Below are 61,263 nucleotides of genomic sequence, written 5' to 3' on the forward strand. Positions count from 1 at the left end.
CCCCCCCCCCCCCCCCCGCCCCGGGCCCAGAGTGCTTGGTCCCGGGAGGTGCAGCACCAATCGAGATTCAAGAGATTGAGCATTCAAGATTTGCGCATTCAACATTGAAGATTCGAGCATTCAGCATTCAGCATTGAGGATTCGAGATTCAAGCCTCTACCCTCCTGGCTGGAGCAGCCCCAACCTCCCCCCCCCACACTCTGGCCCTGCCCATGCGGCCCGAACATTTTCGGAGCCCTGGGGTGCTGCACCAGTCCAGAGGAGATGGCTGATGTTTTTAGATCCAGTGTGTTTTAGATGGCCTCAGATGTACCTCGACTACTGAGTTGCCAGATTTTTCATCTCTCTTTTGCAATGATTGTAAAAGCCTCATGACATTTTTGAGAAATACACTCAGACCTTCCACCACTCGTGTCGAGTCTGTTTGTCAAAACCGAATCCTGTGCACACCTGGCCAGAACCCATCGTCCCGCAGAACAAGGGACCCTGTAAGAAACCCCAGTCCGTGGCAATGGGGACTCTTTGCTTGGCCAGTTGGCTTTATAATTTGTAGCACTCACAGAGGGATAAGACTACTGATACCATTTCCCTCCCTGCTGTCTGCTCGGCAGCTTCCAGCACTTTGAAAGCTAACCACCAGGGAAGAGTGGTGAGCTCCGTTCCAGCTTGCCTTCCATCTAGCAACCAAGGTGTGGGTATCTTCAGCAATGGGGTCTAATCCTTCAGAACTGACAGACTCTGGGTTGATTTTTAACTTGATTTTTCTAGAACTGTAAAAGTCTGAGTTTATGATTCCTCATAACATCACATTCCCAAACCTCCTCCATAGTAATCATTTTGGACAGTTTGAGAATGCATAGGTCTCTAAGCTCTGTTATAACTCTATAGTCACTGAGACTTCTCAGAAGCGCTCATCTGTCACTGGTCATTTGGAAACATCCCTCATTCAGATCACTAAGCCACTGGTTTGATGTTTGGAGATCATCCTTTAGGATGTCCTCTTGGGGGATCAACCTCTACTTCCCGGTGAGCCTCCTTCAACAACCCTTTGTGAGGAAACCAAAGTAAGCCCGAAGTCGCCTGCTGCGGAGAGGAGAGCCAGCCAGGTGGAGAGAATCCTTTTGGAGTTTTTTCTGTGTGGAATCTCATGAATTCATTGTGTTGGTCCTATGAAGTAAGGAAAGAAAGCTCCAGGAGATGATCACAGTGCTGATTTATATTCCCTAACAAATCCATAAAATTGTATCTTGCTTCACACTGAAAAGAGTCAGTGCAATGCTTTGAACGCATGCTCCAGAATCTATAAGTGGGAAAGGCCCAGGGGTGAAATCTAAAAGGAGATAGTTAACATTCATTGTCAACTTGGCTGCACTTAGAGTCGTTGGGAGATGCAACTCTTGGTTTATGTTTGAGGGCATCTCCAAAGAGATTTAAGTGAGGAAAAAAGAAAAAAAAAAAAAAAACTACCCTGAAAGTGGGTGGAGCCATCTCATGGACTGGGACTTTCAAAGGTGAAAGGTAAAAAGAAGTCAGCGGAGCAGCTCTCATCACTGTGCTTGCTGACTATGGATGCGATGCAATCAGCTGTCTGGGGCTCCTGTTAGCATGCCTTCCTGCCACGATAGGCTGTTTTCCAAACCACAAACCCAAACAATCCGTCCCTTCCCTTAGTGGCATTTTCCCACAACAAGGGGAAAGGTAGCCAGTGCAGGAGGTATTGTAGTAATGAGAAATGCACCCATGGATGGATCTGTCTGCTCTGAAAGAGCTTACATTTCTGAGTTTGCCCCTTGTGTCTTCACCATGTAAGGACACAGACTTCTTCTCATCTAGGGGACACAGCAACAAGATGCCATCTTGGAATCAGAGGTGGAACTTGACATTGTCTTGGATTTCTCAGCAACCAGAAATATGGGAAATAAAAATCAGGCCTTTGTAAATTACCCAGCTTCTGGTATTCTGTTACAGCTGGCCAACGTGGAAGATGCCAGGGACCTGGCAATCATTACATGCTTTGCCTCGAGTTTCTCCACCTGAAAAAAAGGTGCAGGGAGAGATGGATGGCGAATGTCAGGGCCTGAAAGACGCTTATGACATCTAAGATTTTGTTTTCCCAATTCAGACTTAATTTCAGAGAACCTTCTCTTTTCTTCTGAAAACTGCATTTTCAAAAACAAGCACCCGAGGACCAGATCCCCGTCTTACAACATCAGATTTTATTTCTTGAAGATGGGTTAGGCAGGGTGATTGTGCCATGAGTTGAGTGGACCACAGACAAGAAATATTTCTGCATACCACAGAGACATGCTCGGCCAAGTGGACAAGGAAAGAGGCAAGAGCAACCTATAGGCAATATCATTTCATTTTTTGAGCATTTATCTTCGTGTGTATATTTTTGTGTGTGTAAGGTACCTGTCAGGGGATGACTTATAGAAGTTGATTCTCTCCTTCCTTCATGCAGGTTCTAGGGGAAGAACTCAGGTTCGTGTCCTTTACCCACTGAACTATCTCACCAGCCCCAAGTTATTACTCAATACAAGATCTTGCTGTATATCCTCGATTGACTTCAACTTTCAGTCCTCCTGCTTTAGTCTCCCAAGTTCTGGGTCTACAGAGCTGTACCAACACAGTTACTCTGGAGTTACTTTTCAAAGAATTTTCACATGCATCAAGGGTTATAGGTGAAATACATATTGTCTGAATGTTGGCTCAAAGAGGTCCAGAAGCATGACCAAAGTGTCTCAGCTCATATCTGCTCAGGGATTGTTGTCAACCAGAAAAATCGTGCTTGCCCAAGATCCCTTCATGTCTCAAGTGTAAGCCACAGGGACGCCAGTGAAGTTCCAGAAAACAGCCAAGAGGAGTGCTTTCAGCACTTAAGATGGTTTCAGGTAGGAAGAAAAGTGCTGTGTTTGTTTGAAAACAAAAACCTGGGTGGTCCTAGCTAGTGAATAAAGGTCAGCTGACTGAGATACTGGGGGACATTTACAATTTTTTTTTTTTTAACTATTGCAGAGAAAAACATTGCTTGAAGGTGATGTTAGAACACAAGACAGGAAGCTAAGAAGGAATTCAGTCGACAAGACACAGGGGCCAGAATGCAGAAGTATAATTATTCTAGATTTTATTTTAGAAGATGATACTTGGAGCAAACTTCATACAAGACAGCTTGGATGTGTGAGGGTAAGCCTGTATTATCTTAATGGATTTTTGATGGAATACCAAAATTTGGGAGCAACTGGGCTATGCTTTAATCAAGAAGTAATTCTCTCTACAACCCATTTTTCATTTTAATGTGCAGTGCGGTAGCTTGCTCATCATACTCTTCTTTCTTTTTTCTTCTTCATGATCATCTTGAGTGTATTTTTTTTTTTACAAAGAGCATCTGCTGACAGCCCCTGGAGGCCTGGTGCTGAGCTCTTATTCCTGTGAGTGAATGGTTCAGGTGATACTGTTCTCAGAGTTCTGCCATCTTTCTCAAGGTTTCATTTACTTTCTCAGCTGCCAACAGCCCCCATTTATCTGTCTGTTTCCTCTCATGCCAGGCCATTTTGAGAGGCCATTTGTCATCTTGTCAGCTTCCTTATCCCAATGGCCCATTCATTTTCCTCAGTCTTATTCCCTTCTCCCTTGCTCTCCCCTCATGACAGCCTGGGTTGAGGGAAGTTTTAAAGTGTTTGCAAGAGTTGACAGCAGATGATTGTGATTGGGCTAGAATGCAAAGATGAGTTGATTTAACAGTGATGACAGGCTTTCAAATCATTCACAGCTCTTGGCTGTGAATGGTAAAAACTCAAGTTACCTTAAGGAAAGGGGATATATTGAAAGACTTACTAGAAAATGATTGTAGGGTGTCTTAGAGTTTCTATGGCTGGACTGAAACAAGGTGACCACAAGCAGCTTGGAGAGGAAAGGGTTTATTTGACTTACACTTCCATATTACAGTTCATTACCAAAGAAAATCAGGGCAGGACCTTAAACTGGGCAGGAACATGGAGGCAGAAGCTGAAGCAGAAGCCATGGAGCAGGGTGCTGCTTACTGGCTTGCTGCTTGTAGCTTGCTTGGTTTGTTTTCTTACAAAACTCAAGGGATGGTAACACCCACCATGGGTTGGGTCCTCCCACATCAATCACTAATTAAGAAAATACCTTAATCCCACAGCCAGATCTTACAGGGGCATTTTCTCAATAGAGGTTCCCTCCTCTGAGATGAATCTAACTTGGATCAAGTTGACATGGAAACTAGCTAGCTCATGGGGTGAGCAGAATAGAAGAACCTAATGGTCATAAGTTAGCACCAGCACTCAGTGCTCCTAGGTCTTGGTGTATTACTTCTCTTGTTGCTGCAACAAAATAACCAATGAAAGCAGCTTAAGAGATAAAGAGTTTATTTTGGCTTACAGTTTGAAACTCTACAGCCCATCATAGTGGAGAAGTCATGGCAGCAGGAAAGGAAGGTGGGTGGTCACACTGCATCCCCAGTTAGAAAGCATAAAGTGGACTGGGCAGTGGTGGCACACGCCTTTGATCCCAGCACTTGGGAGGCAGAGGCAAGTAGATTTCTGAGTTCAAGGCCAGCCCGGTCTACAGAGTGAGTTCCAGGACAGCCAGGGCTACACAGAGACACCTTGTCTCGAAAAACAACAACAACAACAACAACAACAACAACAACAACAACAACAACAAAGAAAGAAATAAAAAAGCATAAAGTGATGCATGATGGTTGTTTCCTTCCTTCCTTCCTTCCTTCCTTCCTTCCTTCCTTCCTTCCTTCCTTCTTTCCTTCCTTCCTTCCTTCCTCCCTTCCCTCCCTTCCAGCCTTCCTTCTTCCTTTCTTCCTTTTATTCAGTTTAGGACATCAGCACATGGAATATTGCCTCTTGCATTTAGGATGGGACTTTCCACTTTAATCAACCTACTCTAGAAAATTTTCTCACATATCAGCCCCACAGGCTTTTCTTTTAGAGTATTTTGAATCTTGTTAAATTGACAATCATTAATTATACACAGTGAGATGACTAAGGCAATGCCATCCAGTTTTAACATTGTTTTGTGCTTGCCTGGTCACTTCTGTCTTCCATTCCACTCCCTCCTCTAACAGCTACATTCATTCGCCTTGGCTATGCTTCTGACCTTGACCGTAGTCCATACATATTATGTACTGTCTGGAGAATACCACAAAGTTTTACAAAGAAAGCAGATATCACTAGGCCACCCCAAATTCCTCACTAAGGTAGCTTCCCCAGCACTGATGTATTTATCTTTAAAAAATGTACCCAAGTGTGGGTACCAAGAGACTTTTCAGGGACATGAACCTGCTCTTAGTCTGTTCATTAATAAAAAGACTCAAAGCTTTAATTGGTTTAATCAACAAGGTTGTCAGTAACTCTAACCTGGATCATTTCAACATGCCTTCTGGTTTTTCCACCTACCCCATTTTATTCTGTAAGCAGGGTGTCCCTGTGTTCTAGCTTTTTTTGTTTTAGATTTATATCTTCTAGAAGACAACATCTCTCAACCTTGCTTATAAATTATTGCCAGGGAAGAAAGCTGATTGGTTTCACTGGTCATTTGCACCTGACTCTGACTTATCAACCAGCTCTGAGTCATATGGTGGAGTGAAAAGGGGAAAGATGTGGCGCCATGCCTCATACCACATTATATTGTAATCATGTCCTGGAGAATAGTAGACCCCCCAGGAAAGAATGATAGTGGGACAAAAATGACACATGGCTATCACAGAATGTAAACTCCCTTTTTAAAAAGTTTTCTGGGACTGAAGAGATGGCTCAGTAGTTAAGAGTGCTGGCTGCTTTCCCAGAGGTCCTGAGTTCAATGGCCAACAACCACATAATCATCTTTAATGATCTCTTATGGTGTTTCAGAAGACAGCTACAGTGTACTCACGTATATAAGATCTTTTAAAAAAAATCTTTAGAACAATTATTTTTCTTCTTTTTCTTTTTTGTTTTTTTTTCAAGACAGGTTTTTTGTTTGTTTTGTTGTTGTTGTTGTTTTTGGTCTTTTAGTCCTGGCTGTCCTGGATTCACTCTGTAGACCAGGCTGGCCTCAAACTCAGAAATCTGCCTGCCTCTGCCTTCCAAGTGCTGGGATTAAAGGCGTGCGCCACTACTGCCTGGCAACAATTATTTTCTTATAAAACCATGTAGGAAGCTGTCTCTTCTGGTGGTATCCTGAATTATGATGTAAAGACTACTTTGAGGAGAATTATAGTATAGAAATTTGCCAAACAGTTTTTGTTTAGAACTGCCAGGTTTTTCTTTTAAATGTCTACAGTAATCTCCTTCTATGAATCCTCACTATAAAAATGTTTTCCTGTCATATTGACTATGAACTTGGAGATTATATTCCCTTTGGTCATTGAAACAATAACAAACAAATGCTAGGCAGACTCTTCACAGTCCTTTCAAGCCTTGGTGAGATTGCTCAAATGTAAGGTACATGTGGTGGTAGCGTCTGTCATCATTGAAAACTACCATTTTTTTTTCTCCAGTAACCATAGATACGTGAATGACACCGACCACGGGCCAATACAACCATACAAGTGAGAGTTTAGCTGTCATCTCATAGATGTGTAGCAAACTGTTAAAATTCAGGGAGGCTGAATGGGTGTGAATGAAGGGTCTGGGGACTAATAACCCCAAGTAGTAGTCAAAGGAAGGACTGATTACACGGAGGCAAGAGAACGAAGCTACAGAGCGATCTTCACAGTGTTGTGTGGGTAACAGTCACTGGTCATGGGATTTGTATACTATTCCCAGAAACCATGGGAGAGGGGAGGAAAACCAAGTTATAGGATGCTCTACTAATTAAAAAAAAATTTGTACAAACATTTGAAGGAACTGGGAATGTAAGATAATGAAACGTATTTGCCTGTGTCTTGTAACTTGTTTTATTTTACAGAACACCCGTAAGGGCTATCCACGTTGTGACAGATGACAGCATGATACTTCATTGTGTTTATGAACTCCATTTTCTTCACTCATTCACTCAGTTACTTAGGCTGATTAAGAGAAAGGCCAATGACTACATATTCTGGAAAAACTGACTGTAGGGGCAGCTGCGCTCCACTCACCCTAGCCTGATCTGTTTGCTAGTACTTACCATGATGCCTGCCAGCAGTCCATCGAAGTGTTCTCTGATGCAGGTTGTCATTGTGAGACCCTACGGTAGCCACAGATGTTACCTACCGAGTGGCAGCTTGGCTTTCTGGCAGTAAGCTCACACCTAAGGAGAAACAGTACTTAACATGCGGCGCTACTCAAAAAGAAAACTCACCTCTGGGAATATTTTTCAGCCTTCTAGTCTGTGGTTTGCTAAGGTATATGACTCCATATAACCTGAACAAAAACTGATTGGGAAATGTTGTAGACACCATATTTGCTGGCATAACTTGTATTATAGGAAGGAGAAACAAAGAAAGGATCCTGTTGCCAATAGTCTCCTCCATCTTAGTCCATGATGGCTTTGGGTCCTTATACTTAGATGTGCACATCAACCCAGCTCCTCCTGATGTTCATGCCCTTCTTTGGAAGACCCTTCCCTCCCTCTTACGCTCTGTTCACAGCCTGTGAAAATGAAGCTATGCTTTTTCTTCAAGGTCCTGTTGAAATTCCACTCATATCCTCGAGTGATGGTGTGATCGTACACCCCCAGTACCTAGTCCAGCATCCTCTACTCAGCAAATGCCTAGTTGAAATATTCCTTTCTTCATGGATTTCATCCTTTAGGGAATGTTTTGGAGCACAACTGTGCCAGAATTTCAAGGTGTCTGTGGGAAGCTGCCTCTGCTGGAATCCCTTTAAGAAAACCTTTAAATAAACTGGGTGGTGGTGGTGTCTTCTTCCTCCACCTTCTCCTTCCCTCTCCTCGTGGTCCTCCTCAGACCCTGAGCACGGGAATGGAAACCCCACCTACCTTTCTTCTGCACAGCTGTAGGCTGTCCGCTTCTTTATTCAACCAATAGTTTGAAACTAAGGAGCAAGGTCACTTAATGTTACTGCCCTGAGGTCAACCAGAGCCAGTATTTAGCATTACAATATAGCAACAGACCAAATCTCAAGAAAAGGCTCATTTGTGCCTACCAAAATTGGAAAGTGGGGAGGGTCTGTTTTGTCCAGATTGGTACTCCTGGCACCAGTCATTCTTCATTCAAAGAGAAGTATTCAGTGTCTGTGGCCTGTGAAGCAGCTAATATGCTCTAGCTCCCATGGGTTACACACCTGTAGTAGGTTTCTCCTTGTGCTATGCTAATTCCTGAGAAATGTTAAGATTCCTAGGAGAGCAATATGAAAGAAGTTAAGTAAGGTGGTTTCTAGTTAGAGGGAGAGGTAACACCAAACACACTGGACTCTAGTCTCCCTTGAAGAGCTGAAATGTTCTACCGCTGTTACTATCCATTCATTGGCACCCTTACTCATGTTCAGAGCACTTAGGGCACCGTCAGCAGCTGGGACAATCAGAAAGGGGCATGAAAATCCCTTTGACCATATGTCTTCTGGAAATAACATGGTACCAGTTGTTCATCTTGGCAAGCCACATTACATCCTTAAATTGTAAGGAAATTCCCACGCAGCAGTTGTGCGCCAAATGAAATGCTTTAGCCCTTGAGCATCACTAAGAGTCAACCAAAGGTCATGCTCCCAGCTAGAGCTCCTGCCAGTTAGCTGGGCACTTGATGTGGCAATCTCACTTTAGGAATTGCCTGCCTCATTTTCACAGGAGTGCTTGCTACTGCTCTGGACCAACTCTTAGGACTATAAGACCCCACTACCTTCCACATGCTTACCAACACATGGAATCCCTGTGCTGTTTGGGTTTGGAGATTTGAGTAGCAATTTCCTCTCTAGGTTTAAAGTCTTGCTTTCTCCTAGGTTGGGAATATTTGTACAGTAGTTAAGTGGATCATGGTGCGTGTGTGTTTAATATGAAAGCAAATATGTGACAAGCTGAATCTGAGGGTGCCTCTGCATGAAACTCTAGGAGGGCCCAGAGTTTGAGGTCAGTCTGGGTTACATAGTTGAGACCCTGTCATAAAACAAAACACCACACAGACACACATCATGGGACCTACATTTTTAAGTCTGTCTGCAGTATGGCTTACATGGCACGGAAAACAACTGTGATCAAAATTCATGTTTAAGTGGGAATGTCCACTTTATTTGCCAAAAAATAAATGCTGATTATGGCATGATGTTTTAATACAGACATACAACACATAATGATCAGAATAACTGGCATGTCACCTCAGGTGTGCAGCATTTTAACCTACAATGTTCAAGATCCTGTTTTCTATTTCTTTCAAACACCCAACTAATTACTGTCAGCTATAGCTAGTACACTGCTACAGAATCTCGGACATTATTCCTCCTACCCATCTGCACTCCTGTACCAAGAAACCATTCTCGCTCTAATCCTCCCTCCATCTCAATGTCCCCAGACCAGACAATAATACCTGAGGTTCTCTACCTTGATATCAAGCTTATAGCTTCCTATATGTATGGAACATGTCTGACTTTAATTATATACTTCAATATATATATTTCATACAATGTATATTGACTATCTCCACACATTCCCCAACTCTGTCCAGACCCATCCCTACCTCACCCTACCCCAATTTCATACTTTTCATTCTTGATAGCCCAATTGACTCCCGATTTGTGCACATCCTGGATATGGAGCCACTCACTGGAGTATGGCCCACCTACCAGAAACCATACCCTCTAAAAAAACCTGACTCTCCTCCTAGAAGTCGCCAATTGGCCAGTTTTTCAGCTAAAGGTATGGGCTTATGAACCCCCTTCCCACTCCAAGCTTATATGCTGACTGGGTTGATCGTACTCAGGTCTAGTGCCATGTGCCAGACTTATATCACTTAGTTCTATCATCATTGCTTCACATGACAAGATTTCACCCCTTCTATGGCTCCATATTCTACCATGTACACATACATTTCACTTTTATGCAGTGATCTGTCAATGGACACTGATAGGTTGTTCCCATCTTTGGCTAGATAAGCTTTTGTAGGCATGTGCCTCTCTTATTTAACACACTGACTTCAGCCCCTTCAGTAATGGATCACACTGAAATTCCATTTTTAATTTTCTGAGGAACCCATACCAGTTGCATAGTGACTTGACTTAGACATTTCTACCACCTGTATGAAGAGGTGTTGTGTTTTGAAATATCCCCTGGGCTCCTGTATTTTAAACACTTATTTTCCCATTGCATGGTGAGGTTCTGGGTGGTTGTAGGACTGGCTGATAGAAGCTTACTCAACTTTTTATTCAGTCTTGTCTGTCCTGGAACTCACCCTGTAGACCAAGCTGGTCTTGAACTTGAAAAATCCACCTGCCTCTGCCTCCTCTTGAGATTAAAGGTGTGTGCCATATTTTGGGACGAGATATTACCATTTGATCCTTTCATGTGTTTCTAAAAGTGTGGTGGATGGCCAACCTGCCTTTGGGCTAAGATTTTATCACAGGTGACTACTGAGAGACCAACCTTGAGAATTCACATATATTTAGCATTACATAGTCAAACTAAGTAGAAGACTTTGAAAAAGACCTTAAAACTCCTTCAAGTATTGCCAATTATGTATGACACTTGTTATTCGTTTTCTGGGAGCTTAAAGAGCCCTCAACCAGAAAGCCTGACCTGTAGCACAGGGTGTGGGCCAGCACAATTTCCCTTGAGAAATTTACCCTCGGCTGAAATCTGAAAGGTTAAGTAGCATTTACTGCCTGCATAAGCAATTCACCCTGCAGACAGTGAAGGCAACATGCTCAAAGAGGATCTCCCGGTAGACAGATGCCTTTAGTCTTTGCACTGCTACCAGTCCTGAAAATGGCCTATTTCAGTTTCTTTTATAGACACTTGTCTATTCTTTATGTCAAGACTTCAAGACCAAATTGTATCATCTAGAAAACCAAGACCCAGGACCACACTAATGCTAAAAAAGCAGAGTGGAGTTTCAAATCCTAGTCCATTTTTAACTGCAAATATCAAGTCTCTTTCTAGCCGGTACTTCCTGAGATTCAGGTAAGGGTGGCATGGAATTTACTGCAAAAACACTTTCAGAAACATCAATATCACTGCAACCTTGTGGTAGCAGACTCACAAGCTTTAAAGCTCCACTCATCCATCCATTCAGCTATGACTGACTAGGAAGCAGTAAGTCAGAGAACACTTTGCAGGGAGTACGCCATCTATCTAGCCAGTCTGTCCTAAGGCTCATTGGATGTGTGACCGAAATGGTAGCAATGTGAAGTATAACCTCACAAAATCTGCATCGTGGCAGCTTTTGCTCCACCTCTTAATACTCCCTTTACACTTCCAGCTCTACTGGTCTTTACCCGTCCCCGAGTCCCCCTTCTGCAACACTTGACCATTTATTAATTACCCCCTTCCCTGGTCTAAATCTTCCCATCTTTTATCGCTCAGAAACTCATCTTCTCGAAGAGTTTTATTCTGACTACCCTACACTAATACTGCAGCCAACCTACTATCTGGACTATGACTTCAGCTTATAGTGACTTGTCTCTCCATCAGAACATAAGCTCTAAGAAAGCACAGAAATTTGTTTAATGTATGGACTCCAAGCACTCTGCCTAGGTTTAGAATTACCTTAAGACAAGTGCTGCCTTTCAACACAAGCTGTCAGACAATGGTCACTATTATTCATATAACTATTGAACTTTAAAAAAAAAAATCAATTAGCATGAAATATTCCTAGCTAAAAGCAAATGAAATATTTGGCCATGTTAAGTTTTTCAATCAACATTTCTCTTGTGACACATCACCAAACTGAGTATATTCTAAAATGTACAGCTTGAAACACAACTTTTATTAGAAAAGTTATACATAACATAGCATTGACTATTTTCAAGAACAATATTAAACCCAATAAGCGACAAAAACCGGACTAACAAAATGTGTAACAAGAAACTAATGACCTTTCTATAATCAAACATTCAATTATCTACAGTGTCTTTTTACAAAGGGGATATCCATGGTTTACAGGCACGTCGTATTGAAAAGAAAACTGCAAGAGCAATTTTATACAATTACCATTCTCGAGAAACTGATCATTAAAATAGTAATTACGAGTTCACAAATTTAAAATATTTCACATAATTTTAAATTACTGGGTATACATGGAAGTCTTAGTTTTAAAACTGATTTCCCCCCCATAAAAGTGCCAACACTTAAGCTAGAACTTTCAACATAATTTTGTCCTACAAAGTGAACACATGTTTTGATATTTATATAGTCACATAATTTCTGTGCTATCTGGTCTGTTAATAATAAAGCCTTTATTAGGATGTTTTTCTCCATTTAAATTATAGGAAACTGGTACAGGATTATAGTTGCAAGTTATTAAAAATAAGTTTCAAAATACAGGAGTGTGCAGCATTGGAAAAAGATGAGTACTAACATTTATAATAAATATCAGAGAAGCCATTAGTTTTTACAGCACTGTTGCTTAAAGGAAGTCAATCTGGTGTAGTTTCTCATTGGTTTGCCCTTCAGCAAGCAGGAGAATTTCTACTTTCATGATCTCATTACTCAAGCAAACATCCAAACACCTTTGAGAAAGTGATCTGCAGCCCCCGAGGAGTCATGCCACTGTAGGACTCTGATCATTCTGAGCGGCACTAGAATCAGAGTTCTAAGACTCATGGAATGATTTCAGGACACAACAGTCGAAGATCAGCACAAACTCACCAATTGTTGCTCATTATGGATTTACTTTAAAACATGATCAAGAAGACTAGCACAATGCTTCACACATTATCCCTAGGTACAGTGGTTAAGAGACTGCTGGGCTCACTGATCGGAGGACATTTTTCCTCTTCCTGTCAAGGGACTCAAACCTCAGTTCTTAAAGTGTCAGGCGTTTTTCTAGGCAGGTTTTCCTTTTCAACATAGTAATGGAAAACATAAAAATGGTGACTTGACTGTTACTCCATATTCTTACATGCACCAATATTGCACACATCTGTTATGAACTGTTAAAAAGTCTTCTGGGTTCTTGGGGTACTGTCTTCTCCAGGAATACAAACCCAACCCAAATAAGCAGTTTCCCTTAAAATATGGTTGACAAAATTAGAAACACTGGGGGAAAAAATGAAGAAAGAAAAGGCAAAGATTTTGTACAAACAAAAATCTAAAAACTTTCTTAAAGGGTTTTGGTGCCCTACACACGGGGGCAATTGTATGTACTAGTGAGTTAACACTAGCTCGGATGCGTCTAGCTCCTCAGATAATATGGAACCTTGGTCCAGGGGTTGCAATGATGTCACTGTAGGGCTCTTCCTGTGTGAGCTCGATGGCTTGCTGCTTTTTAAGAACCAAAAAGCTGTAGAACTTTGCTGCTGCCTGCTTTCGGTTTGTGTTTCGACATAGCTCAAGCAAACTGATAGACTCTGCTCCAGTTTTAGCAAGAGCTCGCTGAAATAAAACAAAACAGAGTAGATGAATTCAAGTAACTCACACAACATAGTAGTAACTATAGGATGCAATTTTGGCACTGGTAAAAGTAAGCTCCATTTGGCTGGAGCTGACATTTGTGTAGCTATGCAAGTGGTTTCCATGCTAGTCAAAAAGGTAAAGGGCCACAGCATATTATCTAAAGGCATAAAAAGTCCAAGAAGTAAGGAAGTTGCTACAGTATAGATTGAGATAGCAGAAACACACTCAGTGGATTTTAAAGTGAAAACAAAACCAAAATCAAACCAGCCCTGGTAAGAGCTCAAAGCCTAAGTATCATCCATTCCTTCATTTGAAGAAATGAAGGAAACAGCCAGAGATTTCATGGGTGCTCAAGCTTCACCTGTATCTGGAACCCTGAGCTGAGGGTGCTGACATCCGCCCACACTCTATGACCTAGTACATTACCACTGCTAATCAAACAAAAGGTAGAAATGTACACAGGTGCACTGTGAATCACGGCACCACTTTTTAGGACAATCATGGCTACATACACTAGATGATCTAGGTTTACCCCTGGATTAACACTTTAAAACAATGTAGCCCTGGAGAAATGTCCACAAAGGCATGCTTCAGGGCCCTACCAGGATTTGCTTTCTGGGAAAGGGCTCTTCAGACTATGCTGTCATACCTGGAGACCATGAAGCATCTGCTGAGTCCTTTTGTTCCACCTCCTTTCTTCTTGATCCTGATCACCCCCTGAAGCATCTTCATCCTGAATAAAAGGCCACCAGAATTTACAGCCCTTGTAAGCAAACACTTGTACATAATGTCTCTGCAATGGTCTACAAGTTATAGAACATGGGTTGTTATAGGTCAGCAAGTTAAGAACCTGGGCCAGGACTCAAACCACATTAAGTACAATGTTCCTTTCAATTACATATAGATGTAAATAAAACAGTAAAACACCATGACGGGCTACATTGGATGATGCCAATCTAGGTACCGGGAGAAGTTAACTCATCTTTGATGCTAACTTTGTAGTATGATACTCCATGTCATTCCTGATCAAAGAGCCTGCATTCTATCTGAGCAACTCAAGATTGTTTGTTAACTATTTCTTTTTTTTTTTTCGAGACAGGGTTTCTCTGTGTAACCGTGGCTGTCCTGGAACTCAGAAATTCGCCTGCCTCTGCCTCCCAAGTGCTGGGATTAAAGGCATGCGCCACCACCGCCCGGCCAGTTTGTTAACTATTAATACATACTTTTATTTTACCCTAACTGTACAAATAGTTTTTTGAACCCTAAGGTGGTATAGGCCAGAAGCTCCATGTTACATGCATGCTCTAAGGAAAGCTAGCCATCAGCAGCTTTTCCTAGAACAGCAATTGTGTTTTAATACTGATTCACAATAAAATCTGCGATAACAACATACTCTTAACAGTTGGGAAACTAAATTTTAGTTTAAAATAGTGTAACATTACAAAAAAGAAAGTATCTGTAAAAAATAAGTGCTCCAAGGTCCATGCACACAAGCCTGGTCTTACTCTGGATTAATTAGAACAAAACCAAATGGAGTATGTCTGGCTATTTGATTTCCAGGCCACAGGCAGGTTAGACCAGAGGCAGGCTTTAATAGCAGTAAGAATCGACTACTGACCACGAGATGATAAAATGAAGCCATAAGCAATTTAGAAGTCTAGCAACAATCTGTAAGGGCAGTCCCCTGCCTTTCCTCTTGAGGGAAAACTTGGAATTACAATAGCACAAAATCTGATGATTCACTACACTAAGAATTTAATTTTTATTATTTTAAATCTTTTATTTTTAATAATTTATTTTATTCATTTTATATCCTGGTCATAGCCTCCCTCTCCTCCCAACACCTCCCCCTCTCCGCCCCCAATTACCAACCCACTGTGGCACATCAAGTCACTGCAGGACCACTTTTCATTATCGGGATGCCCAACATTGGCTTAGCTCAAATAGGAAAAGTCAATAAGCTTTGCCAAATCAGGCATGGAAATTTTTACTCACTGGAGATCTTTACAGTTTTCTTACCTCCTCCTCTTCTTCCTCTTCCTTCTCCTTCTCTTTCTCCTTTTCCTTTTCCGGTAGGAGCTCTAACTCTGGGATCAGCTGACAGATATTTGGAGGCTCTTCTGGGGGAAGTTCTACTGGTGGTATTTCCATCTGCTCTACCTGCTGAGGCTTAAACAATAAAAAAACAAAGTTGAAGATGCAGGTTTGAATGGTAGCTTCTCTAAAATGCAGGATCAGACCCTTTAAAGCTCTCACAGTAACTTACTATCCATCCCACGCTCTTTCAGAAAGACCTTTGGTCTCAGCAGCAGGTAAAGGACACTGTTTCCCGAATCCCTATGTACTACTTCATTTTGAGTTTAAGGTACATATTCGAGAGCATTAAAACAGTCTTTAAGAGACTCCTAGGAGAGCAGTGATACAGTTACTGGTCTATGACCTGTCCAAGGAGAAAGAGCTCTTACTGACAAGTGTTTTCGCATAGGGCACAGAGAAACTTCTCCAGGCTGGCCATCAGCTGTCCTATCAGTAGTTTCTGATGGGGATTGAAACAGGAGCCTAGTGTTACCACAGGCCTGCTTTCCCTTCACATCATTTATCCCACAGACTTAAAACCAGAAGTCCTAACGTGACGGCTTCACTCTAAGCTAGTTTTTCTATTCTAGCAGGACTCGATGGTAGCCAAAGTCTGCAGGTGTCAGTTACTGCAGCATTGGTTTTCAGTTCTTTAAGTATATACCAATCATTTAATAACTTCCCTAGTACTTGAGGTGTTAAGACTTTTCATATAAACCAGTACAGCTCAGAACCACCGACCTCACAGATTAAGGTTACTCATTTTGGACCACTCTGAAGTAAGTCTATTCACAAAGAGCCAAGAAGTCTCTGCTGAGTGCAGTAACATCTTTTCCCACATATGACAAAAAGACTATACTCCTAAATTCTGCTGTCATTCTTCCAGATCTAAACCAAGAGACTCCTAAATCAGACGCCTTAAATGCCTCTTGTAACTAACTGCATGACCATCTCTCTTTCAATTGTTTTCTTTTTCCTTACAGGTATTGCAGGCTCTGGGTCTATTTGCCCGGCTTTCCGCTTAACTCCTTGAGGGGGTGGTGGGGGCATGGCTGACTCTTCTATGTTTGTTCTGCTGGCCTCCATCACTGAGTCCTGAAGACGGCTTGGCTCTTCTATAATGGGCTCATCTGCAATTTCCAAAAGAAAAGAGTTTAGTTTTCAAAAGAATTTTGGAACAATCTGCTTCTAACACTGGTATATTAAGACCCAGATAGAGTGACTTTCCCTAATGAAGAAAGCCAGTAAAGCTCACAGATGATTCAGTTTATAACACTGCACGTACAGAGGTTGGGGAGAAGTATTCAAAGTGGTTCCTTCACTCCCCAATCCTGTGCAGATACCCTTTTAATTATCAATTCAGTCGAGTCCTACAGCTTTCTGAAGACGAGTTTCCAATCCAGCAAGGCGAGGAGATTCATGCATCTCCATGCCTCCAAACCAAACCCGCCCCTTCACCCTAGAGCACTGCTGCCCTGCCAGCACAAAGGTGAGGTTTAAGACATTTCAACCCTCCCAGCAGAACTAACCAATGATATCTCGCTGTGGCTGCTGCTGCTGCTGTTGCAGCTGCTGCTCCTCTCTGGGCACCTCTGGATTCTCAAACTCTTTGAGGAACTCATCCAGATTATCTGCCTCTCCACCTTTCCTTCTTTTCCTAAGGTCTTCTGGTACAAGTGGAGTAAGGCAGCGCGTAAAGAGCTATCAAAACATAAGCACAGCATCAGCTATAAAGCCGTATAATGGAAGACTAGTTAACATCTGTACTCTGTTCTAAGGGATGCTTTAATACAGTTCATAATCAGTGTATGCACATTTTAGCAGTTTTACTTCACATTTATTTTGAAAAACAAGTGTTCAAATTATAATTGCAGCCATTTCAGAAAGTGGAAACGCTATCTATTAAACTTCAAGGTTTCTAATTTCTTTGCCTGCGTTATTATCATTGATAAATCGAACACTCAACCTGTCACAGTGTTCAATAGTTTACACCGTGCTTGTCTTCGAAAGGTTTAACTACTATGTGAAGTCTTATACAACACCACACAACATTCTTACTTATTAACAAAGTACGTAAAATACATGATTATTTCACAGATGAAGGAGCACCCCATATTTTAAATTATAAATAAACAGGTAGGTTTGCAGAAGTGTTTTCCTCAAATTTTAAATTTCTGCCTAGGAAAAAATAATGAATCTACTGAAAAAACTAATTTTAGATTTTTATTAGCCCACATTCATATAAATAAGGTTTATTATGACATTTTAATACAGGTACATGAGCTAGTCCTTCAACACTCAAGTCCCCCACCTTTTTTTTCCTTCTGTGAGCCAAGCAAGTTTAGGGATGCAAACAGGAGGGATAATTTATACAAACATAGGCATATGACCAGTGGTTGTACCACTCTTAAAATATATCCCTCCAAAGCATAAACATTTCTATGGGCATTCTTCATAACCGTTTGACAGTGTTTCCACTAAAGAACAGCCACCATAACCTTGCTGCTTTGGAGTATTGTAGAGAAAAAGCAGCTGTTTCTCTGCTGCACAGTTTAGCTTACAAATCTAACAGCATCATTTCCGACAGCAGGTGCCACGCAAAGTTATTTTACAGTAGTCTGGAACTCCGAGGAGCTGAACACTGCTGATTAGTATGTGTCTGTGGATGTGGAGGGGCATTCCTCTAGAGCCAGGACTCTAGTGCAGGAGCAGCAGAGCTCACTGCAGAGTGGAAGCCTGCTCTGAAGTCAGTGCACACTGAGACCGCAGAGCTGGGCACTGCTCCCCACAATGGCATTCTACACCTGTGAGCAAGGCTGCACTTAGCATGCTGTGATTTACAGTAGAAAAGAAGAACCATTCATCTTAAAATAAATAAATAAATAAATAAATAAACGGTCTAAGCAAAGGTTTTAGAAATCACTGCTTCTAGAAGACAAAATGCACACAAAAATAATTTTTGCCAAATGCACTACCTTCAGTAGTCGGTTATTCCACAGCGGCTGCGCCGGTAAGGAGAAAAGCTTCTCCACTCCTCCTGTCTCTTTCCACATCATTAGCTTCTTGGTAGGCGGGGCCAGGTCCAGAGTTGTAACAATATCCGAATAGTCACTAAGCTGGGCTCTAATTGTCTTACTATCCAATTCTTTGACACTGTCAACAATCAGCTTCCTCTTCCTTTTGGCTTTTGTCTCTTTGACTAGAATAAAGGAATATGAGGTCAGTTTCCCGAGAGGCCGGCTGGAACACCTTTCTCACCTCGGGCTGCTATAGTCTGCCTTTGTAGAAACAGAACCTAGGAGCAAGCCCTCATGAAGACACTATGTCTAATCTGATGTTTTTCAAGCATTATTTACAACAGAGATATTCAATAGAAATTTGCTGAACGCATTAAGTACACAGATTTTTACTATAAAATAGGCAAAATAACTCAAGGGTCAATACCTTGAAATCCACATAGCTTTATTCTATAAACGCTATATATAGCACACCTGATAGACTCAAGTTCTAACATTTTTTTAAAAAGCGTGCATATTTATCTTTTAGTTAAATCTTTGCTTTTTGAGGACATAATTATTCCATTTGGCCCCTCCCCCCATGTGCTTTCCTCTTCCTTTAAATTCATAGCTTCTTTTTGTTAGTGTGTGTGTGTGTGTATGAGTTAAGGCAGTTATAAATATAACCTGTCCAGTTTACATAATAGTACATATACACACACACACACACACACATATATATATATATATGCATGTTTTCAGGCCTGATCATCTGTTAGTGAGTGGCCAAGTTCTGACTTTTTTTTTTTTTGAGACAGGCAGGGTACTTGATATGTGGATCAGTCTAGCTACAAAGTCAGAGATCTACCTGCTTCTGACTCCCAGGTGCTAGAATTAAAGGCATGTGTCAGCATGCCTGGCTAGTTCTAACATTTTAAACTAGGATTACAAAAAAGAAACTTTTAAACTAACAAAATGAAAAAACATTTTGTTTGAAACAGATCAACTATTTCTAGGAGCTGTAAAATACAGTGTCTACTAAAGTAGACTAAGTTGCCTAGCAATGGCCCCAGTACTATGGTTTTTACTGCTCTAGTTATGATTCATAATTAACAGCTATACAGAGCTGCTTGATCAAGGGGAAACAGCTCAGGGTCAATCAGGGTCTGGAAACACATCCTGACATACCTCAGCTGTTTGCTTCTTGTTCATACCACTTTGGAAAGAAAATGCAGTACCTGCATCTGCAGAGACTTCTGGGGTTGACTCAATCTCACTCTGTCACACATTAGGCCAGGTTTCATCAAAAAGCATTCACAAGTTTAAAAGCATAAACAGATGGGTCTCTCTCCTTCCCTTCTCCCAAAGTGAGCTATCATTCTTACTGACTAGAATCCTCTGCACAGAAAACCCTGTCATCACACTCTTCCTAAAAACACATTAAAAAAAAGAGAAAAAAGGTAGTGTGCATGTGTGTAGGAGCACATGTGCAGGCAAGAGAACAACCTGGGGCTTTGCTTTTCCTTTTCCACCATGTGGGGCACTGAGATCGAAGGAATGTAGATCCTCAGGCCTGCTGAGAAACATCTTTATACACTGAGTCATCTCACTGACCCCAGATTACTGTTAGTATCTGAGGACTCCCAAAGACTAAAACACAGAGAAAACATGTCCTATAATTTTATACCTTGCAGCTCCCTGTATAACTCTTCCAGCAGACATCAAATTATGATGGACAGAGTGACGACTGTTATAAAGGTATGAGCAAGACGCTTATCTTCAACAGCAGAGAAAGCAAGCCCCTAGGACCTTCTGTTCTACGCACTGTGAACTCTATTTGCTCACCAGTTATATCAATGGGCTCCAATGCAAAAGCTTCTTCCTCATTTGGGACGAGAGTTGTCTGATCAGTCATGGTTGGCATCGGCTCAACAGGATCCACAGAGTCAGGGCTATCAGGCCCACCCACTGTAAAAGCAACATGGTTGTAAGAGGCTTAGCTAAAGCATGCAAACTCTACAAATGGAGAACGAAATCCCTCTCAGGAACTGAACAAACCAAGGGTTTGAAGAAAAGTACAGATGTATTTGCCAGGCAGCCCTTACAGAGTTCACCTCCAATGAACCAATGAGGGGAATAGCACAGAGTAGCCAACACCGGAAACACAAGAGCTGGCAGTCAATCCTCAGCAAGTGAGTTAAGGGTGTTTTAGTCACCAGGAGGTAGTTTTGTGTCACCATCTGCTTTGTGATTGCTATGCCACCAACCCCAAGAATCCCAAAACAAAATGCTCACGCGAGCCATTGTCATCTTCATCCATATCATCATGTGCAGGCTGCTCTGGCAACATGACCCCCGCCTCAGACAATGCAGGGGGATCGTCAAAGATGCCACCATCATTATTACTTATAAGTTTGTCATCTGAAATAGAAAACATAACAGTTAAAATCTGAAAAAAATTGCTACGATCACATTAACTAATTCATCCAGGGATAAACAAGTTTAAGGGGATTAAATTTAAATCTGTATTCAATTTGTTTATCTCAAGGTAGTTTATAAAAGCAAAAACACTTAGTATCTGAAAAAAATTCTGCCAATCACTTATGTAAGTTCATACTTCCAAAAATGTATCTACTTATAGTAGGGTGTGGTAACACATGCCTTTAATCCCAGCACTCAGAAAATAGAGGAAAGTGGACCTCTGTGAGGTTCAGGCCAGCTTTGTCTACAAAGCGAATCCCTGTTTTGATCTTCCACCCCAAAATCTACTTATTAGATACCAAACAAACACTGCAGCTTGAAGAACTAGTAAAATTCAGAACGCTGATAAAAGCCATGTACACAAAGCTAAATGTTTTTGGCTAGTTTTCTAGAAAGCTTTAGTGAGACAATGGATCCCCATTCATACACTGAGTTGGTGACTCCTCTGAAACAGAAGTTAAGAAACAAAGCACAACAACCCACCTAATATGCCGCCATCATTTCCTTCTCCAAAATTATCATCTTTATACTGGTCTTCGTACTCTAAATGATTGATCTTCTCATTCAGGTTGCTGGTGCTCTGCTCAGGCTCTAGGAGGAGGTTGGAAGCGCTGGTGCTCACTAACATGTCGTCATCCTCAAAAGCACTGCCTTCTCTCATTATTTCACGGTCGTCCATTCCGAAATCACCTAAATACATTAAGTATGTCATTAGCTGTGAAAAGTCAGAAATGCTACTGTTACAGTAGTTGATGTTTTACTACAATTATGATGCTCCATTGCTTCCTGAAACCTTATTTGGTGGCAAACACTTAAATATCTGATGTAAACTTTGTACCTCTGGGGAATGCCTAACAAAAATCAGACTGCACAAGGTAAACTAAGCATGCACAATTAACAATCAGACTTCCACTTTGAAAGAAAGTGCTGCTATGCATAAACGAATGTGACTTAGTGCCAATTTGCCCACTTAAGGTTTTCAATGTTTATAGTAATACAACCAACTGTTCCAAATGGCCAATACAAAAGCAAACAACTACAGTGCTTAACTTTCCATACAACTGTAAATAACAACTGCAGTGCTTAGACTTTCCATACAACTGTAAATAACAACTACAGTGCTTAGACTTTCCATACACCTGTAAATAACAGGTTCTCTCACTGCCTGGTGAGCAGGAGCGTGAGAATCCCAACTTTGGTACCGTAATAGAAAAGATGGCTAACATACAATAGCACAAATTAGACACATTAAGTTTTTCTGTCCACAAGGAAACAAATGTTAACCTATTCCTGGCAATGTAACAACATAACATAGCAATTTGCTTTTACCGAAATCATTTTCCTGTAGGATACTGATGTTTCCAACTTCTTCTCTCATGGTTATCTCTTCTACTCTGCTCTGGTTCAGGCTGAACTGCTGGGCGACGTCAATATCACTTTAAAAAAAATTGAAACACATGAAGTTTCACATGAAGTGCCCCAATCTCTTCTAGATATCCCTTTAATATTTTCTTAAATATTAATATTAAAAATTAATATAATCCAAATTTAATTTAGAAATTTAAAGCCATTAATGACAGAAAAGACCACTACCTAATTTGGTAAAGAATTAGAGATTATGAACTAGGTGAAACTTACAGGATCTGTATGAACTCTAACTTTCTTTAGTGTTTCTGAAACTTGTTCATCTACCAACCCTGACCTTTTCTCATATAATTTTAAAGTATATAATATTAACCACTGATGAGAAAACCACTGGCAAATGCAGAAACAATGATCAGCAGATGGAAAGAGATGCAGAGCTAGAGTTCTAAAGACTGATATTTATTGGATCAGCCAAATGCAGTCTGCAGACTTCATGTAGCCCTCAACCAAAAAGAAAAAAGCTAAAATGTAGACAAATCAACTGGGACATTTAAATGTTGATTGGATATATTATGAGGCCAGTCTGGTCTGCTAGGTGAATTCTAGGACAGCCTGAGCTAAACACCAAAACAAAAATACCAAACCAAACAAATCGTAGTATTATGGGTGTTTAAAAAATTCCTTGTCTCTAAAGACGCAAGCTTTACAGATAAAAACATAACCAACCAATTAGCATAAGCTGAGTTTGAAAAGCTGATTAGATAAGTAAAAAGGCTAAAGAGTCTGGGCAGTGGTGGTGCACGCTTTTAATCCCAGCACTTGGGAGGCAGAGGCAGGCTGATTTCTGAGTTCAAGGCCAGCCTGGTCTACAAAGTGAGTTCCAAGACAGCCAGGGCTAAACAGAGAAACCCGGTCTTGGAAAAACAAACAAACAAACAAACAAACAAACGCTAACGTAATAGATAATGCCATTTTTTGAGGAGTGGAGAAGCTGGCAGCGACCACCAAGCCACAATTAATACAATATAAAAATTGGGAAACAAACAAACAAACAAAAAACCTACTAGGAGTCACAGATCTTTTCAAAAGCAAGAAAATTTGTTATGAAATACATAGAGAATTCAGTGTGGAGGGCTGGTGCTAGAACACAGTCCAATGTCAGACTTCTTGTGAGAAAACTCCAAGTAAATAAGACAAGAGCCTTGTTTTGACCTAATTTCTTCAAAATACGGAATTATTCTTGGAATGTGTTTCTGTGCTCCTCTCAGGTGTAACAGATAGTTCATGTGCCTCTATGGAAAGTATGTTTTTGCCACATATAGCCTGTCCTTGTAACTGGACTTTTTTTGGAGACAAGAGTTTGTGTGTGTGTAACAACCCTAGCTGTCCCCAGACTTAGAGATCAGCCTGCCTCTGCAACCCCAGTGCTGGGATTAAAGGCTTACATTACTACACTCTGCCAGGTGACTCTTAACCCTCAGAGTATGAATTGTCGGATACTCTGAATAAAGTTGGCAATTTCATTAAACTTTAGTCTGCCTCACTTTTAGATGCAACTCTCCCAAGTTCACACTGACAACTAGAGTGGTAAATAGGCCGCCTGTCAACTGTGCTACTACCCAACGACTTGGTAATACTCACTTGGTGAATAGGCTGCCCGTCAACTGTGCTACTACCCAAAGACTTGGTAATACTCACACGTGCCATCACATAATAGCTAGATTTTAATGACTGGAGATGGAACAGACAATAGTTCTCTGCCAATACATCTCCATGTAACTTTTTTCTCTTAAATATGTGTTTTAAACAATGACACTTTTGTATTCTTTACAGGATGTTAGTCATCATATATATGTATTTTTAAAAATTGCAGCTTTCAGTAGTTTGCTAAGACAACAGTCCCAAACTTACTGACAGCACCATATAAAGACCGTACCTATACAAGTCTTCAGATACATGAGCCTTGCCTAAATCTATCAGTATTCTCAAACTGTAGCTCTGTTAGAAGTTGATACCCACATGATTTTCTCAGAGGAAAAAAAAAAACCCATTTCCTAAACTGTACACCTTATAATTAACATACTCCCAAATCAAAGTATATGCGTTTCAGGTGGTTGGTACCTTAGTATCAAACACTCTTAAGGAAACAGAACTGGAGGTCAGAGATACAATCTAAACAATCAAAAGATGAGGGACTAGAAAAGAGGAAGGAAGCGAGAGGGAGGGAGACACAAATGGACATACTCTAAGTCTGGCAGTGGCTGGTCAAAATCGTGAAATTCCTCAGGTAAAGTAATGGCATTATAAGCCGCTTCCCGATTTTCCTCAGGTAGATCGACAACACCTGGAACAGAAACAAAGCTTGAAGGCCTAGCTGAGGAGATTACTCGTGGGTCAGAGGCAAAAGCATCTCCAGCCGGAAGCACGTCTTTGTCTGCTGTCATGTTAGCATGAGCCACGGCCCTTGTTCTACATAAGTAGTCCAGGCACTGAATATGCTGTAAGCTAAGTTTCTAAAACAGCATGCCAACTGACACAAGTCTTCTACTTTTTACCATGAAATCCACCAGGGGTAGGACCAATGGTTACAAAGAAGTACAGTAAATATAAATTTTCTTATTCTGTGTTTTCCTTGTGAGCAGTGTGGAAACCAGAGGTCCAGGTCAGAGGACTTTGTCCAACTGCTCCATACCTTTCTCCACACAAGGTCTCAATGCATTTGAAACTCAACAATTAAGCAGGACAGGCTGTAAAAAAAAAAAAATCTAAGGGATTGTTTCTTCTTCCCCAGCGCTGGGAGTTCAGAAGCCACTGAACTGCTTTTTTTGATGTTGTTTTCTTATAATGTGAATGAAGGACTTATGCCCTTCATGTTTACAGAACCAAAGTAATAACTAAGTCATCTCTCTAGGATAGGAGTTGGCTATCTTAGGAAAAGTATCACAAAATCATAGCTATGTTCAAAATTTTCCACGATAAAAGTATTTTAAAAATAACATGACAACTACTAAGGACAAAAAATTACTGTCTATTTAGCATGCTATATGCAATAAATACTTTATTATACAAAAATAAAATAGTAAGTAGTTTACTGTCATGTATTAAAACAGAAGTATTAGAATATAGTATCAACACAAGCTGTTATATAAAAGCACCCCCGATACACCCAAAGTTGTTGTTGTTGTTGTTGTTGTTGTTATTATTATTATTATTATTATTATTATTATTATTATTATTATTATTATTATTATTATTATTATTACTGTTGTTGAGACAGGATCCTCTCCCTCAACATATATCTCACAGATTCTGCAAGGCTAGCTGGTCAGAGAGCCCCTGGGATGAGCCCATATCCTCCTCCTTACAATAAGTATTAGAGGCAGGGGCCACCATTTCCAACCTTTAACATGGACCCTGGAGACTGACCCAGGCCCTCCGTTTGCCTCCAAGCACCTTGCCAACTCGGATATCATATTCAGCTCATACTCTTAAACAGCAACATTTTATTGGTATTAAAACTGTAGAATGAGGGCAGATGACACTACAGATATTATTTACTTTGGTAGAATCCAATTCTAGAACCAATCTTACCTCAAGCAAAACAGTAAAAATGACATGACAAAGACCATTAAATGAAATGTCTCAGGATTAAAAGTACATGTGATTTTAAAAGTACATTAAGACTGTTCAGGAAAAAAAATAGCCAGCCACCCCCACACCCCACCCCAGTCACATTTTCTGAGCCACCTTTTATAATCCACCACAGTTCAACAGTTTTCAACAGTTCCACTCTGAGGACTCAGTTGCTGAGACTAGGTAAACTCCCATTCTAAGAATGAACAGAGTCCCTACGAAGGGTTCCTTATACTGCTATGAAAATAGAACACAACTATCTAGAACACACAATTAGCAGTTTCCAATGTGGTATGGGAAAACTCCCAGGTTAAAAAACAAAGAAAGGCACAATACCTGGCCGAAAAGCCATCTTTATTTTAATAAAGGCTTCATTACAGTCCGCGAGGAGGTATTTTGCTTTCCTGTGATAAATGCGGACCACTCCCAGGAGCAGGTGTCCTGATGTCCGCAGCGCCATCTTCACCTGAGTAAGATATGAGTATTAAATGCACTGTCTTTAAACATTAGAGGTAAGTGTACTTTAAAGCATATCGTGTGCTAGTATTTATAAGGACCTTTTGCTTTTTCTTCATTTTCTGGGTGATTTAAACTTGGTTAATAATTATTTGTACCTTACCATTTACTAACCGTCAGTTCTGTGAGGGACTCCCCTAACACAGGCTTAACAACAGTAATTAATAACTTCACTTAGACATAAAGGTAGCTATGAAGCAGGAAGCAAATCTCCCCATGGACTTTACTATTAGCACACTAAGGATTATGATTTTGTTTCAGAAGCAAAAACTCCTGGCCTTAAGAAAAAAAAAAAGATTATTTCAGACCTGTCTGTTAAAACTTGTTACTGACCAGGCATACACACATACTTCAGTCAACTGAGAAAGAAGGGTGGGGATTCCAGCAAACTTCCGAGAAAGACTTTCAAAATAACAGAATGCCTTTGTCCTTCTCCCTCCTGCTGTGTGGAGACAGGTGTGATGGTGTACTAAAGGGACAGGTGTCAATGAGCAGAGCTAAGGCTTTGGGTCATCTCTGAGCTACTGACCAATTACATCTGTGTTGGAATGTCCCTTTAATACTTTTCCTTTTGTTAAGCACTGTTCATTACTTTCTATTACTACATCAGAAGACACAATAATGACCAATAATGACCTAAACAGACATAGTATTAATGACTGAAACAGAAATATTCAAAACTTTCCTGGCTACAAGGAAAAAATAATCCAAAGAATAAAAAACATGAACTCAAGAGTTCTCCAGATAGTTCTTCAAATCATACCATAAACTCAAACATCCCACAATCTATGGTAAAAACATACTTTTTAAAAGATATGCTTAAAATTATGTTCATTGTATGTGCACGCTGCATTTGTCTAGAACCCCTCTGCACTCTTGCCTCTCTATTTATGGTCATCTTATGTGATTGAAAGCAAAACTAACAAATTTGCTACTGTAAATTTTTAGACATCTCAAATGATAACAAATCTCATCAAATCTAGGACACAGAAAGAATGACAGTATCCCTTCTGTGTCTCCAATGAACAATTTCCAAATGTGTCCTTGTCCTAGTTTGGTGTAGAGTGGGTAAAATGAGTTAAGACATGCTTTCAAGCAGAAGGATGTAAATATGTAAGTAGGCCACAGGCTTATGCTAAACAAAGGGGACCTGGTCTGGTTCTTCTGATGGGAGGAGTTGGGCAAGTTTCTAGCAGCTCCCAGGTAAGGTAGAGCAGCCCCAACCTCAATAAATAAACCATCTCCTCAGCATGAAACTGCTCGGCAGTTTCAGGTCAGCTCTCGGGCCAAATAACTTCACGCCATATTACAATGAAAGCTAATAAAGACCCATGCTGGTTTAAAAATGTCAACTGAGTAATGTGTGCAGTCTACCAGTTATCTTTAATGTCAAACTGTCTATATCTGTTACCACACTCTCACCTTTCAGACTTTCTGTAGTCTACAAAGTCTTCTATATACACTATAACAAGTATCCTTAAAGCCAAAGTAGTTTTGAAACTTATGGATATTAAAGAAAATCTCTCCAGTCTCTTCTTTAGTCAATATAAGCTCGTGCGTGACTGTACACACACACACACACACACACACACACACACACACACACACACACACACACTTCTGCTTTCCCATATAATAGGACCAACCAGCTGTGAAAACTAGTGCACAATAAGCATATTCCAGGCTTTGTGTGTGCCTGTTTTTAAGTGCAGAGACAGTAAGCCCTGCACATATACATATAGTTCCATAAGTGCATGTTTATTGCACACTGCATTTTATCTTTAGAGGACTGAATTTTAAAAAGCTCTGTTCAGAGCTCTAGTCCCAATGTCTGCTACAGCAAGCACACTTTCAGAGCACCTTTCGCTCACACATGAGTAAGTAAAGGTAGGTAGTTCCTGTACACTCCCCTGCTTCAGCAGGAGTGGCCCACTGTCAGTATCAGCTGGCATACTGGTACATTTATAATTGATAAATTACAGAGCAATATACAGTGACCCAAGGCCCACTTTTGGTTTAAGCCCTCTAAGCTTAGATGGATTTAATGGACATGCACTCACCATCACAGTTACATACGGCAGCCCAGCTCTACTGGCCTCAACCAAGCCTGTGGTCTGCCCAGTCATACTTCCTTCTCGCCCCAACCCCTCATTTTTTTCACCACATTTATAGTTGTGCCTTTCCAAGAGTGTCCTGCAGTCAGAACCTTTTCAGAGCAGTGCTATGCATAGGCCAGTTTTTATCAACACACCTACAGAGAATCTCTTAAATGCTTTGTATGTTGTGGCAAGCCTGAGTAAAGTTGCTATGAACATCTCTTTGTATTTAAAGAGACATTAAGTTTTCAACTACTTCTGGGTAAGTATCAAGCAAAGTCTTTGAGCTTACAATCAACATCTGATTAAAAGTTTTGGCATATTTTATAATAGGCTTTTTTTTTTTTTGAGTCTTAATAGGCTATTTTCTAGTTTTATACATCACATTTTAGGTCTTTGACCCTGAGTTAACAAGAAAAGTATCTAAGGTATGTCTCCTGATTTGTTCTCATAATGCTGATATAATTTGTTCTAGCACTATTTATTAAAAAAGAAATGACCACCCTTTAAGAAAAACATTTATTTTTCAACTGTTAGTCTAAATATGTATGTATGATGCTATGTGTGTACATGTCTATAGGATTACAGAACAACACCAGAGCTCAGAATTTGCCCACCAACTTTTTTTTCTTGCTTTGCTTTTGTTTTTCGAGCCAGGGTTTCTCTGTATAGCTCTGGCTGTCCTGGAACTCACTCTGTAGACCAGGCTGACCTCGAACTCAGAAATCTGCCTGCCTCTGCCTCCCAAGTGCTGGGATTAAAGGTGCATGCCACCACTGCCTGGCTTTTTTTTTTCCTTCTAATTACATTTATTTAGTGTACACTTGTGTGTTTGCCAAAGGACAAGTTGCTGGAATAGGTTATCTCCTTCCACCACGTGGTTAGGAGCACCTTAAGCACATACCTTAACCTACTGAACCACTGCTGGGGCTCTCTACGTTTGTCTGTTTGTCTTTTTTTAAAAAGGTAAACAAGGGCCCCCTTGCTCTCCTAGTTTACCACTGTGCTGTAAACTCCAGTATAGCTAGCCTATGAACCTTTGTTCAGCGGGGGTGGGGGAGGGTTGTGGCAAGCAGAAGGAGTCTCCTTTTTCCAACTCCCTCCTTGCCACAGGATTAGAGCCACCTCATTCTGCTTTTATGAGAGTTTTAGGGGCCTGAAATCAGGTCATTAGGCTTACACACCAAGCACTTTTACTCATTAAGTCATCTCCCTGGGCTGAAAAGACTACCTTTTCTCAATTGTATCATTTTGCTACCATCTATCTCTTTAATGGCTGTATTATACAGGAACAGAATTAAGAGTTCAAAAAGTCAGAAATAATGTAAACTATCTCAATAGAGAAGGCATAGGAAAGTCACACTCAACCCAAACAGTGACTTATAGGTTTATAATTCCAGACTTAAAGTCCTATACTGATCTTATGAATGACTTCACCTCAGCTGAGGTCTGCTCCAAATCCTATAAGTTCTGTAAGGGGCTCTGGTGCTATGCAACAATTAAATGAGCTAAACAGTTTCTGAATGTAGTCAATGACAAGGCAATGTAACTTAACTCTTATGTAGTCAATATCCCGGCAGAAAAGCAAATACTATGAAAGGACTCTCTAGGTGATATGGCTATTGATATTATTTGTCAAGTCTTCATGTTGCTAAAAACTTCAAATTGGAACTGTCTTAGGAAGGACATGAAGAATTATCTTCAATCCCAATAAGATCCACGAGCTACTTAAATCTTAAAACTAACCAAAATATCTACAGAACAAATGAAAACCTTAATCCACCCCTCACCTAAAAACAGACGTTTCCTCACAACTTTTAAGAACAAGCCTCTGCTCATATTCCTTACCCTTCAGATCCCTCACCCTTCCTACAGTAACCATCAACTCTATACATCAATACCAATGTGGGTCACCCTAGCAATTTTTCAGTCTATACTTTACTTTATTATCATTAATATCTTGAATGGTAAAAATTAAAATGATGAAAGAAAACTGGAGAATCTACATACAGGCTTCCCTTGCTTCTGATAGCTACAGTTGTTTTACAAGTTCCCCTTCACACGGTAGACAGAACCACCAGCACAGAGCCTACCTTTGGTGAGATGATGCTCTCCACACTGCTCTCTAGGTTACACTCAAACACATGGGCTTTGGTTAGCTTCTTGTCCCAATGGGCCGCCAGCCAAATTTTGGCCAGAGGCCCTCGTTTACTGAGGACAAAATGTGCGTAGAACATTTTTTCTTATTTGCTATGAAGTAAGAAGAAACCTAAGGAGAGAAAAATTTTTTTTATTAGTTTCATGTGAGGACTGAGATATTTATTAAGAGATGTAGAAAATGTGAAAACACTAGTTTCCTACATTGAGTATGAGAATATAAAGAACCTGAAAGTACAGCAAGCATTTTACAAAATAATCCTATTATTTTTTGTACGAGGGCAAGGCCCACCACCAAGTATTAAGACAGAGGGAAAAGAGACAGGTGTCAAACTGCTTTTATGAACTGTTATTGTAAAGACTGTCGTCAAAAATCCCTCATTCTAAATCCAACCAAGTATCAAATCCTATTTCTAATTTAATTACTGATGGCAGACATAGTTCTGCTCATTGACTAGAATCTACATGGAAAGAAAGCCTAGCACGTATGAGGCATTGGGCTTAATCCCTAGTATCAGAAAAGAAAAGCCGCCAAGTCTAAGAAAGGCACTCTGTACAGGAGGCAACACACCGCTGAGCTGAGCCGGACAGTCCAGCTGAGCAGGACTCAGTAGGTGGATGGTCCCACTGGACAGGGGGAGCCCATCAGACCTAACTTTTTATTGCCTTTCAAGACTAACACTTTTGCTTATGGTTATTTAATTCCCCCCTTCACAGAAGATGTTAAGCCTCACCTTTTTGTCAAATCTATTTGTGCCCTTTTCTGAAACACCAGAGGCCTTTCTTTACAAAATAAAAAGCATACCTTTAATAGAAAATGGATAGTTTTAGCCTTTGAACTGACTAAACATTGACATCCTGTAAGCTAAGACAGCAGGCTGACTTAGCGTACTTCCCTATGCCACCGTGCCCAATGTGCACAAGTGTACTCAACACTATAAATGAGACATCCAACAGTTTTCCCAGACAACTGACTCGCCTACCCCTGCCTGCTATGCCTAAACCTTGGCAAATAAAACTATACATTTCACTTTGATATTTTCATATAAATACATTGGCAATAAAGTCACACAGAATGGGCTCTCTTTCCATTTAGCACAATGTTGCTGAAACCCACTCCCCTTGCTATTTATTAATAGTGCACTCCCTTTATTGCTGAGGACCATTCTGAGAGAAAAGAAGCTACAGTCTACTTAGCCACTCACCCACTGAAGAACATTCAGTTACTTATTAAGTTTGGGCTACTGCTGATAAAGTACATACAGTGTGCACACTTACTGTGAGCCCGCTTTTCTCTATGGCCAAAGTTCTAAAGTGTGGTTGCTAGGCAGTACAGTAAGATTACATATGGTTTCAAGGATATTTTAACACAATGAGCAAAACAGCATGTTAAGAACCACAGGTAAGATTATTCTAAAATTAAGAGAGCAGCAAAGCAGACAGAAAAGTTAAGATGACTTCAAAAATAAAGAGTAAAACAGAAGAAACCAAGCCCATTCAGTTTTAAACCTTACAGAGCTGTAGTGTACCATGGTACCGGCAGAAAGAGACACGTAGGGATCATCGCAACCAAGAAACTCACAAACACTCAAGTGTCTTCAAACTGGCTTTTCACAGAGATGCAGAAACAAGTCAAAGACAGACTGATAAATCCTGCACCAAACTGGACTGGAGAGACTGAATGAGTCAACAGGCCCAAACAGAACAGAAACAAAATGTAGAACCAATAAAGCTAAGTTCGAACCTCACAAATTACACACAAATAATTATTAAAAGCAAAATCAAATTACATTTATCTGAACTCTGGGATGGTGCCACTGTGCAATCAGCATGCAACCTGCTTGGTCTCCAGATGAAAGGACACTGTTTTTGTTCCACATCCAACAAACCCTAAAGAGCAGACATCTGAAAGGTTGAGTTTTAAATCATTCCATCTGGCCATTTTACTTTAACCCCAATTAACTGCATAGGAAACAAATTAAATCTGAATACAAATCTCTCTAAAAAATTAGGCCACTGCCTTAAATGTAAACTAGATCACTTTTAGACAAAGGTACCAATATACGGGCTATGTATGCTTTCGTAGGAACAAAACCACACTGTCCATGATGCACTCTGTAACCTGCCTTTCAGTAAACTAAAATTGTTTGCTTTAGGGAAGACTGCTTGAGAACGCAAACTGAAAAGCTAAAAACCCCGTCATCTAGCTAGAACTTAATCTTGGCTATGTAAGGAACAGTGAAGACCAGTAAGAAAAAAAAAAAAAAAAAAAAAAAAAAAAAAAAAAGAGGACAATCCAGTAAGAAAATAAGCAAAAAAATTTCACTGCAAAGACATCCCCATGAGAAATAGTATCTAGTATTAGTAAGCCCCTAAGAGAATGTACCCTTATCACAATGGTTTAAGTTTAAAAAAAGAAAGCAACATTGAATGCTGGAGAATATGTAAATGTTTTATATTAGCTTTAAAAATAGAGTAACTATAATTTCCTATTTTCACATGAAAGGGAATAGTAAATTTCAAAATGAAAATTTGCTTATATTTTAACTAACGGCACGCCCATTCTTTCTACTGAGGAAAAGAAACTTTGTTTTAAATGTATCATAGCCAGGAAATTAAATATATGCCAAAAATGTTATTTGTGGTAAAAAAAAAAAAAAAAAAGAAATTTGCAGGCAAATGCACAGAACTAGCAAAGATCATATTGAGTGCTAACTCAGAAAGACACTGAATGTTTCCTAGATTTAAGTGTATTACCCAGAGGAACTGCTGAAATCAGTACAGTAACAAAGGAAGAGGAGGCAAGAGGGAAATAGCGGGGTGTCAGTGATCTGAAGGGGGAAATGGAAAACCTAGGGAGGAGGCAGGGACACAATACAGAAGGATGTCTGAAAGTCATAAGGAATCATTATCTACCTAAAATTACATACCTAAGTTGGTGTAAAAACATACATACATACATACATACCCCTTACATAAAAATTTCCCATCGGACTGACAATGCTTCTTCCAAGAGCCAAAGATTGCCTAACCAAAACTCAAACAGGCATGAAAGGCCCCTCTTTTGAATAGTTGTCAGGGTTGTCGAAGAGACTCTCTCAAACATTATGACTATTGCCACTGCCCTTGGCTGTCCTGGGTAAACATTAAGTTCTAAATGGTATTGCTAAAGACACCATCCACTTAGTAGGCCGGGCCAGAGGACCCAAAGGGAAGCAATCTAGCTATGATGCCTCTGAACTACAATAATGACCAGCATGGTGCACTAACTCTAAGGGTACAGGAGTGGCATACAAATCTTGATGGGAATCACAGCTCTCTAGTTGGGCTTAAGATGTGCTCTGAAAGAGGGAAATCAGGCCTGGTACTGGATACTTAGCCAGTCCCTGGGGCTAGTAAAGTCATGGATCTTGGAGGAGAACCTACCACTGTCATTTTACTAAACCAGCACAGTTCTTAACTGCAGTCTAAATGATTATCCTTAGACCCACCGATACAGTTCTCAACTCTTATTAAAGAAACCTCTTTGCAATAAACCATTTACAGAAAGCCACAGCTTTCAGAATCCAGAATAGTGGGATCCAGTCCTAAAGGACACAACTCCTATACCCAAGGCTCAGGGGTCATTGAGGAAAAATGGTGGGAAGATTAGACTGTGTCTACTAGAAATGTCAGAGAAGCCACCCCATGAAGTCTCATGCCAAAACATGATCCAAACAAGAACACCACCAATAGACACGTGGACATGGATGGGTGAAGCTCATGAGGCCTCAACCCTAGACAAAGAACTAGAGAGGCAACTAAGGAACACTGAGAGCAAGAGAAATCGTCTTCCCTAGTGAAAAGTACACCAAATGGTCAGCCCTGAAAACATACATACAAGTAACATACAGACTGAACAGGTTATATTTTTATATTTAGGAACACTCATTCATAAACAAAAGAAAGAAAAAGAGGTCATGAGTTTGAAGGAGAACAAATGGTACAAGGGAAGGTTTGGAAGGATGGAAAGAGAAAGGGAAAATGATATATTTTCTATGGGACAGGAGTGTGACACAGGACAGAAAGAGTCAGGTTTGTGTCAGCTCCCCCCTTTCCAATACTTAGTAACAAAAAAATGCTGAAATTCTTATCTTCTGAGCCTAATATTCCAAGTGCATCATTAATTTACAGTAGAACATTTTCTCAAAGGAAAACATGAAACCAAGCTTCATCAACTCTTTATTATACTGGTTTTCTATCAAATACCAGGTTGAGAACTAATGAATATTATAACAAAATAATAGGTTAAATGCTGTGTGGTATATGAAATAATACTTCATGAGTTTTGTTTGCCATTTAATATTTTATAGAACAATATGCTTACCATTATCATGGAGTCTTCCACTTGCAATTCAGAGATTTCAAGCATTAGAAAGTTTGCTACAGAAAAACTTCAACTAACCCTAGTGTTATAAACAAACAGAGAATTTATGGGAATTCAATATGGCAATATGTTCTTAGCAGTCACTGTCCTACATGAAAATTCCCCAAACACTCTGTTCCAAATAAGAGAAAAACTTGCTACAATAATGTTGGCCACATGACAATTATGGACTATATGCTTATTAGGAAAATAGGATATACTAACTGATCTCTTAATTAAAAAAATGTAAAAAATTCCAGAAAGTCCAGAACTGAAAACTACCAGTATGTTTCAACAGGTGTCAGTAGTTTATGGCAATACTTGAGTGGCTGGTCAGAGGGCTGTTCCTAGAGCATTCCAGCTATGCAGAGGCAGACTCCTAAATAGACTTTGGCATGGGGTGGGAGATGGTAAGTAAAGTGGAGGAGTTCTAAAGTTAATCTGGGAAACAATTAGTAACAGGAGAGCACTCTACCAAGAAGTCAGAGCAGCTACAATAAGTAGTCACTCAGCTACAGCCTGTATCTGAATAAGGAAAACCCACAAGCCTCGTTACCCCGACCCTCAGTAAGTCTAAACTTTAAATACAGCTGTTTCATCTGCAGAGACTTTGGAGATTCTAAATTCTGTTGACCCCTTGCAAAAGACCATTGCCTTTGACTCCAAAGCAGAGCTGGTCAGGATGTCAAGCCAACTTTTTCTATTTGGCTAATGCAGCACTGATGATGGTATTTAGAATTTCGTCACTAATGCAAAAGTAAAGCAGTTTCTATTGCAAAGAAAAAGTCGAAGGGAAGCTCATGTTTCTACTCCAATGTCCATCTTCACCAGCATTTCACTCACCTACTAGGAAAGAGACTGAATAAACTTGTCCACCCTCTTTCAAGAGCAATTTGGCAAGGTCTTAGGAAAATCTCACACATTCATGCTTTCTGGATAGAAACTACACTTTCAGTAATCAATATTAAAGATATACTGGAACGTATGGAAAGACAGAAAGAGAATCAACTAAGTATGTATCAAATGTTTTGCCTAATTTCCTAATGACTAAACACCAGCCCATTTTACATAAGAATAAAGAGTATACACATGATAACTGTATTTCCTAAGTGCTGGATGGATAGTATAGCTTTTGTTGATTTGACAGTAAAATTTAGAATAGTGGGGCAGGGGTGGAGTCTGTGACTTAATGGATGTGGTCTACGAATATACAGTTGCCCCTTCAAATGTAAAGGTGCCACATTGTGGGATTCAGCCAACTGAAATAAGAAATATTTTTTTAAGTGTGTCAATGGTGAATGTGTACACCTTTTATCATTTCACTATTCCCTAAACAATATGGTGTATTAGGAAATTTAAATATGTCCAGATTTTTTTTTCTTGGTATGGAGGGAGCTGTAATCCCAGGGGCACAGTGTGCCCTGGAGTCAATTTCTTACAGACACCAAAGCACAATGGCCCTCTCAAATTTTACATGAACACATGTGTATCTCAGAGCGACTGAAGGCTTGGTTCTAGACCATTCCTAGTGAGTCAAAAGGAGGTTTTCGCTTGTCAGTATATATAACGTTATTGTTTTAGGATATTAATTGTACAACAGCTTTGTGTCTATGAAAACTAGGTGCACACTGTAAGTAAGTACTATTATACTAACCAAATGACCTGGAATCATGATCTAAATGTTGGAAAAAAATGTCATCTATCTATAGCTTGGCTGGGTAAACCTCCCACTGTTTTAACAAACAAAAATTGCCATAGTAAATATGAAAGGCAACAAAAGCTGTTATGACAGCATTTGAAATCTGTGGTTGGTTAAGGTCCCACCCCCAGCTAAGGATAAGTAGGGTCATCTGTACATACTTAGAAGCATTTGCATAAGTTCAAAGTATCTGTGGAATGCTTAGGAATCTGGTGACAACAGTTCCCTCTGGAAAAGTGGCTCTTCACTTTTGTACTATTTTGCATGTAAGTGCATATATAAAAAACAAAACTTAGGCATACCAATCCAAAATTGAAGCTATCATACTTAGAAATCAAGACATAGTCCTAATCTGCATTAGCTATCAAGTTAGCAAAACACCCAACTGTGATCTGTGTTTTTATAACAGGAAAAGTACACTACCTAAAGGTTAGGTTGCTAACTATGGAGAACATCAATACCTAACTCAAACAAAAATAGAGCTGTTAGCGGCCTGGAAGGTTAAAGAAAAGAGAGAAAGGAAAAAAAAATGTTATGTTTAGCTTGCTTATCACTGCTCAACTCTCCTTTGGTTCTAATATCGACAGAGTGAATTTTATTCCAAATTTAACTCCTTCTTTACTTAATTATTTGTAATGGTTAAGAAGTCATTTCATGTCTGAAGTTCAGCCTGGGATTGGCGTCTGTCATCCCAGGAATCCTGATTCTGAGGCAGGAGGATCTTCAAGGGCAGCCTGGGGTACACAATCAGATTTCCCCACCTCTCCTAACAACAATAACAAAACACAACCCTGACTTTATATCAACTACAAAGTGAACATAATATTCATTAGAGATAATGACAATTAAATGGAACAGCACAGGTAGTCCCCAAAATAGAATCAAACAGAAGTCTCAAGAAACAACTTGCCCAGTTAGAATGATTACACCTTTAAGAAAGGATGAAAAACAAAATATACTTCTCAAGAATTAGTTTTCCCAACTACCCAAGTATAAAATAGTATTTCTCAGAATCGGCATGCTTTTGTTAAGTCTGAAAAGAAATTCCCAACTTACTTGTGCATAATATAAAAAGCACTGAGTCCACTCCTTGAACACTTCTGTAACTTTGGTTATACAAACTCTAAAATAATTCAAACACTGGACAAGACACACACCCTCACCAATACCTCCTCAAAGAAAGTTGCTTCCAACCTTAAAAGATATTTGCAACTTAAGAAATCGACTTCAATCTCTTCCAAAACTCTGCAGCCTTCCAGTTCACTGGCGTTTGATTTTTAATAGGATTCTGCACCCTTTGGGGGTTGGGAGGGAGAAACGACGACTACAACGCTTTTCCCATACAGTTTAAAACAGAGCAAATATTAACTTTTGTAATGAGAAGCCGAAATACAGAAGCCACTTCCATAAGCCATTCAATCACCAACGCGTTTTGGAACGCTGAAGACAGCTTAACAAATCAGAGAGCACGAAGAAATCGTCCACAGCGTTTCCCTCTTAAATTTGAAGAAGGCCGCTTAGTCTAGCTGAACACCTCGACAGTGTCACCTTACACTATTCCTGGCAGAGCATTCTCAAAGCCTTCCTCTGCCACGAAAAAGGCACCCCGCCTCGGAACGTCTCTATATCCCTCGTTCTTTAACCATAAAAAAAAAAAGTTTAGAAAAGTTAAGGGGAATACCAGTTACACTCATGTTCTTGGAAGCAATGTTACTCGGCCCTGTTTTAAAACAGCCTGTCCAATTTATGAGATGCCCAACATACAAAAATATACATTATAGAGAACTCGGGTTGAGGGAGGTAGCAGTACAGGCTGGCGAGTCCCCGATCCCTGCGTCCAGCACACGCCTGGCGCGCCCGGGACCCGTGTCCCCACACCCGGTGCACCGCGACCTCCCGCCCGCCCGCCTGCCAGCCCAGGAGCCTCCCTGACGGCCCCCGCCCTGAGTCCCGCGTCTTTGCAGACAGCCATTTTCCCCCGAGGGGGCGGCCAGGTCCGAGAGCGGGCTCGTTCAAACCTCCCTCCTCTCCCCGGAGCCCCGTGTCCCCGCTGTCCGATCTCCGCGCAGCGGAGGGGCTTTTGTGGGTCCTGGAATGCAGCGGAACCATTAGCAACGCAGCAGGCGCGGAGCACGGCCCGGGCAGCGAGGACCCCAGGCGAGGGCGGACCAGAGGAGCGGGGGTCCGGGCGCGCGGAGGAGCTGCGTGCGGCTCGGGAGCTGGCAGCACGCGGGGGGCGCGGCGCCGGCCGCCTCTCACCGCACCTCCGGGCCGCGGAGCCCGCGCCCCTAGAGCAGTACGGCGGGGAAGAGCACGGGGGAGGGAGCCGGAGCCCGAGAAGGGGTCGGCCGGGTCGCTTACCTGTATCTCGGCAGGGAGCTGGGAGGGCTGGGTGACCCGGGGAGGGGGAAAAGGGTCGGGGGAGGGGGCGGGGAAAGGGGGAGCCCTTGTGCGGTGTAGCCTCGGAGTTGCTCCCGCCACCGCCACGGCCGCCGCCTCCTTTCCGATTCACTCAAACAAACAAGATGGCTGCCGTTACGGCGCGGCTCTTCCGGCCGCCCAAATCCTTGGTTCAAATCGGCAGGATGTTTACGGTCAAAAAGGTACTCGTGCGCCTGCGCAACCCGCCGGAGTCCCAGAAGGGGCGGCGCAGGCGCGCTGACCACTTCCTTGTGTTTGGACCATCCGCCTATCGTAAATGGAGCAGGCGCAAAGGTTCCTCGAAGAGGTTTTTCGGAGCGTCAGAGTTGGCAAATACGGCGCATGCGCAACACATCGTAACTACTTGGGTTTTAACTTGAACTTGAGTTAAAGTAGATCTTTGCTGTTGGCCAGTTTTCTCTGTGTCCGGCAAAAAAAAAAAAAAAAAAAACTTAAGCTAGCTGCTGGAAAAGTAAGGACTAACTGACTCGACCAACCTGTGTTTATAGATAGCCTTAGGTTTGCAGCAAAACATGCTAGCGAGGGCTCTGGAAGAAAGTTTTTGAGGGTAGATTCCATTTACACGCAGTTCCTAAACTAACCCTGGTTTCCCATTCATGGACTCTCATATATGTTCTTGGAAGTCCCCTTTAACAATATTTGATTTTCTGGCAGTGGTGGCACTTGGAAGGCAGAGTCAGGAGCATCTCCTGAGTTCAAGGCCAGCCTGGTCACAGAGCGAGTTCCAGGACAGCTAAGGCTACACAGAGAAACCCTGTCTCAAACCAAAACAAGAAACAAAAACAAGAAAATCCCCAATAAAACATTTGATTCTTTTGAATAGATGCTTGCTTGTGGCTCATGTCATCTCATCAGCACACTCGTTTCCTTGTACTGAAGTGTCAAGTAAATTTACTGCGGGAGTTAGCTACTGATAGTGTCATCTCTATTTCGTAACATCCGCTGAAGGTACGGATGTCAACTTTAGGCAGTTAGTTTAACAAACCATCGACAGGACAGATACAACTGACAGATTTCACCTTTTTTTTTTCATTGGAAAATAATCTATTTTTCTTTTCTGGCTACTCAGTAATTACCTGTATGAGTTGACAAGTATCTGTCGGAGAAACTGGATGCTACCATTTTCTTAAGCCTTTTTCTAAAGCAGCTCCGCTCTGCTTGTCTGTCTTATAACACACGACACATCGGTGAGAGGAAAATGATAGGGGGATGATAAAACATACACTAGCAGATTTTTGTTTAGAATTGGACACAATTTTGCAGAGTTGTTCCTCTGAATTCATCAACTTTTGAAAAAGGATTATATATATCAAAAACACTATAGTAAGTAGGAAGCTTAGAGTAAGAGGATTGACAAAAAGATTTTTGGGAATATCACAATGTGTTTTATAATAACTTTAAAGTTTTTAGATTAAATGAAAAAAGATTAGGTATGAAGCATTTGTTTAATAAAACTCCCCCACATGAAATGCCCTTAAGATTTTGGTCTAAGCAGAAGGAAATGGACTTAAAGTGACTGATGAAACACTGATAATGATTATGCTGTCTATCTGGATTTTGATGAGAAAAGAAATGTTGTTTAAGGATAAAATATGTAGTAAAATGTCATAATCAGGCATAGATGCAAAGAAGCTAGGGGCAACAATATTTGAAATACCAACATATAGGAATTAAATGAATGGTAATATCCCCATGTGTGTGTTTTACATTTAAGTTTAATTCATAGTTGCACCTACCTCATAGGAAAGGAAAGATTCGAGTCCACTTCAAGAACAGGCTTGAGAGACCATGTCAAGGCTGGATATAGGATCTGCCCAGGCAGATGGGTGAGTCACCAAATCAAAATCATCAGGGTTCAGGAGTGGGCCTAGAAAGGATGTACATGTGTTAATCTGAGATTACAAAGGACTGAAGAGACCTTCCAGGGGGAAGCCCAGAGGCAGAATCTGGATTAGAACCTATGTAGATCACTAAGACTTTTGTTCAAAAATTTCATCATACTAACATTTCAATACCAAGAACATTTCAGTTACTTCCCTGGGGATATTTGACAGTGACCATTTTGATAACAGACATTTAATAAAATAAGATTGACAGTATTTTTCCTGGTTGTTTAAGTTTGGTATGCATTGTTTCTTTCATCCAGCAAAATTGCTTAGAAAAATTATTGACAAATGGGCAAATGGAGCTGAGGTGGAGCTCTTAAAATAATGTAGCAAACAAAGACCTTATGATGCTAAAATTTTGCAAATTAAAAAATGTATTAAATTACTACCAGTTGAGGAAAGGATACACCAATATAGTACTTTGGTAAAGAACGTGTGTGATGAGGGGCATAAGGAAAACTGCTAAGATTGATAAAGGAGAAAAATGGGGTATCAGACAAACTCCTAAAGACACTTCTAAGGCTGCATGGGGGGTCAAGAACAACAACTGATTCTTGTGCCTTGATAGGAATAAAATTAATTATTGCAACTTCTGTGTTATTTGTAAGCCATTATGTTCCAAAAAATGTATTAAACAGTTGGTATAAAGATTTGTCCTGTATTATAACACTTAACTTTTTTTCCTGAAGAAAAAGCCTGCTTATTATCTTTGTCTCTGGTATACTTGTGCAGGGTACCTAACAATCATAGGTTTCTAATTTTATTTGGTTTACTACTTGTTATATTATTTCAACTGCATTTGAATTAGAGAGTTTAAGAAGGCCCGAGGATATGCTTTATAAACAGTTTTCAGGTAATTACAAGTCTTCTGCTATCTAGATCCTATTTTTTGAAGAGTTTGGAATTATGTAGACCTGAGATTTGATTACAATATTCCATTAGAAGCTGCTGGTTTTCAAGTTGCTCAACCTCTCTGGGGTTAAGTTTTATTTATAAATTCAAGCATTTTATCCATCCAGTTGGTGCTTATTACATGTGATAATGTATATTAAGTATTTAGCAGAGCATTTGGCACATTGAAGTCAATAAATTATAATTAGTATTGTCATGATTGCTCATACTAGATGTGGGTATCTGTTCACATACTTATTCTCAACATTTACTGATTCTTCTTCTCTATCGATATTTAATCCATATTGAACTATTTAGTAAATCTGAGAATTGATTCCCAACCTCTTTGACTTTAGTTTGGCACAAGGCAGTTACCTAATAGATTATATTCCATAATCAATTTTCCATGCAAGTATAAATGAGTCCACATTTTTGGAGTTGAGCTAGGTGCATTCCTTTAATTCTGGCACTCAGGAGGCCGGGGCAGGCAGATCTTTGAGTTGGAGAGCAGCCTGGTTTACAGAGCAAGTCCAAGGAGAGCCAGGACTATATATAGAAACCCTGTTTTGGAAAAACAAAAAAATAAAGAAACAAACAGAATCTATGGTGTTGATGTTGAGGACAGAATCAGAGGTCTTGTACATGCTATGCAGTTGTAACACTGAAACAAAACCCAGCTTGAATATGTTTTAGTCAAGGTTGTGTATAGAAAATCTAAGTTTTTTTGTTCTTGATTTTTAGAAGGGAGCAGGCTGCTCTTCTCTTTCTTCTTTCTTGCTTCTTGGAACACAGGTTCAAAGGTTAACACTCAGGCAATTGATTTGGACGAGGAAGGTAAACGTAGAAGAATAGAGAAGCTTAGAGATGGAAAACAGGATGTCTGCATGTAAAAGAGTGTAAATAGATCCATACGTATCACCCTACACAAAACTCAAGTCCAAGTGGATCAAAGACAATGTAAAACTGGATACACTAAATCTAATAGAACAAAAAGTGAGGCATATTCTTGAACCCATTGGTACAGTAGACAACTTTGTGAACAGAATACCAATGGCTCAGGCTCTAAGATCAACAATTGATAAATGGGACCTCATGAAACTAAAAAGCTTCTGTAAGGCAAAGGACAACATCAATAAGACAAAGTGGCAGCCTACAGATTGAGAAAGGATCCTCACCAAACCTACAGCCAACAAAGGGCTAATAATATTCAAAATTTATAAAGAACTCAAGAAATAGATACCAACAATCCAAATAACCCAATTTTAAAAATGGAATACAGAACTAAACAGAATTCTCAGCAGAGGAATCTTGAATGGCTGTGAACAATTAAAGAAAATTTCAATGTCCTTAATCATCAGGGAATTGCAAAATGACCTGAGATTCTATCAGAATGGCTAAAATAAAATACTCAAGTGATAGCACATGCTGGCGCGGGTGTGGAGAGAGGAAGACTCCTCCACTGCTGGTGGGAGTGCAAACTTGTGCAAACCACTTTGGAAATCAACTTGTTGGTTTCTGAGAAAACTGGGAATAGTTCTACTTCAAGACCCAGCTATACCATTCCTGGGTATATACCCAAAAGATGCCCCATTATATCACAGGGACACTTGCTCAACTATGTTCATAGCAGCTTTATTTGTAATACCTAGAAAATGGAAACAACCTAAATGTCCTTTAACTGAAGACTATTCAGCTACAAAGACATGAATTTTTCAGGCAAGTGAATGGAACTTGAAAATATCATCCTGAGTGCGGTGGTAACCCAGAGCCAGAAAGACATGTATGGTATGTACTCATAAGTGGACATTAGGCATAAAATGCAGGACAACCATGTTACAATCCACAGATCCAAAGAAACTGGTAATAAGGAGGTCCCAGAGGAAGGAGGACATTTGGATGAATCTCATTCAGAAAGGCAAACTAAATGGTCACTAGAGGTGGATGGAGAGAGGGATCTAGGTAGGAGAGGTGGTGATGAGGGGAATGGGTATGGCAATCAGGTGTGGGGAAAGCAGGGTGAGAGAGGGCTGGGAGTGAGAATTAAAAAGGGGGCATATCTGGTGACTAGCTGGAGGCATGGGATGAGAGAGGATATGGGGGTAACCTAGCTAAGATTCCTACTAGAGGGGGGCTATATAGAGACTGAAGTGGCCACCTACAAATGTGCAGGGATAAAGATGGAGCAGAGACTGAGGGAACAGCCAACCAATGACGACCCCAAGCTGAGACACATTCCATATGAGAGCCACCTCCTGACACTATTAATGATACTCTGGTATGCTTGCAGACAGGAACCTAACATAACTGTCTCCTGAGAAGTTTCATCCTGAAGCAAACAGAGGAAGATGCAGAGACCCACAGGCAAACAGGCTGAGCTGAGCCTAAGATGTCTTGTGATAGAGTAGGGGATAGAAGTGAACAAGTCAGAGGGGTCAAGGACAGCTCAAGAAGACCTACAGTGTCAACTAACCTAGGACAATGGAGGCTCACAGAGCCTTGGGCACCAACCAAGGAGCATGCAGGAACTGAGCCTACACCCCCTACACATTTATAGCAAATGTCCAGGTTGGTCTTCATGTGGGTGTCCTAACAAGAGGATGGGGCCTGTCTGTGACTTTGTTCCCTGCCATTGGATTCCCTTTCCCCTGCTTGGACTACCTGGTTGGGCCTCAGAGGGAGAGGATGTGCCTAGTCCTGCTGGAAGTGGATGCCCAGGGTGGGGTGGTACTTAAAGGGAGTGGTAGGTTTTGTTAGGATGGGACTGGGAAGAGAGGAGGGTGGGGCCTGTGATCAGTTGTAAAGTGAATAAAACAGAAAAAGAAAAAAAATGTATTCATTTTCTGTCAACTGGTTGCTTGCTCCTCCTCTTGAGCTATGGTTGACTTTATTTATCCTCTTTATAATATTCAAGCAGAAAGTCTGTACTAAGGCCGAGCCACATCACAACTAAAACCGGGTTTGTTTGTTTTTCCAGTAAATAATACAATCTTAGGATTCACAGTGTAATCAAATATCCTGCAACAGTGAGGAGGTGAAGGAAGGACAGACACACAGACACAGGAATGATGTGATTAGATTGTGTTCTCAGCTGGAGAAACTTCAGCATCTTGAAGCTCAGCCTGTTTATTAAATACAGTTAAACAGGGGGTGGGTATCATTGCACACAGCTGAACAGGAGGCAGAGTGGTTACATGCGGTGAACAAAGAGGCACCTTTTGTCAATCTTGAGGAACAGTCTCTGTAGGAGAACAATCTTCAGGCTGAAAACATCTAGGGCAGTGGTTCTGAACCTTCCCAATGCTGTGGTCCTTTATAGTTCTTCATGTTGTGGTGACCCTCGACTATAAAAATATTTTGGTTGCTACTTCATTACTGTAATTTTGCACCTGTTAGGAATTGTGATGTAGATATTTTTGAAGATAGACATTTGCCAAAGAGATGGTGACTCATGAGTTGAGAATCACTGATCTATGGAGAGACAGTTACAATGGACATTTTTTAATGCATACTGTCAACTTTCAAACTCAGACCCAGGGAAGGCTTTGTCTCCCTCTGAGCTTCATTTGAGTAAGACTTTGCCACTCCTATGGGGCTGAAGCCTTGGGGTCCTTGCTCACGTCAGCAACACCCATGGATTTAGGACTTCATTGACTTACATATACATTATGCACTTCTCATTTGAAATTAACTAAATTCATTTATGTTAAGATGCTAGATCAACCAATGATAGAATTTTAAGTAGTAGAACAAAAGAATTCACTCTAAATCCTTTGGAACCATCTAATTCCATGAGATGCTTAGCTCTTATATGTGCCAACAATTCACAATAGGATTTATCATTTACACATCTTTTTTTTTTTTAAAGATTTATTTATTTTATGTATATTGAGTACATACTGTAGTTGTACAGATAGTTGTGATCCTTCATCTAGTTGTTGGGAATTGACTTTTTTTCTTAGGACCTCTGCTTGCTCTGGTCAACCCCGCTAGCTCTGGTAGACCTCTCTTGCTCAGTCCCTGCTTGCTCTGGCCCAAAGATTTATTATTATAAATAAGTACACTGTAGCTGCTGTCTTCAGATGCACCAGAAGAGGGCGTCAGATCTCATTACAAGTGGTTGTGAGCCATCATGTGGTTGCTGGGATTTGAACTAAGGACCTTCAGAAGAGCAGTCGGTGCTCTTACCTGCTGAGACGTCTCACCAACCCCATATTTTTCTATTTGCATATATTAAGGATTTGTGTTCATTGTTTCAATACAGGAAGACAATGTGGTTTAATGTAATTGATGGTTGAAAAAATATGTCAGTTAAGACATGTTCTCCTGTGGTTTATAATGTTGTCTGAGTGCCATTGTTCATTCATTTATTGGCAAATTAGTGTTAGTGGACAATGTTGCACAGGTTCTTAGGAACTAAAACATTCAATGGCAGTCTTCATTTGTTCATGCTGAGGTGAACTTAGACACCTTCTATACTTTGGTAGTTATATTTATTCATGAAGCACCTTTTAATAATTACATAAAATGGCACCATATTTGATGTTTTAATCGAAGTGATAAATTACTTGTATTACTCAATTCATCATTTTGGTTATATAAAATTGGATAATCTAATGCCACTTAGTACACTTACAAAGTTGGATAACAGTCACCACTGCCTAGTTTCAGGTTAGTTTTATTATTTCCAAAGAGAGCCCTTAACCCTGCTTAGCAAATCTGTCTTCATACCCCATTTCTGTAACCTCTAGAAATTAAGTAGCGGAGGATTTGCCTCTTCTGTGTATTCAGGTGGTGGTGTTTAGATTAAAAACTTATTAATGACCTTTTTGCTTGTAGGTGTGAAAAATACAGGACAGAAAACAACTTAAAAGAGAAAAAGACTTACTTTTGTCATAGTTTCAGAGATTTAAACCCACAGTTGCTGGGTCCCAGCCTCAAGGGTAAGACATCATAATAGAGGGAGTGTCTGCCCTAGGGCAGCTGTTTACAAAAAAAAAAAAACCGAGGGAAAGAATCATAGAATGCTGAAATAGCCAGAGGCCAAGTGTTATTTTCAAAGCCCCTCCATCAGTGACCTACTTCTACCAGCTAGGCTCTGCCACCTAAAGATTTCACGGGTTCTCAGCCTGGCACCAGCAGCTAGAGAGCAAGCATATAAAACGTGAGCTCTCGGGATCATTTCAGACTCTGACTGTAACAGCTTCTTAGAGGATTATGTGTTGAAGGTTTGGTTCCCAGAGCAGTGCTAGTCCTTGAGACCTTTGGAAGATGTTTGGGTCATGATCGTTGACCTTATTTATGAATTAGTGTATTAATGTATTCATAGCTTAAAAGACTTGGGAAGAGGGCCTTTGTAATAGAAGCAAGCCTCTCTCTTTCTCTTTCTCTCCTAGCCACTGTGAGGCAGCTTACTCAGATACATTTCTTCTATCATGCTACAGGCCTAAAACCAGCCAGCCTAGGTGATCATGGATTAAATTCTGAAAGAATGAGCCAAAATACAACCTCTGTCACCACACCACCACCTTTCCTTCTTTAACTTGGTTTCTCAGGTACTCTATCATAGAAACACATCGTATAAAAAAGGATCATACAGTTTGTGGCTTTTTGCACCCTGGTTCTTCCAATTAGCACTGCTTTCCAGTTTCATCCACATTAAAGCATGTGTCTGCATTTAATTTCTTTTCAAGGCCAAACAGTACTCCAGTGTATATACATCTAGCACATTTTATCTGTTTGTTGGCTGGCTATGGAGGTGTTTGCACTTTCTGGTGAATATTCAGTGTTGCTATGAACACTTGCATACAAGTTTTTGTTTGAATATTTGCTTTCAGTTTTGGGGAGATTATACATGCCTAGGAGTATAATGGTTGAGTCATTTGATAACTTCATGGCTAGCTTACTGTGAAATCGCCAAACTTTCTGCCATAGCAGCTGAACATTTGCACCCCACCAGCAGTGCATCGGGAGTCCAGTTTTTTACACCTCCATCAACACTTGTTATTTTTATTGTGTTCATGTGAGTAGATAGAAAATTATCTCGCTGTGGTTTAAATGTTTATTTCTGTAGTTACCAAATGACACTGGATTTTTTCCTGCTTATGTTCATTTGTGTACCTTCTAAAGAAACACTTTCTTCAGTTCTTTGTCTATTTTAAAGATATTATTTATTCTTATTTTATGTTTATGTCTCTGTGGGCATACCCCATATGGGTGCCTGAAGAGGTCGGAAGAGGGCATTGGATTTTCTGGAGCTCTGGGAATGGAATTCACATCCCCTGGGAAAGCAGCACGTACTTTTAACATTTTTCTAGCCTCTTTTGTTCATTTTAAATCAAGATTTAAAAAATTGGTGAGTTGTATTAGTTTTATATTCTGGAAGTGAATTCTCTGTCTCTCTTTCTCTCTGTCTCTCTCTGTTTTAGGTTTTTTGAGACAGGGTTTTTCTGTGTAGCCCTAGACCTGGCTGGCCTTGAACTCACATAGAGATTCACCTGCCTCTGCCTCTTGAGTGCTGGGATTAGAGGTATGAGCCACCACTAACCATCTTTGGAAACTAATCTCTTATCAGATTTATTTTTGGATATCTTTGAGAAACAATAATACAAAGCTTAATAATCCACAATTTTCTGATACTCATTTGTTTAAGTTGAAAATTGTATTAAAATGTAGTTTGTCTATGTGTTCACTGCTCATAAAACTAAAGAAAAGAAACCCTCAAACTTTTAAGTTATAGACAATCATCTACTACTCAAGCATTTTCCTAAGTATTAAATATTGAGTTTTAGTGTTTTTGTTTTTTGAGAAGTTTTACTATATAGCTAGACTGACCTTGATCCATAGCAAGGGGATTGAATGCTGGGATTACAGACATGTGCCACACTCCTGACTAAAGTGTTCTTTCTTTTATACTTTTACTATTGTTCATTTCCATAGTTCTGGAGTTTGAGTTTGAACAAGTGCTCTAACACTGAATTATAACCCCATCATACATTACAAACAAACATAGTTTTAGATGTTTAATTTAATCCTTGGGCTAACATTTGAAATTTTACCATGGAATTTCAGTTACAAAATGTTAATTGAGTTAAAAAGGGTCAACATAGTAGAAAGTCAGTGTTCTCAAGCCTCCTGATTCTTGGACCTTTTCAATACTATACTTTGGTTAAATTAAACGTTACTAGGTTACCAAGCTTAGCAGGTTGACCTTTCATGTCCACATTGCAATCAACATTACAAACAATTCATTTCAGAACTTAATCAGCTCCTGACATGTATACAAAATAATTTGTATACATAAATACCATTTGCAAAATTCCTATGAACTATCTAGAGATGTTGTGCCACTCTGGGTGGGGTTAGGAGGCAGAAATCTCCCACTATCAATCAGAATGGAAGATTGCTTTAGGCAAAGTCTTGCTGTGTAGGCTGGCTTGCCCTCTGGAGTGCTAGGATTTCAGGAATGCAGTAACTACCACACTGTGCTTAAATGAAAGCGCATATGAACTCTGAAGCAGCAACCACAGGGCGTGCACAAGTCTGCACAAGTACTCTGAATTTATCCCGTGACTTCCAGTTTAGCATTTTTTACAGGACACTTAAGTGTGTGCCTTTTTGTGGACTCTTTTCCTTATGTTAGTTTGCTTTGTCTGATTAGAGGGGAATCTTTAGTCAGGATACATTGCATGAGAAAAGAACATTTTCAATAAAAAGAATTATAATGAATGGATAATTAACTAAACAAAGATAACTATTTGTCTTAGTTAGAATTTCTATTGCTACAAAGAAACACCTTGGCCAAAAAGCGAGTTGGTGGGAAGGGTAGGTTTTATTTGGCTCACACTTCCACATTGCTGTTCATCATTGAAGGAAGTCAGGACAGGAACTCATAAAGAGCAGGAACCTGGGTAGTAGCTGATGCAAAGACCATGGAGGGGTTCTGATTATTGGGCTTGCTCCTCCAACCAAGGAACATCAGCCCAGGCATGGCACCACCCAAAGGCTAGGCCCTCCACCATCAATTACTAGTTAAGAAAATGCTGTACAGGCTGGCCTACAGGCCCAATCTTGAGGTATATGAGACACCTCAATTTTCTCAATTGAGGTTCCTTCCTCTCAGATGACTATGGTTTATGACATGTTGACATAAATCTAGTCAGCACACCACTGAACAATCAATAATGATTTGGTAATAAGAAGGAATTAATCATTAAGTAAAGACAATGCCTCAGAGTACAAGAATAGCAGATGTGGTGGACATGTTTACAATAGCTGAGCCTACATAGCCATAGTTGAAGGAAAACTCAATGGCAACCTTGAGGTTCACAGCCTGGCAACAGTGTAGAGTATGGTTTATGTAATAAACTATAGATAAAAGGTGCTATAGATAAAAGAAAGCAGAGATGGGTACAAGGGCCTGGGTACCAGTGAAGGAGCTGGGACTCTGCCCTCTGGGTTATGGGTTAGAACTCACAGGAACGTTTCCCTTTACGGTGTTCAGGAGCCTGTGTAGTGAAGCTAGCAAAACTAGCAAGAACATGAATACTCCTGGAAGTTCTGCTGTTTTTAAAAGAGAGTTGTCTCAGAAAAACCAAACAGAGAAGTCAGCCTCTTCCTCTTTGCCACATCTTTCCCTATACTCCCCTGAGAAGGGAAATGTGCTTTGACACCTGATGACAAAGAAAATGTGTATTGTTACATCAGACTCTTCCATCGCTAAGCAAGATCAAGGTAGATTAGGACCTTACCAATAAGCAGATAACTGGCAAAGATGGTCATAATATTTGAAGGACTGATAGCCATAATAAAAGACTCATCAGGAAACATTTCAGATGTGGTTAAGTGGTTATTTTTGTAACCCAGCATAGTAGGGTTATTTATGTCCCTGTGTACAAAAGTTTAACAATGTCTTACCCAGGTAGTCAGTACTAATTAAATACTAGGTGTGCTGAATTTATCTGAAGGTGTGTACCCAAATAGCCCCTCAAATAGGAAGCAGTCTTTTGGAGAACATCTTCAAACAATGCACATGGCAGGTATACAGGAAAGTATTGTAAGACTCTGTCAAGCCTTAGCTTACTGGGAACCCCTGAGTGAAACACATGGAGCTGGAAAAATTGATGCAAAAAGCAAGAGGAATTTATTGTTCCAGTGCACTGGGGTTGTCCCAGACCGGAAGGAGAGGTGGTGACTCTACACAGCTTATTCAGTGAGCTTTTATACAGTTTTCAGGGCAGCAGCCATTAAGCACAGTGTGATTGGCAGAACAATGTGACTTTTTAAACTGATTGGTCTTTAGGGAATGAGGTGGCAAGGACTTCCCTTGTCAGAAGGTGGGCAACGGCTGTCCTGCATAATGTGTCCCCACCCGAAAGTCGAAGGTTGGTTCCCACCCTGTGGTCTGAGGAATGTTGATTAGCCTCTCCCTTCCAGGGGGGCAAGTGTTCCATGACTTTTACCAAAGTTCCGAGCTGACCTTTTCAGTATGAGTTGATACTACATGTCTAAGATGAATGTTCTATTAAGTAAAAAATTGCAGTTGTCAGCAAGCCAGGTCTTCCTGCTCCCAATTGTCCCCTGGGGTTGGGGGCGATGCTGCAGGGAAAGAGCTTTCAAATCATATTTGGCTATTTCTAAGGGCCTTGAAAAAAATAGAAACTCTTCCCTTTAGGTATATCTGAGTTAAGATTTTTTTTTTTTGGTTGCAAGGAATACATGACAAATAACAGCAGTTTCAGAAATAAGGATCAAGATATTTAATAACCTCATGTAACAAGCTATCCGGAGGAGGCTCATTAATAACTTCAAAGTCTCATATGCCCTCACATCTTTCAGATCTGTCATCCTTACAGTATTAGATTTTTGCTTCATGGCTGGAAGATAGGACTCCTTATTTTAGGCACCATTTTACAATTTAGACAAGAAAAAGAAAGAACTGTGTTCCACATCTGCATTCAGTAGATATTAGATGTCAAACTATTTGATAATATTTTTGGAACCATTGAATGTACAGAATGTGTCAGGCTATATAATTTAATTATTAGTGTAGAAATATATAATTTTGGTTCTCTTGCAAGCTCTATGGATCTAAATATGAGGCTCTTGAGACTCCATTTCTACCTCATGGCATGCCTCACTCTGTGCATAAAGAGAAGGGTTCGTCTTCAAGCCCACATACCTGTCAAAATTCTTCTTCCCCAGCCTGCTTGTTATATACTCCGGGAATTATCCTATTTACTTGTAGTTACTATATGGTGTTTTTGTGGGTAACATTTTATGTAGCAGTGTTTTGTGCTGTGAAAATCCCTGTAAAATATAGTATCTATTGGTAGAGAGAAGATTTTATTTTTTTAGCTTGTTCATCCAGATGAATAAAACGTCAAATGATATGTAGCTGCCCTTTAAAGGGGCATTTTCTGCGCTGCTATTCTGTTTTCTGTTTGATGTGAGCAATTAAATGTTGGCTGAATGAAAAAGAATTTCTTAGTAATGACTAGATAGTTTCTTGTTGTCCAACTTGTATCTTTACCGGGCTATTCAAACCTTCTCTGCTGTTTTGGATCAATTTATTTTATTTACATGAGTACACTGGAGCTGTCTTCAGACACACCAGAAGAGGGCATTGGATCCCTTTATAGCCATGTGGTTGCTGGAAATTGAACACAGGACCTCTGGAAGAGCAATTAGTGCTCTTGACCGCTGAGCCATCTCTCCAGCCCGCTTAGATCATTTTTTGTTGTTGTTGTTTTTTTTTGAGACATGGTTTCTCTGTGTAGCCCCAGCTGTCCTGGAACTCACTCTGTAGACTAGATTAGCCTTGAACTCAGAAATCTACCGACTCAGCCTCCCAATGCTAGGATTAAAGGCATGTGCTGCCACTGCCCACCTAGATCAAATTTTTGAGAATGGAAAAATTATGTAAGTAGAAATTTTCAGTGTGGTTGCAAAAATTCAGTGAAAATGAACTAATCTAGTGTTATTTGATAATTTTATATTGCTAACTTTCCAATATTATTAGAAATATAGTTTCTCTGTTCATCTTCTATCTCCTTTGACTTTTTTTTTTTTTTTCGAGACAGGGTTTCTCTGTATAGCCCTGGCTGTCCTGGAACTCACTCTGTAGACCAGGCTGGCCTCGAACTCAGAAATCCGCCTGTCTCTGCCTCCCGAGTGCTGGGATTAAAGGCGTGCGCCACTACCGCCCGGCCTCCTTTGACTTTTTAAGGTTTATAAAATAGAATTTTCTTTAGCTTCTCTAGAGGGGAAAACTGCCTTTTGAGTTGTTTATGTATTAAGTTATTTAAATAATGGAGATGTTTTTCTGCCTATAATATTTTTTTGAGATGATGTTTTCTTTTTTTAATTTTTTAAATTTATTTTATTTTATTTATTTATTTATGTATGTGTATGAGTACACTGTAGCTGTACAGATGGCCGGGAGCCATCATGTGTGTAGCTGCTGGGAATTGAACTCAGGACCTCTGCCGGCCCCGCTCGCTCCGATGTAATTCACTGTAGTTGTCAAAAGACACACCAGAAGAGGGCGTCTGATCTCATTACTGGTGGTTGTGAGCCACCATGTGGTTGCTGGGATCTGAACTCAGGACCTTCGGAAGAGCAGTCAGTGCTCTTACCCGCTGAGCCATCTCGCCAGCCCCTGAGATGATGTTTTCTTGAAAAAAATATTTTCAGTTTCAAAGGCTGAAAACAAATCCACGAGAACTCACTAAACACAGGAAGAGTTTAGCTTCCTAAACAGATTGTGCAGTAGATAGGAAGTGGCAGCGGGATCCACAGCCTCTGATTGTCCCAAATCACAGGAGTCATCAACTAAGTACTCGGAAAAGGAAAACAATCCATTTTCAGCTAAAAGATATGAGTATAATGTGTACCATAAACTCACAGTGCCTGTTTTAGAACCAAGCGTGCTTGTGACTTAATTTAAATTTTTCAATGCAACATTTCTCAAATCCCTTAAATATCATAGATGATCTATTATGTACAAAACATGGCTGTTGAGAAACACCATTTCCTTGCCTTCTGGGAGGAACCTTTGGAAACATCAGCAGCAGGTGCAAAGTATTCCAGAGAGAGGGCTGGCTAGAAAGAACATATATATTCATCAGTTCCAAATTTCCCTGCTTCTGAGGGCTTAAGAAGAGGGATTTCTTGAGCTGAGGAAATTAAAAACAAAACAAACAGCTATTCTATGATGCTGGAAGAGGACTAGAAATGTTCTGGGATATTGTGAAATCTAGACTTGAAATTCATTCTCATTTTCTTATGCACAGCTTCTAACATCCTTGGATTCTTCAGAGTAAGGAGCATTTTGTTTCATGTTAATGAAGTGACTTGTAGCTGGAAGCCATTAGGTAGTGGTTTCAAAAGAGTAAAGAATGATCAGAGTTTTTAGTTCTACATCTTAATCCTTGGGAAGGAAAGAGAGACCACAGGTTAAATTGGACACTAGGACCAGTAATACAGTCAACTTGCCTTTGAGATGAAGACTTTATGAACACTCAAAATGTACAGAGATCAAAAGAAAGGCGGAACATGCGGAGGATGGCAGCCCAGAAACTGAGAGCCTACTCACTCTCCCTACCTTTGTAGATCTTTTTCTTATGGTCATTCACCCATCTCTTGGTAATATTTTAGAATTTGATTTTGGGGATTATAGAAAGTTGAGTTTGATATGCCATTATCATTGAACATTTTTGATGCTCAATGTTCTTGTAAATATACAGTGCTGTATTTGTCAAGGCTCAGTTATAGAGACAATTGGAAACATTTGGATGATATAAGAAGAAGCTAGTTGTTCTTGAAACTTACTGGAGCAGGTTATGTCTCCTGGATAAATTCTTAGTGTATCAGTTGTGAACCTGTCCATCAAAGTAAGGTCTGTGCTCCTTCTGCAACCTTCAGAAAGCTGGAGTCAGGAAGGCAATTGTTTTAGATTCTTGATTCCACAACCACACTGCTGTCATATGCATGCAATGGAGTATGAAGCCATTACCACTGGTGTAGACTCCTTCTAGGTCACACTCTACTTCCTGTATCCACTCCAGTGAAACAGATGTCACCAGCATCCCACTTTTTATATGTTATTTACTGAAGCACATTGTCTCAGTCAGGGTTTCTATTCCTGCACAACTATCATGACCAAGAAGCAAGTTGGGGAGGAAAGGGTTTATTCAGCTTACACTTCCACATTGCTGTTCAACACCAAAGGAAGTCAGGACTGGAACTCAAGCAGGTCAGGAAGCAGGAGCTGATGCAGAGGTCATGGAGGGATGTTCCTTACTGGCTTGCTTTCCCTGGCTTGCTCAGCCTGCTCTCTTATAGAACCCAAGACTTCCAGCTCAGAGATGGTACCACCCACAAGGGGCCCTCCCCACTTAATCACTAATTGAGAAAATGTCCCACGGCTGGATCTCATGGAGGCCCTTCCCCAACTGAAGCTCCTTTCTCTGTGATAACTCCATCTTGTGTCAAGTTGACACACAAAACCAGCCAGTACACACATACTCCCAAATACTCACTAAAACAAATAATAACAGAGTATCTTTGAAAGGGGTGAGAGCAATGCAGGAAAGTTATCTAAGTAGTGGGAGCAGAGACCGTAGAATGGGCCAAGATGACCTTCCTAAGCCAGTGATGTCTATGTGAAGACTTGTAAAAGCTAAGAAGGTAAGTCTGTGGGTATTTAGAGCAGGGTCCTGCAGCAAGAGCACAACATGCAAAGACTCTGAGACAGAACTTGTATGGAATGACCAAGTGATGGTACCTGAATGGCTAGCACTGATGAGCTCTCTGCTAGAGATTCATACTTATTCCAAAGAAGAAACTTTTTTTTGTTCCTTTTTTTAGAGACAGAGTTTCTCTGTATAGCTCTGCCAGTACTGAAACTCACTGTAAACCAGGCTGACCTCAAACTCAGAAATCCACCTGCCTCTGCCTCCCAAGTGCTGGGATTAAAGGCGTTCACCACCACTGCCTGGCAAGAAGAAAGTTTTTAAGTAATCCCTTGCTTGGTTTGCTATACATAATGTATTTTGAATTATGATAATCAACAGTTTTTAGAGCATTCAGACTAATATATGCTTCTTGAAAGACAAAGTGAAATCTAGTAGTGCCATATTTGGAGCTACTCTGCTATAAAATAATATTCTTGCTACTAAAAATGCTGTCATCCGGGTTAGTGTGCTTTTCTTTTTAAAAAGGTAGGCATAAAAATTAAAAATGCATATGTATGATTTCTGGATGGAGTGTCTTTTAAAAGTAATATTTTACAATTATTTTTTGAGAATTTCATAGAACACATTTTGAATATATTCACCCCAAATTCCTCTCATTACCACCTTCTCCACTTTCTCATTGCATTTCTTCCCTTACCCTCTGAATATAGTTTTGGCACTCCATCACCCAAACTTGGAATCTATTTCTCCCCTTGCCTTGTGTCTTAGGGTTTCATTACTCCAAAGAGACACCATGATCAAAGCAACTCTTATAAAGGCAAATATTTAATTGGGGCAGGCTTACAGTTGCAGAGGTTCAGTCCATTATCATCATGGTGGAAAGCATGGCAGTGCCCAGGCAGACATAGTGCTGGAGGAGCCAAGAGTTCTATATCTTGATCCAAAGGCAGCAGTAGGAGACTCTTTTCTTCAGGCAACTAGGAGGAGGGTCTCTTTCACACTGGGTGGAGCTTGAGCATAGGATCTCAAAGCCCATCCCTACAGTGACCCACTTCCTCCAACAAGGCCATACCTATTCTGACAAGGTCATACCTCTTAATAGTGCCATTCCCTGTGAGCTAAGCATTCAAACAAATGAGTCTATGGGGGCCAAACCACTATACCCAGCATCTGAACAGGCAAAAAGTTCAGCAGAAGTAACATCCTGCAACTTCCAAAGAAGAGCATAACAAACCTTTCAGGGTCCTATAAGGCCTCTAGGAGTGTGTTTAAAGAAAGACCAAATAGATTTTTTTCTCTCTGGTGACTTTCTAAGGAAGGACCAGCCAGGAGGTGCAGGCCTCAGAAGTGGCTGGGACAGGATTCTTCTACCTCTGTCTACACCTAGGAGGGACTGTGGATCCACAACCCTCTGCACTCCGGTCTTTCCAGAGGAGAGATGATCTCCCAGAAGTGCGGACACAGGCTTACACACCCACAGGAGGAAGAAGCTCCAGCCAGAGACAGCAAGAACATCTAATACCAGAGATAAACAGATGGCGAAAGGCAAATGCAAGAATCTTATCAACAGAAATCAAGACTACCTGGCATCATCAAAACCTAGTACACCCACCACAGCAAGTCCTGGATATCCCAACACACCGGAATAGCAAGATTTGGATCTAAAATCATATCTCATGATGGTGATTGAGGAATTTAAGGAGGACATGAATAACTCCCTTAAAGAAATACAGGAGAATACAGGTAAACAGGTACAAGCCCTTAAAGAGGAAACACAAAAATCCCTTAAATAATTACAGGAGAACACGAATAAACAAGTAGAAGCCCTTAAAGAGGAAACACAAAAATCCCTTAAAGAATTACAGGAAGACACAACCAAACAGGTAAAAAAATTGAACATAACTGTCCAGGACCTAAAAATGGAAGTAGAAACAGTTAAGAAATCACAAAGAGAGACAACTCTGGAGATAGAAATCCTAGGAAAGAAGTCAGGAACCATAGATGCAAGCATCACCAACAGAATACAAGAGATAGAAAAGAGAATCTCAGGTACAGGAGATACCATAGAAAACATGGACACAATAGTCAAAGAAAACGCAAAATGCAAAAAGTTCTTAACCCAAAACATCCAGGAAATCCAGGCCACAATGAGAAGACCAAACCTAAGGATTATAGGTATAGAAGAGAGTGAAGACTCCCAACTTAAAGGGCCAGTAAATACCTTCACCAAAATTATAGAAGAAAACTTCCCTAACCTAAAGAAAGAGATACCCATGAATATACAAGAAGCCTATAGAACTCCAAATAGACTGGACCAGAAAAGAAATTCCTCCTGTCACATAATAGTCAAAACACCAAATGCACTAAACAAAGAAAGAATATTAAAAGCAGTGAGGGAAAAAAGTCAAGTAACATAAAAAGGCAGACCTATCAGAATTACACCAGACTTCTTGCCAGAGACTATGAAATCCAGAAGATCCTGGGTTGATGTCAAACAGACCCTAAGAGAATACAAATGCCAGCCCAGGCTGCTATACTCAGAAAAAATCTCAATCACCATAGATGGAAAAACCAAAGTATTCCATGACAAAACCAAATTTACACAATAAGTTTCCACAAATCCAGTCCTTCAAAGGATAATAAATGGAAAACTCCAACACAAGAAGGAGAACTATACCCTAGAAAAAGCAAGAAAGTAATCTTGCAACAAAATTAAAAGAAGATAGCCACATGAACAGAATTCCAACTCTAACAACAAAAATAACAGGAAGCAACAATTACTTTTCCTTAATATCTCTTAATATCAATGGACTCAATTCCCCAATAAAAAGACATAGACTATCATACTGGGTACTTAAACAGGACCCAACATTTTGTTGCATACAGGAAACCCACCTCAGTGACAAAGACAGACACTACCTCAGAATAAAAGGCTGGAAAACATTCCTCCAAGCCAATGGTCCGAAGAAAAAAGCTGGAGTAGCCTTTCTAATATCTAATAAAATCAATTTTCACCCTAAAGTGATCAAAAAAGATAAGGAGGGACACTTCATACTCATCAGAGGTATGATCTACCAATATTAACTCTTAATTCTGAACCTCTATGCTCCAAATGCAAAGGCATCTACATTCATAAATGAAACTTTACTAAAGCTCAGAGCACACATTGTACCGCATGAAATAATAGTGGGCAATTTCAACACCCTACTCTTTGAAATGGACAGTTCATGGAAACAAACTAAAGAAAGACACAGTGAGACTAACAGAAGTTATGAAAAAGATGGATTTAACAGATATCTATAGAACTTTTTATCCTGAAACAAAAGGATATACCTTCTTCTCAGCACCTCATGGTACCTTTTCCAAAATTGACCATATAATCGGTCACAAATCAGGCTTCAACAGATACAAGAAGATTGAAATAATTCCTTGCATCCTATCAGATCACCATGGACTAAGGCTGCTCCTCAATAACAACATAAACAATAGAAAGCCCACATACACATGGAAGCTGAACAAACAACACTCTACTCAATGATAACTTGGTCAAGGAAGAAATAAAGAAATTAAAGATTTTCTAGAGTTTAATGAAAATGAAGCCACAACATACCCAAACTTATGGAACACAACGAAAGCAGTCCTAAGAGGAAAACTCATAGCTCTGAGTGCCTCCAAAAAAGAAACTGGAGAGAGCATACACTAGCAGCTTGACAGCACATCAGAAAGCTCTAGAACAAAAAGAAGCAAATTCACCCAAGAGGAGTCAAAGACAGGAAATAATCAAACTCAGGGCTGAAATCAACCAAGCAGAAACAAAACAAACTATACAAAGAACCAAACCAGGAGCTGATTCTTTGAGAAAATCAACAAAATAGATAAAGCCTTACCTAGACTAAACAGATGGCACAGAGAAGGTTTCCTATTTAACAAGATCAGAAATGAAAAGGGAGATATAACAACAGACACTGAGGAAATCCAAAAAATCATGAGAGCCTACTACAAAAGCCTACACTCAACAAAACTGGAAACCTTGCATGAAATGAACAATTTTCTAGACAAATATCAGGTACCAAAGTTAAACCAAGGTCAGATAAACGATCTAAACAGTCCCATATCTGCTAAGGAAATAGAAACAGTCATTACTAGTCTCCCAACCAAGAAAAGCCCAGGACCAGATGGGTTTAGTGTAATGTTTTATCAGACCTTCAAAGAAGACCTAATACCAATACTCTCCAAACTATTCCACAAAATAGGAATAGAAGGTACTCTTGCCAATTCGTTCTATGAAGCCACAATTACTCTGATACCTAAACCACACAAATACCTAAGAAAGAAAGAAAACTTCAGATCAATTTCCCTTATGAATATCAATGCAAAAATACTCAATAAAATTCTTGGAAACCGAACCCAAGAATACATCAAAATGATCACCCATCATGATCAAGTAGACTTCATCCCAGGGATGCAGGGGTGGTTCAATCTTCAGAAACCCATCAACATAATTCACTATAAAAACAAACTCAAGGAAAAAAACCATATGATCATCTCATTAGATGCTGAGAAAGCATTTGATAAAATCCACCTTTCATGATAAAAGTCTTGGAAAAATCAGGAATTCAAGGCCCATAATTAAACATAGTAAAAGCAATATACAGAAAACCAGTGGCCAACATCAAACTAAATGGAGAGAAACTTGAAGCAATCCCACTAAAATCAGGGACTAGATAAGGCTGCCCACTCTCTTCCTACCTATTCAATATAGTACTTGAAGTCCTAGCCAGGGCAATTAGACAACAAAAGGAGATCAAAGGGATACAAATTGGAAAGGAAGAAGTCAAATTATCACTGTTTGCTGATGATATGATAGTATACTTAAGTGACCCCAAAAATTCCACCAGAGAGCTCCTAAACCTGATAAACAACTTCAGCAAAGTAGCTGGATATAAAATTAACTCAAGCAAATCAGAGGCTTTCCTATACACAAAGGATAAACAGGCAGAGAAAGAAATTAGGGAAACAACACCCTTCACAATAGTTACAAATAATATAAAATACCTTGGTGTGACTGTAGCTAAGCAAGTAAAAGATCTGTATGACAAGAACTTCAAGTCTCTGAAGGAAATCGAAGAAGATCTCAAAAGATGGAAAGATCTCCCTTGCTTGTTGATAGGCAGGATTAATATAGCAAAAATGGCCATCTTGCCAAAAGCAATCTACAGATTCAATGCAATCCCCATCAAAATTCCAACTCAATTCTTCACAGACTTAGAAAGAGCAATTTGCAAATTTATCTGGAATAACAAAAAACCTAGGATAACAAAAACTATTCTCAACAATAAAAGGACCTCTGGTGACCTGGCGGTGATGGCTCATGCCTTTAATCCCAGCACTTGGGAGGCAGAGGCAGGTGGATTTCTGAGTTCGAGGCC

The 61,263-nt window shown here is 40.2% G+C and overlaps 1 protein-coding gene across 2 annotated transcripts; it reads right to left on the reverse strand.

Annotated features, from left to right (window-relative positions):
• Positions 1-11,848: 11,848 nt before the first annotated feature.
• Positions 11,849-50,763, reverse strand: Rad21 (RAD21 cohesin complex component). 2 transcript variants are annotated; one of them, XM_031358062.1, is made up of 15 exons: positions 50,614-50,763; positions 41,100-41,230; positions 30,754-30,929; positions 26,385-26,514; positions 24,660-24,759; positions 22,380-22,486; positions 21,534-21,740; positions 20,865-20,990; positions 20,415-20,537; positions 18,549-18,772; positions 17,103-17,274; positions 16,555-16,703; positions 15,517-15,666; positions 14,147-14,230; positions 11,849-13,476 (listed from the first exon to the last, which is right to left on the reverse strand). In XM_031358062.1, the coding sequence occupies exons 3-15, from the start codon at positions 30,895-30,897 to the stop codon at positions 13,285-13,287; spliced, it is 1,908 nt and encodes a 635-aa protein (XP_031213922.1). In that variant the 5' UTR covers positions 30,898-30,929; positions 41,100-41,230; positions 50,614-50,763; the 3' UTR covers positions 11,849-13,284. The 2 variants fall into 2 exon arrangements, with proteins under 2 accessions (XP_031213922.1, XP_031213921.1); XM_031358061.1 differs by lacking the exons at positions 41,100-41,230; positions 50,614-50,763 and adding an exon at positions 39,283-39,490.
• Positions 50,764-61,263: the final 10,500 nt, after the last annotated feature.

Source organism: Mastomys coucha, unplaced genomic scaffold (assembly GCF_008632895.1).
Source record: "Mastomys coucha isolate ucsf_1 unplaced genomic scaffold, UCSF_Mcou_1 pScaffold7, whole genome shotgun sequence".
Taxonomy (NCBI): domain Eukaryota; kingdom Metazoa; phylum Chordata; class Mammalia; order Rodentia; family Muridae; genus Mastomys; species Mastomys coucha.

Bases quoted from the DNA above. Each gene is read 5' to 3' on its own strand.
- Rad21 (XM_031358062.1), bottom strand. From the start codon at position 30,897: ATGTTCTACGCACATTTTGTCCTCAGTAAACGAGGGCCTCTGGCCAAA. The intron at 24,760-26,384 runs GTATTGTGCCTT...TTTCTGTTCCAG, and splicing joins AAAGATGGCTTTTCGGCCAG to GTGTTGTCGATCTACCTGAG. The intron at 16,704-17,102 runs GTTAGTTCTGCT...TGGAAATTGCAG, and splicing joins GCCACAGCGAGATATCATTG to ATGAGCCCATTATAGAAGAG.